The 72,089-nt window shown below is 46.0% G+C and overlaps 2 protein-coding genes across 2 annotated transcripts in view; both read right to left on the bottom strand.

The window, feature by feature from the left end:
* Positions 1-7,739, bottom strand: part of LOC131291311 (protein yellow) — an 8,475-nt gene extending 736 nt beyond the window's left edge. Inside the window, exons 1-2 of the mRNA XM_058320507.1 lie at positions 7,502-7,739; positions 1-676 (exon numbers count right to left, since the gene is read on the bottom strand). The exon at positions 1-676 is cut by the window's left edge and continues 736 nt beyond it. Of these exons, the coding sequence (XP_058176490.1) occupies positions 1-676; positions 7,502-7,739 (914 nt within the window). The remainder of the gene's footprint in view (positions 677-7,501) is intronic.
* A 38,935-nt stretch (positions 7,740-46,674) lies between these two features.
* Positions 46,675-71,590, bottom strand: LOC131290776 (proton channel OtopLc). Its single transcript, XM_058319951.1, has 12 exons — positions 71,489-71,590; positions 57,017-57,196; positions 56,701-56,942; positions 50,895-51,079; positions 50,618-50,823; positions 49,910-50,108; positions 48,920-49,063; positions 48,692-48,852; positions 47,658-48,631; positions 47,313-47,597; positions 46,885-47,233; positions 46,675-46,815 (listed from the first exon to the last, which is right to left on the bottom strand). The coding sequence occupies exons 2-12, from the start codon at positions 57,188-57,190 to the stop codon at positions 46,675-46,677; spliced, it is 3,060 nt and encodes a 1,019-aa protein (XP_058175934.1). The 5' UTR covers positions 57,191-57,196; positions 71,489-71,590.
* Between the last annotated feature and the right edge of the window lie 499 nt (positions 71,591-72,089).

Raw genomic sequence — 72,089 nt, 5'->3', positions numbered from 1 at the left:
GCGTTCGGGCCACGCTCCTTCAGGTACTGGAAGTCGTGGAAGCTCTCCTCGACCTTCTCCTCATCGCGCAGGATGCGCGTCGACACCGTGAACTCGCGATGGCTGGCCAGCGGCGAGAAGTAGAGCGTCCGGTAGCCATCAGCCTGCAGCGGCGTCAGCGACATGCCGAAGATGCCCTCCTCGCCCCACTGGAAGTTCAGCCCAGCGACGTTGAAGTCACCGCGCAGCGGATCCGGGAAGAAGAAGCTGTGCGCGAACCGCCACGACTTGTTCTGTTCGAACGAGTACACGATCAGCCCGTAGCCCAGCTCGTCCGACATGTAAGCGAACGTGTCGTCGCAGCTGCGTCCCATGTCGATGGCGATGTTGGCGATGAACGTGTTCGGGTTGGTGTCTTCCGGGCGCAGCTCGTAGCGGCGGATGCGGCGGTTCGTCTTCAGGTCCCACACGTTGAGCGCGTACGGGCACAGCTGCTGGGTGGTGTTGCCGATGCCGACGGTACCGGTGTCCAGGGCCCACAGGCGTCCACACTTGTCCGCCTTGATACGGTACACGGTGTTGAGGCCGTTAGCACAGTCACCGGCCACGTTCGACGACCAGTCCGGGTAGGGAATGAGCGCTGGAGATCCAGACGGTGTCTGGTTCATGTCAATATAATTGAGTGTCGAGGGGATACCTGCAATGCAAAACATATGGCGAATAGTTAGACATCGGTTGTCACGTCACGGATCAAAACCTCATTGCACCACATCAAACTTTGCACGCTGCAAACAATCGTAATATGTCAATTCCTGTAAATGCCTACAAAAAGTCCGCTGTCACCACTTATTACTTCAGCATCGCTCGTAATAATGTCGAACTCCTCACCACGCACCATACGTTGCATCATCGAGCGATTCGTAGCTGACTTCCTTTACCTTCCACCGACAGCCGCCCGAGGGCAACAGCGAGGTTCCTCTCCTAACCAATGGTCCATTCGGGTAGGTCGGACCAGCACGGAATGACGTGGTCCAACACCGTTCGCGCGTGTTTCTCCGTCCTTGAACTTGTGCCCCCGGCGTGTCGCTGATCCGTGGACGCCGTTTCCGTCGGCCTCGCTCGTTAAACAGCGGGCAAACGTTGAGACCCGCAGACAAACACCGAACTCCAAACGACACCACAAGAAGACAAAGTTAACAGCGCGCAAGCTTAGCGACTTACAAACCCCTTTCGAATGCATGGGGGAGGCGGCGCGAAGTGCGAGATATATAGACCAACGTTATTTCTCGACCACGAAAACCGGCTCCGGTGCGGATTAAATGCTGGCCCGCAATTTGTCCTCCACGTTCGGCTTAGAGTAGGGCAGGGTAAAAATGAGTACCTGGTGGACTCAATATTTGGAAGCCGTTAGAGGGCTGTTACCTCACACCTCTGAAATCCAAGCTTTCTCTTGTGCCTAACACTTTTCTAGATGTCCTACGACATGGTGGGTCATTTTAACGAGTGTTTTTAATGACCGAAGTCATGTTAGATCCTAATTATTCAAAGGAGTGCTCCGGCGTCTACCGTTGGCAAGTGTAAACAACTCGAAAGGAATATGTAATGAACCTTCTCCGGTCCGGTTAGCATTGCACACGACTAAACCAGACCAAGACGTAACATGCAATTAACAGTTCAATGTTGTCCATGAGCTACTCGATTACAACTTTTCGCCAAACATTTGGATTTTGTTTCCGTTCCGTAGTTGAAGTTCTAGTTGCGTCGCAAAGTCTTCAGCCTGAAGTTCTTTTTGAGGCGCTAAGTCTGGAACCAAGTAGTATTAAGTTTACCCCACGCTACCCTAATGAGCTCTTCAGCAAACCGCTCTGGGTGCAAACGGAGGAAGCGAAAAGGTTTAAGCAAACAAAAATAAAAGAGTACGACTGCCAAAGTCGATGTGGGTACGGAGGAAACCGATGTCCGCGGTCCGGATTCCGGTGCCAAACGGCATGCCACGCAGCCCGGAGCACGTTATAGCGTGTGACAAAACTAAACCGCCAGCAAGGGGCATAAAAGCATGCGAAATAAAGCGCAAGATTAATGCACAAATTATGCATATCTCTTCGACTTTTCCGAAACCAACCGCACCGGCTCAAGTATCAAACCCGACCGTGCGGCATTTGCTGCATTTCAATTTTGCCAGTTGGGCAAGTTGGCTGTTTGTTTTTTTTTTGTATTTGGGATTCGATATGGTCGGTTTTTATTTCTTGTTTGTGGGTTTTTATTCTGCCCCACCGATCGGAGGTGTTGTTGATTTTCAGTTTAGCGTTTGCCTTTGCATGCCTTTGCGTTGCGTTGGTAAGCCTTCCTACGTCTTTATCCGCCCGAGCGGTTTGACCCATTGGCCCGAAACCGGAACAGCGAGGCGGCGCATGGTGCATAAGTTTATCGTTTCTCCGAAAATCCTGCAGACACCTGGGGGTTTGCTGCCCACCGCCGGTCGGATCTTTATCTCGCCGCAGCTGTCATTCGCGTCGCAGGGCGCAAAAGGGCGACGGATGGAAGGTGGCTGGCGCATCCATTTGTCGCATGTCCAGCCGGTTATTAGCCGACGGTTAAACCTTTACGGTTCGCCGGCCATTCGCGAATTCGCTCCGGTTTTGCGAAAGGATTGGTCCGCATCCAGCGCAATAGCGTGAAAAGCGCGCTAACGCGTCGCATTAGACGGCTAGTTTGACGGGCGAAAGCTGCCGTTTGTTTACCACCAAGCGCTAGACTGCTGTTGTTGACTTGGTCGGGCACCCCAAATGTCCACTGGAGCGTCGGTCCAGCTTGCGCGCGCTCCTAATGACGATTGCAAGGCGGCTCGACCAACCAACTGTGGTGGTCGGTTTTTTTCCATCCTCTTGCGGAGGCTTTCATAACGCGTGGCGTGGCGAACGAGCGCGTGTGTTCTGTACCGTGAGGAAAAGTGAAAAACAGCCCACTTCCAATTGACGAAAACCCTTCGCAAGCGTTATGGATGGTTGGGGTAGCGTCTACTACCGCTAGAACCGGCCAGACGCGCCACCGCGCGACGTCTCTTGGGGGTGCAACAAATGGCGCCCGGGTGAAGAAACCTCCTCAGAAGGGCGTGTTTGGCAACGGAACGAACCGCAACGCGTGTATGTATATGCCGGGGCGTTGCGGTCGGAACACTCGGTCACCCAACGCCGGGCTCCATATACGTCGTTTCAGGCGTGGATTTGCGTAAGGATTCCGTACGGCCGCAATCCGTAATCCGAGATCCCAGAGCTGCAGATGACGAGCGAGCTCGCTCGACAAGATAACGGCCATGTTCTACAAGCTCACCCGTGGGCTACGTAAGCCCTAGTCGGGAATCACGCCCCAGGAGCAGGCAGCAGTGCGTAGGATCGGGTCACCAGGAGGTTCTGTCTCATTAGCGAACCTAGGAGCGGTGGATACTTAACTGCACCGAGCCTAATGAGTCGTGCCCGCGACACGGGAGCAGCTCCGTAACTACCTACGAGATACCAGCCCGAATTGGAGGGAACGCACCAGGGTACAGGCACGATGAGATAATTACCGGGGCTGTCGTGTAGCGGGCTTGTAAAGTATTAAGGTTATTTAAAATACCAACAAACAAGAGCGCCTTCGCGATGCGGGAAAGGCGCGCCGCCTTTTCGAAGGGACGCCGCGGTGCGTTCGGATAGAAATTTATCGGCGAACACATCTACGGTCGCATTGAAACAAACGTAAACAATCACGAACAGTTCGGCCGGGCCCTAGAATAGTAGAGGAGGATGTCCACATGCCACTTCGTGACTCCAATCATGGCTATTTCACTTAGGCAAAAGCTGTGATCTAGTTAGACGCCGCGTGCATTTTGGACTTGGGCAAATAATCAAGACTTAGGGCTCGCGCTTTCCTAAAGTAGGTACTCCGGTCACGATTGCCTTTAATGGGCAAGTAATCCTTGGCTGAATAAATTTCAATCCGATCCGTACGCCTTTAGGGGGCACGTTCGGCACGTCGATTGAAGACTGGCTTTCCCGTGAGGGTGTTCGCCAATGGGATGCGCGACAGCGATCCTTTCCCTTTCCACGGCCTTGGCGGGCTTGGATGAGGTTACGACGGGAGGGTTGTCCGTTTTGATAAGCGTGTCAGGTGCACACGGAGGTGGTGAAAGGGCCGAATCGAATCGGATTCATGCCTCCCCGAAGAGTCCCGCGTCGTCCGGAGCGTGATCGATTGATCGAGGTGGAAGCTGTCGGGACTCCTGGAAGAATGTGAAAGTGTTTCAGCACGCCGTCCGCTGTATGTCACATCTGGATCGTTGCGGTTAACAAACGGGACCGCTCGGTGCTCGGTACCTCGCAATTGCCGACTCAGCTAGAAGCCATCCGACAACAAAACAAGCGCCCTACACAAACTTTGCTGACGCCGCAAACGAAGCAGCAGTTCGCATTCCGCGCCGCGCGGTGCGTGATTTTCCGGCCTCCACTAGGGAGGGGAGAAGGGACGGGTGGTAACCGTGCTGGCAACATTTCCATGTAGAAAACCGACACCCCAAAACAAAACCAAAATGTGACACCACACACAGGCCGACTAATCATCGGCCGGTTGGTCAATGCGCTCGTCGACTTTCAGGTGACGGCGTTCGATTTTGTCCACTCCGCGCGCAAGTGTTGTTTACGGCTTTAGTCAGCGACTTTGCTTCGGCGCGTTTTCAATTCTTCGGCGCTGTTTGCTAGCTGCAACATTGCCCCAACCAATAACCGAAAGTTGGAAAGCGTTCGGCGCGTTCTGCTGACGGTTGCATGCACTTTTCGGGCAATACCGTGAACGCGTCCTCGCTTGCTTTTCTTCTCCCCTTTTCCTTCCACACCATATCGGTGAGTGTGTTAATTGAATTTTTGCGCAAAAGATTCAGCTTAATAGCAGGATGCGTTGAAACGCGGGCAAAGATGTCGTGCAAAAATCACCAAACCGGCCGGTGGCTCTAAAAACCCAAAGGTCTTTAAACCTGCGCGCCGCAAGCGACGACGACCATCCGATTAATGACCGTTCAGTTTTATGGCAGCTCCAGAGCGAGCGTATGTGTGTGGGCAGGCGAAGGGAAAGGCAAAACCAAAATAAAAAGCGGTGGAACATAATAAAAGAAACGACGCACATCAATGAAATGGTGTGTCCATAAACGTATACCGCGGTTCGTTAAGAAAGCAAACGAATGGTGCAAAAATAAGCCACGTTCTATACGGAGCGCACCCAACTCGGAACCCAACCATCAAGGATTCACCGTGCGAAAGGAGCGGACGTACTGTCCTCCGGAAGGTACCGCCACGAAATGGTAAGAGTTCGGAAGGCGTAGCAAGCAGGATTTAACCACCAAACAAAAACCTAAAAGCTGCCATAAACAGTCCGAAAGACAGCATCGGCACCAATATACCCGGGGCCAACGTTCTGCCGACGGTTTTTACCCCGCTTCAGTCGCGGCGGCTTAAAGTGCAGGCAATAAGAAAGCCAAAAACCAACAACCTTCGGCAGCAAATGGACATGCTTCGGCGCCGAATATTACGATAGACCTCGTAATCTTATCGGCAACGACATGCGCTTATCCGTAGTACGGTAGTGAGCCGGGGGTGCGCAGTGCGCGGCGGGTAATGGCCGCCCATTTCGACGGACGCAGGAGGACAACATAGACGTTAAGATATAGCTCGCGTAATAGCGCTTTGCGATTGCTGTTTGGAGCCGTACTGCCCAGATTGAGTTTTTGAGCTCGATACCGGGAGCAGGGTGCCGGGGTCGAGATCCATATCACGATCGGTTGGATATAGCCCCATTTATAGCCCTATAGTACCACTCCCAAAAATCTCTGGAAGGTTCGACACTTCGTGCTGCTGGTCCTTAAAAGGGTACAAACCCTTTCGAGCGCCACTCAGAAGGCCCTAACGAAACACGAATGTTCACCTGAACACGATAAGAGAAAGGCGATCAGGCGGTTGGGAGTTATTTAAATCCCCAATACCGGTGTAGCCGGTGCATCCGGAAGGAAGACGCCGTTCGGGGCAGGAAGCAGACCATCGGACTGTATGGATTTTCGAACAAATTCCCACTAACTAGGACCGGACCGATAGGAAGTTATATAAAAATCACCTATGAGGGGGGGTGGGTAACGGTGAATCGTCCGGTAACTCGATTAGGTTCGGGCTACTCCGGTACTTGGTACCTCCGCTAGGAGTTCGGGCTAGCAAGTTTTGGCGGCGTTTGGAAGCGTTAAAGATAAATAATTTATTAATTATGATTCATCGCCACCAGCGGTTTTCTTTGCTTTTGGTGGCCCGCGGTATCAGCGTTTCCACCATTGCCGGTATATATATATATTTTACAACCACCGTGGTTTCGTAACACACACACACACACACACCCGACCCCCTTCGCAATCACAACCAATTAATTTTCTATTTCTCTTCCCTCCCGCCTCGCATCGGCGTTCGTTTCATTTTTCATTTTTAGTGTGCCTCCCTTAGTGCAATAGTGCGTAAGAGCGTTCGCTGTTCGTGATGATGAGTGTTATCAGAAAATGATCACACCGTAAGAAAAAAAAAACAACAACGCCACATACCGCAGAAAGTCAACACACCACGGGGCGGAAAAACCAGTGACCGAAACTGATCGCAACGGTCGGACGCCTCTTGTACAGGGGCAGACGTAACCTTCACCTGTAATGTCCCCTGCGTGCAGGTTCGATAGTCCATGGCGTTGCGTCCTCGTTGATCTGCTTTCAATCATGTTTATCGGTACCCATCCTCCTCATCCAGAAAGCCGTAAACGGATCTTGGATTCCTCCCGGCAGATTCTAGGGAGTAGCGAGACCTGAGGGTAACGAATCAATTCACTCCAGCGACCGCCGCCATGTCGAATTTGCGGTACTCAAGAAGTACTCGCGCTTAGATGAGCTAATGTTCGGGGAAAACCGGACCATTTGCGCGAATCAACGAAGGTCACCCCAAAGGTGGAAGCTTCAGGTTGGCATCCTCCAAAAAAAGCCAAGCTTATCCAGAACCGCAGGCTCATTAATCTCTCACCGGGCTACTCCGGCAAAACCCGCTCGAGAAGGGCAAAAGTCGGTCGTCTCCGGTCTCCAATCGGAGATTCTAGAACATCTCCAAAAACCCCCGGGGGATTTCACCGGAACAAATTCGGTTCGAGATGGTCGAAAAGAGGGTGGGGTGGGGGGTGTTTCTAATCGTTTTTCTTCCCATGTGTCGCCGCAAGCGCTCACAGGAACAGGTTCTTAGAGGTAAGCACACACTTGCCCGACGGTGTCTTCTTCCATCCCGGCTCGGGGTGGATGAACCAAATGTGGTTCACGCTCGTGCTTTAGAGCTTAGGAAGTTGTGTTAACGTGTCTGACTGCTCTACTTTGTTGATTAGAACACATGAGGGGCACACCGGAGTTGGGAGAATTTTGGGAACACTCAGTTAAAGGCGCACAAGATCGTTTGGACGGGTCACTCGAGCAGGTCTCGTGCATACGTACCATCCTTCCATCTCGGCACGGACACGAACAGCTTGTTCTCCCAGCGCTCGATGCCGACCGGCAGGCCGTTGGTCGGGACGTAGTCCCCGCTAGCCAGGGCCTGTTGCTTGAGTCGTTGATTGGGGAAGACGAAGTCGAGCTGCTGCCAGCTGTAGCGCTCCTGTAGCTTCTGCGTCGCACTGACACTACCGGCGGCCAGGCACACCGCCAACAGCAAACCGTACATCGTTCTCTGCATGGCGCTTTTGCAACACACAAGTATATTCCTAAGGCACACGCACTTCCAGCCGGAGGAGCTTGGGCTTGAGAGTCAGAGTGACCGATAGGCACAAAAACACCCAAAACTCGGGTTGTGTACTTCAAACTGCTGATGCTGCTGCTGGTTGCTGCTGCTGCTGCTGCTGTTGCACTCTGCCTGAGCACTGCGCACCGACTGATGGTTGATCGACCGATCGCACCGGGGTTATATCAACAACCGTCCGCCGGACGGGCCACCGTTCTCCCACCACCGCCAGGCGCAACGCTCGGGCCCGGCTAGTGTGCGTGAGCGAGCGAGAGAGAGAGCGATGCGACCACTCGCACACTCGTTCGGGGCAGAATTTTTGGCCGGGGGTAGTCGCGGCAGAAGCCTACCTTCTTAAGACGGGCCCCAAGAACGCTGGCGAGCGGGGGGGGGTCGAGGGGCGGGCGGGCGCCGGTGGAGCTTTTTTCGACAAAAACAAAAAACGAAAAAAAAACACAACAGCACATCAGCTCGCAACGAAAAAAAACCCTCATCCTCGTGAACCTGAAAAAGCAGAAAGTTTAGCTAGCTGCATGTGTAATTACATGGTTGGCACTTGTTGCTTGCTTTTCTTTTTTTTTTTTTTATTTATCCTCCCCGGGCATCCCGGGTGTCATGGACCGTTTTTTCGGTGGAAAAAAAAAGAAAACGCCAAACACCCGAATCGAACTGTGGTTCGCGAACAGTTTTTTTTTTGGGTTGGTTCTTGTTTGCGCGCGGCCTTAAGAGAAGGGTGGCGAGGAACCGCGTCGCACGCAACAATCGGAAGCCGACCTACACCAACCCCGAACTTGCCCGGTAACCATTTCCTGCTAGATTGTTTCCATTGCGAAAAAGCAGATGTTGCAGCTACACAGCGCTTTCGTAGATTTCGGTAGTGAAAAATCGGGTAAAAGATTACAAATATATATAAATTACTTCAATTACAATGTAGGTTATAAGGTGCCAGCGGACGTTATTAAAGAAGAAAGTGGTTACTACCGGAACAGAAAAGGAAAGAAACTTATAGGAAAAAGCGGAGAACGAATGTGGAAGGAAGGAACTGAAGCAGAAGGAGTAACCAAAAGAGATGTCGAAGTTGAATGTTTCATGCTGCTTTATGTTTAATTTAATACGTCCAGAATTCATTCGACAAATCCGGTTGCGAAATGTTGATTCAGACCGTAAATAAATTCACGATTTAATACGAATCAGCGACCATAAATTATCCGACGGAGAAGCAGAACCGATTATCGAGGTTCTGGAGGAGACGTTGCGTTGGAGTTGGAAAAATGAAAGAACGTAAAGGTGAAGTGATCGTTGAAAAAAAGAGTAGTTCCGCATTGACTTCCCGTTATCTGCACATCAGCTTTTCACCGTATCATGATGAAGAGGATGGAGTTGATTGAGCCGTTTTGCAACTTTATTCCCCGAAAATCGAAATTCCCAAAATCATCGTCCATTGAACTGGCGTAACGCGCGTTTATGCATTGGGGAAATTGGTTGGACGCAACCATGCTGGGGCATTCCCTCCCGGGATGGTACGATGATGCGATTCGTGACGGTTAGTAATCGAAATCGGGTTGGGCTTTCGGTTCCGAGGAGAAATCCCGCGGAAATACCGGACTGCTCGCTTGGGAATCCCAGTGTTGGAGGCGGATGGTCCAATCCTTCTTGCTGCTGTTGGCTGCCCCAACCGCCAGTCCGCGGCAGATGCCTTGACCGTCGCGAGGAAATCGCGAAGGCCCAGAAGAAAAACCAGTCTGCCAGAACGGCCCCAACCCCAACGCGCGGGCGGTTGGTGTCTGGTCGGCGCCTTGGTGCGCATTCTAGCGCGTCATGTTTCATGCGATGGCACGCCGGACGGCGGGGAATGCTGGACGAAGGGCACTCGGCAGACCACGGCAACCGGCGCGGCCCGCCGGGTCATGCCCCCGACTGGTTCCTGGCCGGCGCGGGGCTACATATCGTCGATTTTCCACTTCACCACACACTCAGAATGGGGTACTTGTATATGAGCAATATCTGGCCAATTTGGACATGAGTTCGGCCAGCTTCTCGCAACGTATCGAACTCAACAACAGAAGAGAAATTCGACGCGATCTCTATACCCGTTCTTGATTTTCTAAACTCTCGTACCCTTCCCACTGTAGTCCAACTCTCAGGTATAATGTTTATGTCATATTATGTATCACAGGTTGGTGGAACTAAACAGCTACCTTCAACAGGACAAGTGGGTTTCTAAAAAAGACCTGTTCAGGTATAGCTCCTTTATTGCACCTCGAAACCAATAACCAATTTCTCCTACCTTGGCGGTAGAGACAACAGAATAAACATGGTGCTTTCCGTTATCTCCGTACAGTCCACCTGCACTGACAGATGAAATAAAGCTATATAAACCCAAAGCGCGTTTCAAAATACTTCTGAGTCGTCTAATTGCAGCAATAGCAGGTTCTACATATTGGAGAATTATATGACAACAGACACCATGGAGGAGGTTTTCTGTACCTAAGGAACAACAGGACTCCTACTTTGGAACTCAGTTAGGACCATCCAGATTTGTTTTGGTAGAACAAAGTCCACACTTGGATCTGATCTTAGGTGTACCTTTGGTCAGTTTAGACACATTTGACTCATCCTGCATGGATTTCTCTGCGCTCACGAAATACGTCTTGTAAGCCAATGTTTACAGCACGTTCGTTGCATGTCGCCGACCCGCGGAGGTAGGTAATTAGTTTATAATGGGCCCAAACACGCTAGAAGGATGGTGAAATTATGTTAACGACATTGTCAATTGTTTCGGCTTCCCTCACCGCGCGACAGAGGTGTCATAAAGGGTGACCTTCTTCGGTTCCGAAATCGCCAATATCTGGGGCAATTTATTTCGGCGTTCGCCTTCGCCTTCGACGCGCTTCCGTGACGCCAGCAGAACGACAGTCAGTCGATGTCAGAGTAGTGGGCCCGCGGTACTTGCCGAGGGGTAATTGTACATTTCGTCAGCTTTCGGCCCCACCGGTCAATTATGTGTCCCAGCCCGACCCAATATTATTCTCCCTGGTCGGAGTGGCGTTTTTAGCGCCCCGGTGGTCTGCCGAAAACTTCACGCCCGGTAATTACCGATCCGAACGACCCCAGGTTGTCCGACAAAGCGTGCATTTCCCGTCGGGCAACGAGCTGCGCGTCTTAAAGGGTCTCGAGACGACGCTCGAGAGTCGCCGATGCGGTTTCCGCCCGTCCCCGTCCGTGATCGGGTCAACATCGATTAGCCAACTTTGGAGGCGAAGCTCCACGCCAACTGCAGACGAAATGCAGTTTTGTTTCGAGTGCGCGCTTGCGGTTTTCCTTTCAAGCCTCCTGTTATTTTAATTGTGCAGAGTACAGTGATTCTCACTACCGCAGGTCTCTTTGATCTTTGATAAATAAACATATAGACACTTTGCCGCACAATTCGATGTGTCACAACGCTTGACGGTAGACGCGTTGTCATCAATCCCTTCGCCATCTTTTTCTTTGTTCGCCCTAGTGTAGTTTGTTTACATTCCATTGAGCGTTTGTTTACCGTGGTGACAGCGTTGGCAGCACTTCAAAATGATGTGATCGGATGAAAACCGGACGGTAAAGTGTTAAATATCAAGTGAGAGAAGGTACTTTCACCATTTTCAATGTCCATATCGGGGGATTAACTTAAGGTGAATATTGAGATCTCCAAAAGCATAAATCTACTCTTCGTGAGTACCTAAGAAATCATGAGGAACTATTGTTGTCAACCAGTGATAATGTTATTTTGCGAATTGGACTCACTTCTCTAAAGAACTTTCTTATTCTGGAACCGATCTAAATGATAGGCACCCCAAAATTAGTTGTTCAAGGTTGCTGACTCTACTAGCAAATGTTTCTGATGGTTGTCTTCTCTCTCTTGAAGCAACATAAATAACCAACTGTAGATCAAACGATTTGCAGCAATCGAGCTCGAGTGAAAAACGGTATGGGCAAGTTCTAATGCATTACATTGAGCTAGTTAATCTCTTGCGACTCGCTTCGAACATTGCGTATTTTGTTTTGCACTCGGATGAATGCCCACAAGATAGAAGTTGCCCACAAATCAACCCCAAGCTCAACGAGATGCAGGTAAGCATGCAATTACTGCAAGAGCCAAACGTAACGGCCTTACAGCCTGTTGATCTAGGTCGGAAGGACTTCAGCTGCAAGTGTGTACGTGTGTGTGTGTGCGTGTGTGGTTTTATTTTCAAGCCATAAGCTGACCGAGAGGGCGTTCGGAAGCATCGCACCGGCCACTGAGAATCACTGACCTTCCGCCGTGTTTTCGCGGGTCTGGGTGCGTGCGGAACGAGCTGTCAACCTGAACACGCCGTAAACATGCTCCGGAGTTGGCTGACGCGCAGCGAGTTGGCGAGCACTGGACGATACGGCATATGCATCATCCGAGCATGCGTGGCACGCAACTCCGGACAGGCTGTAAAGTAATTGATGGACAACAATTTTTTATCCCCATCCCCCCCCCCCCATTCCTCCCCCCCTCCCCCTCCGCAAAGTTGAAGGGGGCCAAATATCCGGACTCCCAGCCCGACGGCCATTTCGTTCGCAATACGTCAGCTCGTTTCCGATCCGAACGCCGCGATCCGTGCGAGAAGTTGCTGGTGTGGTGCGCCGAGAAGGTAGATAAGAATCACTGCCCCAATCACCTGTCGAAGCCATCAAGCCAGGCTGTTGGGTGTCTAGGACACCGCAAACATAACTTTCCATTGCGCCCCGCAACGGCGTTTGGGGTCCGGACGGCATGTAATAGATTCCTTGAAAGCGAAGGTTGCTCGGATTCGTCTCCGGGCTCCGGATCAAGGTGGGGGAGGGGAAGGAAGGAGGCGCGCGGAGACCGGAGCTCGTGCGCGAGGACCAGTTTCTTCTGGTCCGGTCGTTAAACGAAAGGGACGCACGGGGCCGGCCAAGGGTGTGCGATAAAACCGCACAACATATTCGTCATTAGCAGGCAACGCCACGGCGGAATTCGGATAGAACGTCGCACTCGCAAGTAATAACCCGCCGCGATGGGAGGCATAACGAGTTTCTTGCCCAACGCTCGAGTTTCGTCATGTCGCTTTTGCGCATAGCAGTTGACTTTATTCGTTTCTGGTTGTTCAGTTGTACTTTTCACACCAGACCGGCGTCCCATAAAGCCGGCGGAGAGTTTATGTTCTCTTAACAGATCGTAGATCACTGGCTAACAGCGAAAACCTAAAACAAAAAAAGGAAAAAGACTAAGTGATTCACAACAGAAGCTAAAGGAAGAAAAAAAACATACAGCAACAAAACTGTTCTGAATGTTGACAGAAGGTCGAAATAAGTTGTAATACTTAAAACGGTTTGATTCGAAGAAAGGGATTACAACATAACTATAAAAGAGCAGTATTCATGAAGAGACTATACAACACCACCCTAGTGTTTCTTACTAAAACTCAAACAAACCTCAATAAAGTGTTTTGTAACCATTTATCTTTATAATGATGTTTTGAATCCAGTACATGGATTCATTTACCTAATTGTTTTGTTTTGAAAAAATATTTACATTTTTCAACCTTATCCTTTATACTTGTACAACAAATTTTCTATCCCATTGCCACAAACGATCAAAACCATTTTTATTGTGATTAGTCTAGCTTCAAACGGGTTTCTTGTATTTAATTATAGTTTTAATTTTTCGAGTGATTTCTTTCGGTTTCATAACCCAGTAGAAAGTTCTCATTTTATGCTCAACATTGGTCATGTTTAACGTCTTTATTTAAGGTAAAACTTGGTAAGAATCCAAACATATGTCGTCGATCGCTTGTTTGAAAAGTATGTTACATTTTTTTACACTTTTTTACATTTTTTCTGCATCGAGATTTATCACCTTGGGAAGTATTACCTCTGCGCAACGTGAAGGACCCCGCAGCACGCGAAAATCGGGGACTTTGAGCTACAAAACGCACACACACACACACACACACACACGCCAAGGACATCATGTGCCGTACGAACGTAAACTCTGATCTCTTATTGCTTTCGTGCATGTTTCCGACCTTTTTGCGATCTACAATCGATCCCTCGCCACTCCTTCTTAACCCGTGCACTTTCTTCACGCCCACTCGTTTGGTTTTCTTCTTCTTTTTTCTTTTGTTGCCTTTAGCAGGGCTAAAAGCCACACCGTCCACCGTCGTGTCAATTCGTGAGCGTGAGCAATGGGCCCCGATGGGACGGCTCACGCGCGGGAACCGAATCGAGGTTTCGTGCGTGCGTGATTATTAAACCCCGGTGAAAGAAGGAAGGAAAAAGGGGGTGCGGGGAGGGGGGAAAGAAGCAAACAAGCCAATCAATCATATCTGCTGCAATTTCGGGGGAGGGTGGATTTGTGCGCAGGAAAATGATCGAATCACGTTTACACGCGCCCGGGTGCACTTATGATCGTATTAAAACAGATTTTCCCTTTTCTTTGCGAAATAATCGTATTGCAACGCGGCGCCGACCGGGACTTTTGGGTTCGGCTTGGAAGAAACCCCTTTTGATTGCGTTCACAATCGATAGAAAAAGTCCTTCCTCGTGCGGTAATTTAGTAAAATAACGTAGAGAGTAGAAAACACACTTTGAAAAGTAGACTGTGTAAGATATTTGAACATAAAATCGATACAAAGAAACAAAAAGACAGTAACAAATGACTTTCTTATCCAAAAAAGGCAAATTGGCATCCAACAGATTAAAACAGGAGATAAACTCCATCGGAAAGGCATAATCTATTTAATGGATAACAAATTAATGTTTAACAACCAAGCTCCAACCTTTTTCCTTCAACTAAACCACGGGCGTTCCCTTTATTGAGATCAATTAACAACATGTGCAATTAATCCATTTACATTGCCATACACATTACAGCCACATCAATCCACTGCGAGTCGAACCGACCCCTGCACGGTTTCCCAAAAAACAAAAAACGAACGGTCGGTAAATGTGTTCGAAACGTCCTGACCTACCACAATCGAAACTCGCTTCAGTCGAAGATCGGTGGCGAGATAGCGATCAACCAATTTATGTCGGAAATGTAAAATTTTGGGTTGCTTTATCGATCGGAGTATACAATTCGGTGCTCGGTGCGGCGACTGATGGGATTAATTTGCTACTCACTCTCTGATTGACACAGGCTGGCGTGATTTATAGCCCGGTTTGCAACGTCACTCGCTGAAAATGGTAAAACTTGAAGTTTTGGTTCAATTGACTTATTCGCTTTTAAAGGTCTTTTCGACCGTTTCATTTGCAGCAAAGATAATATTCTTTTCAACCGTCATTTTGTATTCATTTGTCTCTTGAAAACAAGAGAGTATTTGACCGTTCATTTTATATTAATTTACTATTTTGGATGTTTATCTTTTTATATTATTTATTTAGTTTAGTTTTCCGGCTATTCGGGATATCCCGAAATATTCTTTATTTTGTTCTTCTGAATATTTCAATTATGATGCCATAAGTATTTTTAATCGAAACTATTGTCATAAGCACGTAACATCTGTTTGGGTTTTAATGTACATCATTTAGTTATATTACTTCAACATTGTTTTCTTATTTCGGTCCATTTGTTCCCAACATTTTTGCAATCTTCTATTTGAATTCTTTTAAAATAACAAACACGAAGCGTTACGTAACGCTTCTAGTTGTCATAATTGAAATTTTGCGTTTGCTTGGCGTACTTAAAATAGAAACAAACAAAAATAAACCAAGTTTCCATAGAGTTCAGTCGAATATTGTTAACTTATATCGATCAACGACGGGATCAATTTCCTAACGGCACACCGTTTCCCTATCGACAACACTGGTCGGCAGGTGAACGAATCGATTTGACCTGCTAACGAACAACCGACGGGGAGTTCGTGAAGGCGAACCGAAACGAAAAGAAAAGCGGCTGCCCGCACGTACGTGTGTGTGCATGTGTGTATTCAATTATGGGCCCCGGGCAATTTTCCCATGTCCGCGTTCGATCCACCGAAAATGTATATGTATATATATATATATATATATATATATATATATATATATATATATATATCGATATATATATATATATATATATCGATCTAATCGATAATATGCCTTAAGTGTTTGTCGGCTTCGACGGGTTTGAAATCGGCGTGCCGAGGGTTGCCAGCGATAATTAGCAAATAGCCGGCGCGATTTGAGCAATTACAGCCGTTTTCCTGCCCCCCCCCCCCTCCCCCCCCTTGCGCCCGACCACCCCGTCCTTTTTCCATTTTTGTGGACTGTGAGGTTTCGTTTTGTTTTCGTGCCTTTTTTCCCCTGCTTTGTTTTGTTGCTTCTCGCCACCCGGATTGCCGGTCGGTTTCTCTCGCCCAATTTGCCTATATGGCTCGGCTGTGGCGTCTTGCAGGGGCTCGGATCCGGCTTGCGCTCAATTAATCGATCAACGGCGAATCAAAAATATCGCACCTGGTCGGGCACGTGAGATCGATTCGCTGGACCGTGAGCAAAGCAGCGCTGTTCAGTGGAAAAAAAGGGCTTAAACACCCTACACCCGGACCCGCGCACGGGGGTCAACACGAGAGGAAAAAAAAAAAGAAAAAACAGAACAGTCTTAGTTACTGCATACCGAATCGTCAATGAAAACGCAAAAAAAAACCTTAATCGTTACATCCGTCCATGAATTTTTTTTTTCTTCTTCCTCGTCTTCTCCTTCTGTAATTTGTGTAATGCTGACGCCCCTTCTACGGTCTGCTCAATGCTTCAGCAAAGGCTTCCGCGTTTCAGGCCGTGTTCTAGTCCACAGTGTACAGTGGGTTAACCATAGAGCACATGGGTGGACGTTGCATTTTATAAAAGAACAATTGTCCACTGTTGAGTGAAACCATGGAGTAAAGAAATTGATTATTTTACATTTAAATTTCTTCTTGGGTATCCAGATGGTGCCACCATATCATTGCTCAGAAAACGCTCGTTTTTTACCAACGAAATGTCTTATTCTAAGCCCACACAACACATATGCATGTAAATCGAATATCAACTTGAAATAATCGTACTTCTATGCAATATGATTGAATCGTAAATGATGCTAAAATAATGCCTATACGTACAAAAGTGGAGGCCCTAACCGTACATTGTTCAAAATGTATATGTTTAGTCGTATATTTTCTAAGTCGGCATCATATACGACTTACGATATACATTAGCCGTACATTGCTCGTTCATCTATACGTGTGAAAATCTCGATCTATAAAGAAAATCGTATTACATTCTTAATCGGCATCATATGCAACAAAGAATATACATTGCTCGTACATTGTCTATGCATAATGCGATTCCGATTCGAAATATACTAATATGAGATTCAATTTATTCAATTTAATACGACTTCGTGTTGTGTGGGAGGTCATGAAAAAGAAAAACCTTTAAAGGTTTTTGTTAATTGAACTGTAAAAAAAAAAATAGGCAGCTGAAACTGTCAGAAAAGTAAAAAATCAATTTGTGCAGTTGATACATTTGATTTTATTTTTAAGGTACTGTTTTCTGAAATGATTTAAAAGCTTAAACAATATTTGAAAATAACGTTAATGTTACTCCGTCATTTAATTGTTTTATGCTAATTAATTGATGCGAAACATTAGCCTCCTGTCCCACTGTGCGCCACACAAGGCGTCCCTTTTCTAGCGGCTTTCTCGAGGTTTCGCGAGCACGCCAAATTCGAACCGGGGCCCGGAGGCTCCGACCCTGAGCGGCTCACCTTGAAGGCCGCACAGAAGTGGTGACTCACCCGATCGGGAGATGCTCAGAGATAATCAGAGCATGGGAACGCGCCGAGCGAAGGTCGACGATTAGGCAGAGGTATCGGTTTCTCGAAGCTCGTGCCGCATGCTCCACCGGAAGCGAGTCAGCCTCGACCTTGTCCCAGCGCAGCCCAAAACCGACCGTGGGGTCCTTTCACCCGGCGCAATTTTCCCAGCAGCAGCCAACGTCCCACCGTTAGCTGCTTCAGCCCAAATATTCACGAGCACGTCGTATCGGCCAGGGGTGGTTTTGGGGACGAATATTAATGGCCAGCAACACCATCGCTCCATCGGCATCGGCCGTCTTCATCATTAATCTTTGCCCCACGATCCTGGGGCGCGCGAAAGCTCCGACGGACCCCGGATCGAGCAGCAAGCGGTTTTCCTGCCTTTCCCAAAGCACCAGCCAGCGCTCCCTTTTTCTTCTCTAAAAAACCATAAAACGGTGTCAAAACGGTTCAACCGTAGGCCACGGAGCGTTTCGGTTTAAAATCCACCATTAAAACACACATTTTACGGTGCTTTAGTTTTTGATCGGCACTTCGGAAAAAAAGGGGGAAAAGAAAAAGATTACGCAGATAAGTACATGAATTATGGTATCGATTTGAAGCAAACCATTTCGTACTTCCAAGAACAGCAGACCATTAGAGAGTTATTAAAATCACCAAATTTGAAATTTGATTCCATCAAACAATGGTCTGATTTATGCTTCCGGTAGAATTGGGTTTGGTTGAGAAAACATTTGTACACTCCAAAAAAATGTCTAACTAGGGTAACTGTACCAATAGTGGTGCACTTAGTACTGTAAATACCAATTAGGTGTAATTTATGAGTGTTAAGAACACAATATTCTACATATTTGAACCAATTATGATCGAAACATAACTTTTCTTCTGAAAAACATCAATTTTCACCGTAAACCATAAAAAAATCACGAAAAAAACGTATTTTTCTTCCTAGTCGGTTGCTCCTATTATGGTGGTATGGTTCCTATAGTTGTTGTATCGTGTTCCTATAGTGGTGGTAGCACGAAAAACTTGAATTTAATTTTACTATAACTTATTTTTGAAGCATATTTCAAACAGAACGGTAAAATACTCCTTGACCAATGCGTTGTCATTGAAAAGACTGTATTGTTTTACCGAAATATATCCAATTTTAATTCATAAAAAATGCTCTGAATATTACAGCTAATACCATAGTATATGCTTTATAGTGTATCCTTCGCCTGCTTTGTCTTTTATTTCCTCTGCTTCTTCTGCTGAGCCTGTTTTCGCCGTCTAAGTCTTGCTTTTTCGATTCCCTCCAGTTCCGCTTTGCTTAATTTGTAGAAACAGAATAAAATCACTAAATTTACCTGATTATATTGACCAAAAACGGAAAAAAACTAAAATATACTCGTTCCTTTCTTCTGTGTGCTACTTGTGAAAAAATCTATGGCTACTATAGAAACAACTCTGGTTTTTGTGCCTATAGTGGCACTATAGTAAAAACTATGAAAATATAATAAAATTATGCTAAAATGCACTTATTTCGTGTAAATCAATTATATTGGAGTATGTTAGTTGCGAAATCATATGGTTTTAATGATTTTGTAGTGATTTATAGCCTTAAGGAAATCATGATATTCGTTATAGATTCTTAAGGAATGCAGCATGTTGGGACAACCTGTTTAAAAAATATGAATTTTGGCGCTTCTATATTACGGAATGGGATGGGTCATCTTTTGAACACCTCGCAGAAGATCAAAGAACATTTCATAGAAGAACAAATAACTCCATTGTATATATATATCGGCATAGAGCTAGGATTTTATTCCACTACAACCACTATTGGTACTAGCTCCACTATGGGTGCACTTACCCTATTTGATTCTTAAAGCATTCTTGACATTGAATCTATAACATATTTTAACTTTTTATATGTGTCCGTTGGTTCTGAAACTTTCCACATTTAACAAAATTTTTTTTGATCACTAGTTTTTGATAAAATCATCTAAATTTTACAATTGAAACACATATATGTCAAAATTGTACAACAAGGTTTATAGAACACGAGGAAAATCTTTGAAATATCAACCATTTTAAATATGCCGTTATTTTAATTATTAAAATAAAACATGGCTCTCAAGTAAAGAGTAAAACCATTAACACTTTTCTCAATCCATCCTTTACCGAGCATCAGCGGGACATGAAGCTAGTGCAGGGCTTGGCATACATTTCCTAAAAAGGGCCAAATGATTAAAAGGAAGCCGAAAGCGCGAGCCGGATACCTAAAACGATAATGTTTTCAAAGTAGTACCCTTTTGAATGGTATAAACTTTTTAAAAAGTAAAGTTACATTACACTTATTTTCATTAAATTTTGATTTTATTTTTCAACTTATACCAAAAACACCTCGTTCAACAATTTTAATCTTTAATTTTGGGAGGAAAACTAACCTGACATCGTGAAAAAATTGAGTTGTGTTTTTGGTATGAAGCACTAAAATTTTCTTACAGGCCAGATGAAATCAGTTGGCGGGCCGGATTTGGCCAGCGGGCCGAACTTTGCCGACCCCTGAGCTAGTAAATAATAAAACGTTCTCGTAAATAAAACATGTCTCAGAATTTGAGCCAAAGTAAATTTAGAAAACCTCAGTGCAGGTAACTTATTATGCTACTCCATTGAAATCCTTCTAGACCAGAGGTTTGGAGAACATCTGAAGATGAATACTTTGCTTGGGTGAGGCGCGGGTAAGTATACTCCACCTTCGGGGGAAGAAATATCCATCAACGGTGTGCATTTTATCTCCTATCGATGGGTTTCGATAGCCGTTTTTGCACACACTTTGCCAACATTTTCTTTTCTGTAGGAAATCAATCGATTTTTAATTTAAAACCCGCACACGGTTTGGGGCCATAAATCGCCCTGGGGAGGGGGCTGGGGCTGGGGATAGGGAAACGGTTACGTATTACGTCAGCTTGGAACACACACACACACACACAGCCAGTTTTCGGCCCCAAATTGATCGTTTTTCGGGGCTCGCCGCGGCGCGCGTAAAACGGGGTTGGGTGTTTCGGTGTTGTTCTGGGTCGTGTCGTTCGACAGGGGAGGCACATTAACCGCATCGGAGGTTGTCGACACGTTTTGCGGGCGCCTTTTTTTTTTTTTTCTTCTGCTGGTCCGTTTGGTTTTACGTGCGCTGGGGCAGATTTCGTGAAATAAAACCTTCATTGTCAAACGCACCACCTCATAATTCGTCCGGAAAGCCCTTGACGCCCAGGGGGGGGGGGGGGGGGGGGGGTGGGGAGGGGTGCGAGGGTGGTGGCGAACGAAACGCAAATTGAAACAATAACCGACGAGGAAAAATGCATCCAAACGCGGCTAACGTCGTGCCGGCGCAAATCGATTCTGGTGACGATTTCCACAGCAGCCGAACGAAAAAACGGCCCACTTGCTTCAGCTCGCCGTTGAGGTGTGTGTGTGCGGTGGTGAACCGTGAGCTGGCCAGGGTCAGGGCGCCATAGGGCTCGCGGCTAAAAACGCCCCGACTGTCCCATTCAATCAATCATCGGCCACGCCGGGGGGAAAATGGGGCAAAGCGGAAGGCTAGCGAAATCGAACCCAAAATAGTTCTCCCAAAAGGCGTGTGTGTGTGTGTGTGTGTGGGTGGGTGGGGGTGTAGTGAGCCATCGCACGATCGGCAAGCCCACCCGCAACTTGCGGCACACCTTCTGATGCGGGGGAAGGCCTTTTCTCGCCACTCCTTCGAGTGTTCCTTCCCCAACAAAATGGTGGCCCCCGGTGGGGGGAAGGGGAGAAGGGGGGGAGGAACGAAACCGTTGCACCTAGAATATCGATCAGCCCCGGCGGCACCTGACCGCGGACAGATCAAGATCAAGCGCCGAAAGAAAGGCCCCGAAAAAGCAGCACTTCATCGGGGTTCGTCGCTTGCCGTCGCGAATGCGCGCGTTTAAGTCTTTCGTTTCCTTCGCTTTGGCTTTAACGCGCGGGCAAGCGGCGAGCGGCGACAATAAAATCATTATGATGGCACAAAGGAGGTTTTTAAAAAAACATTGAAGAAGAAGAAGAAGAAGAAGAAGCAGAGAAAAGAAAAATACGAAGTGGCAGTACGAAAAATTTATGCTAAAAACGGACCGGAAACGAAAGGAAACCGTCTTTTTGGACGGCGTAGTTGCCGGCAACTTGGTGACCGGTTGCGCAACCGCTCCGGAGTACTTCCTCTTTCGCCTGCGCCAGCGTTCCGTTGGATTTATTGCCCACTTGGGACACACACACACACACACATCGGCCCATCAATCAACACCGGGCTAACCAGCGGAACGAAAGCCGCGCGAAATAAATAAACCAAGCCAAAAGGCCACCGCACCCGACCCCGCGTTGACACCGGCGCAGCCACCCTGCAAGCCGCGCCTGATAGCATAAACGGAATGGAACGATTATTGTGTTTTTCCCACCGTAACCACCTTCCCTCTACCCGCGCACGGTGCACTCGCAGAGCTGCACTAGGCGGGGGGAGAAAACTGAAACGAAAGATGTGCGCAAAAAAATGGGTAGTTGACCAACTAGAAAAGTAAACAAAAAACACCAACACTTTCACTTACCCACCGCCTCGTTTTCCACGCACCAGCGCATGCGTGGACACGCGATGTGTGTGTGTGTCGGGGACGTGTTTGGGGGATGCATTTGTCATCGTGATGCGTGCCTTCCCCGTAAGGCACGTCCGCAGCGCGATTGCCATCTCGTTAATCATGTCAAGCCGCGCGCGCAAAGATTTCCCGATTCTGAACCGGGGGGGGGGGGGGGGGGGGGGGGGGGGGGGGGGGGGGGGGGTACGTTGACGTGACGCCAGGATGAGGTTCCATTTTACCCCACGCTGAGCAGGACGGCATTCCTACAGTTAACAATTTTTCAACCGACTGTATTCGTCTGACTTTTCCCGGGGTGCACTTTTCTTTCCTACCACCCACGGCGCCTTCGGGTTGTTCGAATAAACATATTTCATTTGCTAAAAACAGGTTGTAAGTTAACTTAACAGTTTACAGGTTTTTCTCCATCACACATTATTCTTTTAACCGTTTTTTTTTCGGAACTGATTTGGCCCTGTTTGAATTTAATTTGTTTTCTTTTGTTTGTAATTTCCACGTTTGGTCAGTAAGAATGATTTTCTTAATGGATTAATAGGTCACATATCATATTGAATTTGATTTTTCGATATTTGGATAAACATTTTGGAGAGTTTTTAACCCTTTACTTGTTTGATATTACAACACTCCTTGGTTTATGTTTTAATAGAAAATTTAATTCAATATTAATGTGTACAATTCAAAGTTACCTTTTTATCGTTCATATTTTTGTGAAAATTTTACCGGAAAATGACAAATGAGCTATTTTAAGGTGTAAGTGATGGTGTTTGTACATCTAATATAAGATTTCATATCTGTGCATCACTCTTTCATGCCTTGCTATGTTGGTTTTTATTCCCTCTATTAAGTTTTAGTACATTTTTTTCTCAATATTACTTTGATGTGTACAATTTTAGGTTGCCTTTTCATACTTTTACGATAATTTTCATGAAAAATGATGTTTGAAATATTTAAAGATATAAATGATGGTATTTGCTATTTGTACATTAAATACGGGAATTCATCTCTTGTTCATCACTCTTTGATACTTTTCTAGGTTGGTCATTATTCTCTTCTTCTTTCAATGGTGTGCAGCAATAATTTTGGTTATTTTTTAAATCATATAAATGTATCTTTGTGGTTATTATGATAATACTGGAAGAAAAAAATACACATGAACGACGAATTTTAATGGATCATTTTTCAAAAATGTTGCACCAAATAGTTGAGCTGCTCGTGGGTAATCTGTATGATTATGATAATTAATTGTTGCCAAGCTGCTCCCGCGAAGGCGAACGCTGGTAACAGTCTGTTAATTATGGTAATTCGCATTTTGACGACAAAGAAAGTGACAAAGCGCAGCTGCGATCCAACCTGCCTCGAAGCATCGCTGCCAGCGGTGTTGATATTCCAAAATGTGCAAAAAAGTGTAAAAGAACAACTATAATTATCGTTAAATCTGCAAATAAAAAGCGTGCAAGCAGCATGCAGTAGAGCTGACTGCAACACTCCCTAGGAGGGCTGTGTGTGTTGGCTCGGTTGGTCTCGTGCTGCGAAACGATAAATCAAATTCCATCGTGATTAACAATCAGCCCGCCGGTGCCGGTACAGTTGACAGCATGTGATCGACGTTTTACGGCGCGTTCAATAGGAAAAGAAAACAGGCATACTCGCATGGGCCGCAAATTATACGTTATAAACGGCGGGGGCCATACTTTAAATGTGAACAATTTGCGCCTAATGTGTGCCGCCCGGGGGGGGGATACGAATCTGACGAGTGAAGCGCACCAGAGCGGGGGGGGGGGGGGGGGAAAGCTTGAATGAATCAATTTCCGACGTGCCAAGAGTTATGACTCTATTTTCACCGAAGCAACCAGCGTGCGGTGTGGGTGTGCAGTTGGGTTCGTCCCTGTTTTCCCTGGGCGGGCTGGGGTTTTCTTTCACGAACCGCGAACGTAATCGATCCTTTATTGAAGCCGCCTTTGAGGGGTCGAGAAGGTGGAGTAACAAAAGGCAGCGATTCGGTCAGAAAAGATTGGAAAGTCATTGCATCGCACGAACTGGTCCCTTTTCCAGCTTCCCTTGGAAGACCAGCACCCTAGCGGGGGGGTACAGTGGGGTGACCGGGTGGATGAGGTATCATATCCTTGGCTGCGTAAAATGTAACACTACTCTCATTAACGCTTAACATCGCGGGTTGATTTATTATTCCGTTGCTTTGCAATTTTTGATTTTGACAGCTTCACAAGCGATGTAATTTATTCGTTAACACCAATTGTTTTGCTGTTTTATGGTGTTATATCAATAGTTTTCAGACATATTTGACTAAATTAAAAGATTTTCTAGTGTTTTTGAATGTCTGGTAAAGTGTTACACGTTTCCATTCAGTCGATAATTCCCTTTTCTCTGTTAATGGATCTCTTTTTCTTTATCAGTTGTGGTGTGAATTCATCCAAAATGGAAACTTCTCGATCAAAAAGAACTGAAACAGTGCATTATTCCACTGTGCGGTCACTTTCAGGAACCGGGGAACGCTCGGTATCGGGTAGATTGGAATTGCCTTGAATGCCGGTGGAATGCCGACCCATAAGGGCGGGATGGAGAAAGCTCGTGCACTACGGGCCCTTCTCCCATCCCTATAATTAGGACCAGAAAGAGCCGGACGGGCGGTGGGCCGATTTTTGATTGGCATTCCCAAGCGGTCCCGTTCTGAGTGCCGGGTTTTTGTATGCAAGTTTTTCCTCGAATTGTTTTTGGGTCACGGACCCGTTACGAAAATCCGGTGGAAAGTGAATTTTAAATTAGCAATAACGAATAAAAAACATGCGAAGGGAAGCAAAACCTACAAGTGGATCACAGTTATCGGCCCTCTTTTTTCTTCTGGTGCAGCCTCGTTTGATCGGGTAATCCAGGGTCCGTACGCACGATTGCAGCATCCATGCCCATACGTGCAGGACGTCAAGGGCGCAGGGTAGAGCCGAACCACCGCACAACCCCACCCACTGAATCGCTCTGCTCGGTGTGGAATGTGGTCACGAAAATACCTGCAGCAGGTTTCCTCCGGCGTATGCGATGTTGAAGAGTAGGAGGTTGTCTGGGCTCTTGGGCCGAAGCCTTTTGCACGCCGCAGACTATTTTAATTTGTTTATTAAAGCATGAATGAATAACGATTGTGCTAGGCCAGCCCCGTTGAAGTGGAGGTCAGCGAATCGCTAGCAAAGGAGATAAATCCATTCAATGGTCAACATTTGCACGCCCTTTTTAATGCTTTACTACTTTGTAACCAAAGCTGTAGCATTCAGATTATGCTATTATGAATGTTCGTCTCACATCCAAGTTTGTTGCTAAACAGACAAAACGAGATATGTAACATGTTTTTGGTTTAAAACATTTTAAACAGATTAGTTGAATCAGTAATAAAGAATAGCACTAATGATTATAATAAAAATAGTACTAATAATAATGATAAAAAAAATTATAATTATATATTGGTATATTCAACATGGAATTAACCGAATAACAGAAACAAAAAAATGAAAAAATACAATGATCAGGTAGCAGTTAAGCAAAGGGCTAAAAAGATAATGTAATTTATAGATCGACAAACTTCCTTTCCTTCGGTAAAACTACTAATTAACAGCCATTTTATTCATTATCATGGGTAAATTGAAGATGTAGTAGTAGTAGAGAATATTTAATATTCATAAATTTACATGCTTCGCTTAGAATAACTAAAATTAGATTGATACTGATTAACGCGCTATACCGCAACACAATATTTCTGGAGTTACCTGTATGAATATTGAATTTCGAACAGCAGGAATACAACCATTTGAAAACAAAAAACTCTAACAATCCTGGTACTTCTTATTTGTGTTTAAATAGGAAAAAAAGGAAAACGGATTACACAAGTAAAACATAAGGAAAACAGAAGAAAACAAGCAAAAACAAACAAACCTATTAGATAACACAAAAACTAAAACTTTACAAAACAGTACAGTGTGGTAAAGCGAAGATGCATAAGTATTGGGAATCATGCCTGAATCGTTCCAAAACTATAGTAGCTTTTGTTATTCACTATCCTGTCCTTTCTCAAATTTACCTTTACTAAAAGGAACGTTTCTCGTTTTCCACGGAATTTTTCATCTTTTTATCCCATCGAAGTAAACAAATCGTGACGCTCTAATCACTGACAGGGTCCCAATTGGAACTACACCGGGCTCTATCTGGCCGTGGCGTGTCGAAACCGTGTGGGCTTTTTTACTACCTTTAAAGAAGGTCTCACCATACCTTAAACCGCCGTTCAATAACTGTCAATACATTACAATGTCGGTACAATGCTTTTCATTTTACTTGATTGGCTCTTTAATTGAAGTCCTTGCTGTCTTTTAACGAGCCAATGAAAAGGCGATTCAATACGTGGGGGGAGGGGTGCAAAAAATATCGCAAAAATATAAACGAAAGTGTCCGAAAACCCCCGTAAGGGAGCGCCCACTGCAAAAAAACCGTTCGTCGGGCATATCGCACTGACACATCGCAGTCCGGGAAAAGGCATCCAAGGTCCCGGGGAGATTTATGTTTGCATCGGGGGATGGATGCAGCAGTGGAGGAGGTTGCCAAGGGAGGAAAAATGCTAATCAAAGCAAAACCCCACTTTGAGATGTGTTTATTTATTTTGGTTGATTCGTTTGCTTCTCAGTTTCTACGCGAACACTAACCATCCATTCTTTAAACGAATTAATAAAAGCCCGCAGCGAGGGGCAGCATGTAGGAGTGGGATGGGGGCGAAAACAGGTCCACCGGAATCTCTAAATCAAACAGAAAAAATGAAATCTCATGAGGTGGTATGAATTTTAGATAATCTTTTCGCTTTGTTGTGTTTGACTTCACCCAAACCGAACGGTTTACCAACTCGGAAAACCAAAATTCGCGACCACGCGCTTCGCTGCCGTAACACACCGCTGGCTTGTTGCCCACGTACACCACGTTACGGGAGGGGTTAGGGGGGGTCGTGGGGCAGCCCATTGCCCACGTTAGACACGTACACTTTACGTATCTTGCGCGCTACATCTCGGGCCCCAACTGCTGCTGCTGCTGCGAAAGACGCTTTTATTGCAACGCCATCAACCGGCAAAAGACACCGGTAGCATATGAAGAATAAAGGACATTTCTCTCTCGATCGTTCGCCCACCACCCACGTCTCCCACCCCGCCACATGATGTGTCATTTATGCAACGGTTCGCTTCCCCATTCGGTTTTGCATCGGATTAACTAAACAAGCTGCATTTAGTGGTGGAGCAGTGGAGGGAATTTCTACGAAGGGGGGGCCTCGTTTTATGCACGTTTGTCATCGTCCGTTGGAAAGCATAATTAAGCATAGCTTTATATTAATATACCCAGAGGTCTTAATAAACAGCATGCAACAGCATTTTACTAAGTTAATTTTGATGTTTACATTTACTGGATGTTCTAATTCAACGTTGAAACTTCCACTTTCATTCTGAAGTATTACTTGTTTACTCGTTTGTCAATGTTGTCTGAATTTGGAAGACTTTTAGTGTAATTGTTTCGCTTTTTATACTCTTTTGTGCTTTTTTATTTTAGCATCCCAAATAAATGTTTTGTACAATATTTAACTCTACTGTCTTGAAAGAAATTTACCTTGTGTAAATGCTAGTATAGTTGATGTAGTACAAAATTGCAAAGTAAATAAAGTACGGGTGAAACTTTGAAATAACATACTTCAAATCGTTGTTAATAAATTTACACGAAACTAATTGTTTGTATCAATCAAATCGGCCCATCGTTTCACATGACCATGTTGCAATTCAACCCGAGCACCGAACAAGGTGTAATGTATTTATTTTAATCCCGTGTCAACCTGTTTCCTTCATGGTTGCCTCTAAATGTCAACTTTCAGCAATTTTGAGAGAGCGCTTTCTCACCGGGCGCGTTTAAATGTTTGATTGAAGTAAAGCAAATCAAGAAATGTCAGAAGAAACATCAAACGAGCCTGCATTAAGGTTATTTACGTACAAGTCCGGGGTAAAGCATGCAGCGTCGTGCGTTTTGCCTTTCACAAGCTTAGCGCTTATCGTACACCGGGCTCCCAATCCTTTCCGGTGCAATCCTGGCGAACATCACGACGTCGACGTCCATTTGCATGTTTTAAAGCTCCAGCTCGAGATCGAGCGCGGGAGATAACGTAGGCGAAAACAGCCCGCCGAGGGCCTCCAAACGCTTCCGAGGCATCCGCGTAATCGCGTGCGGTGAAATCACAAGCTAGCGCCCAGGCTGCCCGTGCAGCATCTTTTCCTTCGGTAGCATATCTGTTTTCATCTGGAATTTTCCCTTTCGTTGCAAACCATTTTTCGGTTCACGTTTCGTTAGCGTTTCCCTAAAGCTATCATGTAGGCTTTATTTATAGCTGCAGGAAAGCTCGCGACGTTCGTTGGGTTTTGGGTGAATTTTCATCGCCTCCGAGGGGAGGGGGGGGGGGGGGAGGACGTTCGGGAGGAAGGGTAACGACGGTTGAATCGGTTCCACACGATTGACCCGTCGTCGCCGTCGCTACCGAACCCAATCCGGAAGCAAACGCACCGCGTCACTGACACACACACACACAAGGTTCCTCCTGCACCCAAGTACAACCCCCCAAACACCCCAACCCCGCATCTGCTCGGAAATGCTGAGCTAAGCGGCACAAATTGTGAACCGACATCGGTTTGTTTTCCAGCTCCGTTCCTCAATGAAACCGGGAGGAAAATTGAGCTCACCCTTTAAAGGAGTGAAACGAAGGGGGCGAGGGGGGGGGGGGGGGAGGAACGAGCTTAAGAACTGGTTTCAGCCAAACGAATGTTACAATGTTTATTACATGAGCTTGAACGGCGTGCGTGTGCATGCAAATGCTTTTTCGTACGCAAGAAATCGTACCGGAATGTGTTCAAAGTTGAATGTTTAAAACACATTAAACCTGATATAAACAAACGTTTTTTAGTCCTAAAGAAGGTGTAAGGGTTACAAAAAGTTAACACAAATGGTAACCACTGTGCGGAAACCAATCAATTCCAAAACAAAACCGTTTGTTACGGTTGAACTGTTGTGTTGTAAATAAAACAAATCGAACAAAATCAACAAATAAATCTATAAATAACCTATGAAATTAGCAGTTTACTTTTGTTTCGTTCTTTTGCTACGAAAGTTTTTTGATGGTTCAATTGTATGGTATAATATATTAACAGAAGGTTGTAATGCTGTTTATTAAATCAATTGTTGCTTTTAATTTCGTACTTCGGCATTTAAGAATATGTTTTCCCTTCCAACAAGTTGTTGCATATTGTTCTATACCTTATCTCTTTAAGTCAAAACATATAGATTCAACTATGCTTGCAAAATTTTTCTTTTTTTTTTGTTTTTCTTATCTTGTCTGTTGTTGAAAAGCATAAGCGATCTGAAAATGATATCAAATGGCTATTATCCATCTACCAGGCACATTATACAAAATATTATATTATTAAAATTCTTCATTTCATTTAATGTTTATTGATGTTTATCATTGCTTACATCCACAGTAACCGGTTGGATAAATTTTTCATCATGAAGTTGTATTATTAGCACAATATATCTTTCTAAATCGAACTAAATACACTTTATACCTGTTTTGTATCTTGTTTCATGTTTTCTTGTTGAGTTTCATTGATGATTAATGAAAAAACACAAACCTGCCTATATTTTACCATTTTTATATTATTATTTTAAATACATATTTTTATTACTTCTTCGACTTGATAGTCAGATTTAACAAGCTGGTTGTAAAAGGTTAAAACCACGATGATAAAGAAGTCAGAACCAAATAGCAATAGAGGAGTGTCTGCAGCTGAAGTGGAAAAAAACAGCGTGCACAAATGCAGAAAACGAAACATAGAAAAAACCAAACAGCTGCCGGAACAATTACTTCAACAACATTTCTTTGCTGATCACTCATCGTAACTCAAGAAAACAAACGAACGAGTAGTGTCTCGCATGTCAACTGTCGCCGCATGGCATGGTGCAATTGCAACTCGAGGAGGAAGGCGAGTTGGATCGCTTGATATCCTGCTGGCACCCCATTGAGCTGTTTTTGTCGCTTGACGATCATGTTGCTGTCGTTACCGTGGTTTGCCGTTGCTTCTGATGATGATGATGATGATGATGATGGAGGGATGGTGTTGTTGCCAGCTACCGGAACCCAGCTGCGCCAGTTAAGCTGAACAAGCTGGCAGCCTCAATCAGCATGCTGCACCACGCACTCGATCGGAAGCGCACCGGCCTAATGTGTAGCCGATTTCCTTCGCCGTTGCGGCTTCCTGCTTGCCCCCTCCCCCACGGCCACGTCCACGTGCGTCACGAGGTGCTTGTGTAAGGTTGGAAAAATGGTGAACTTGATTTACTTTCGCTTTGTTTTGCTTCTTCGGTTTTCTTCTCCAATTCGCCGGCGAAGCCGTCGGGACGTTTCGACCGCAGGGTTCGTTAATTTTATGGCTGGCATGTGCGGGGCCCGGTATTGCATCATCGACATCATCATCATCATCGTCATCATCGGTCGCACCGTAACGGTGTCGGAACGTTCCGTTGGCGACTTGCCGTTTTTTTTTTTTTTTGTTTCACAACAGGACGACACACAACCATCACCGGAGGACCGGAGACCATTTGCGAGCTGCTGCGATTGCGAAGGGTCGTCTAATGAGGCGATAGAATGTGTGGCTTACGGCCCCCCTTCAATTAGCCGGCGTGAGCGACTTACCTTTTGCCATGGGAGGATACCAGAGAAACCGCCGTTCGCATCACCATTCTGCTGGATCGCACGAAACCAACCAGCGGAAAGCAATGAAATGCTGTTTATGGAAGCGAGCAATAAATTCACCAATAGCGTTATTGATAAACAAACAAATTATGCCAGCAATAAACACTGGCGCTTAGTAATGGACCTGATAGAGCAATGTGGGGCAAGCGTGCGCACTCGCCGCATCGTGTCAAAGCCTACTGATTAACACTTCGCTTGCTGATGCAATCATTTTCAACGGCGTGTTGATATTATTTCTCTTCCCTATTTTCTTTTTTTTTCTGTGTTTCCAATCAAACATTCAAAAACCTTAAACCCATTCATACTGGATAGCTTAGAGTAAGAGGAATTTGATTGGCTGAAGGAACTAACCAGATCCGTTCGATGTTATGTGAGTTATTGTAAGCTTTTCCATAGCACAGTTCCATTTATAATAATCTCAAAACACACCACAGGTAAACAAACCTAATCAAAAAGGTAACCCCTACTAACAAGCTTCATTTTATAGGGTTTCGATCTTTATAATGGAATATTTCAATTGATAGAGGAAATATTTCAAAACCATAGGGGATATTTTCAACCGGTACAGAAAATATTGCAATCGTATAGAGGAATGTATCAGACTGCAAAAGAAAATGTGCATACCAAACAGAGAGCTTTGCAACCGATTAGGGGAGCAAGCTGTCAATCTCACAAAAGTCCTCGTTTGTTATTTGTTTGTTTACTTTAACGCGTTTCAAACGTTTTATTATCAATATGAACATCATTGACTTACAAAAACGACGAGCTTAGACAATTTTATCAACTTGCTTGTTCCCCTATTCGGTTGCAAAGTTCCCCGGGGGGTTTGCACGATTCCCCCTGCTATTTATAATATTCCCCTGTATGGTTGCAAAGCTCCCCTGTGCGTCTGTAAACATCTCGTTTAAGGTTCTCTAAACAAAGTCAAAACACTGTGTTGTTTCTAGAGGAATATCAAATGTTGTACCCTCAATAGTGTAAGTAGCTTTTAAGTTATAACACCACCTTTCATTCCTTTTGAAGCATGAATATATTGAAAGTGTTCTGTTTTCAATATTTTCTTCTTTCGTTCATATGATTTCGTAAATGAATCGGTGTTAAAAAATTAGTAAAATAGTTCCTACTTCTGTCTCTTGTCGGTAACTCGGTGTACAAATGATCCAAGTCCCGTCCGTTGAGAGTAATTATGTTTGGACGTGGATCTCGAACGTGTTCAGAGCGTGCCCTTACCCCAAAGCACTCTAGCGGGTAAAAATCAAAGATTGTCGTGGGGGGGGGAAAAACAACCATTACGGGGGAGAAACAAATTGTCAGCCACCTCCGACCAACCCCCTCAGTGGAGGGGGGGAGGGGGGAGGGAGTGACGCAAATAGAGCGAATCATAGCGATCCACGCCCCCACTTCAGGTGCCAGGTGTCGCCCGGACAGTTGCGCCGGGTCGGTGGAAAATTCACACCCTACCAACCAGGGGGTCTTGGGAAAGGGGGTGAAGACACCTGTCCCGGTGAGAGACTGGTGCCGCTGCTGGCACTCCATGGCGGCGCGAACGGGGGCGTACCATGTGCGTGCTCGTAATTGATAACCGGGCGACCGGGGGGCGATGGCGGCTCTCGCCATCGAAAAATGTCAATAATTAGGATGACTGAATGGTTGAGGTCGAAAAAATGACAGCTCCAGATTCGAAAACCGGGCACGTGATTAGCATGCAGCTCGAGAGGGAGAGAGAGAGAGAGAGAAAGAGAGAAGAAAACGAACTAACGAATGCAGCAACACTCCTCAGCTTGGTGAGGAACGCCGAGGAACGGAGGCCACGGATACGAACAGTAATTGTCGATTAATGAAGTTAATGAGTGGCTTGGCGAGTGCTGGGCTGCGGTTGGGCGGGGAAGGGTGAGGCGGCGCAGATGGAGCGGTTAACATATATCCGCCCCACAACCGCGCCGGTGTGAGATAATCCAGCCGAATCTTGCGCCAACCGTGTTCAATATCCATCTCCATTTGTTGCCTCTACCGGAATGCTCCCATTTTGTAACGCCCTAAGAAAGGCACGTTTTTGGGACAAATTTTTTAAGTCACCCACCTGCTTGCTTAACAAATAATTTCCTTCGAGAAAGGCTGCTAGTTTGGGAGAAAAAATAATACTCTTCTAATGAGCAACGCCAGCTCATCTCTAGACTAATCCAACAAACGAAGAAACTAAATAAAAAAATTAAATAAACGATACATAATTCATAGTGAGCCAAGCAGGATTGAAAAGGACAATACTTTGCAAGCCAAAGAAAAATACACAAACAAGCTCTTAATTCGATCGAAATGTCACGAAGAACATTAAAGATTTAAGAACAGAAAAAATACATTACAGAAACAACTGACTTAAACACGATTTAAACGAGAATAGTTTTCGATAACATCGAACCAAAGTTAGGGGAATATGGAGTAACTATATCTCGTTCTTAGTGCTTGTAATATTTTAATCCACTACATGAATTGATTTAAATCGAAAAGAATTTCCAATAGAATCAAGGAACGCAGAAAAGCGTTCGCTTACATAATTTTTCCATTTCTGCTGCCGAGACGAAAAGCAAACCCGTTCACAGCCGGGGGCTAAAGGTACCTGCCAGCCATGAAACCGACATGTGTCGCTGTCCAATGTGAAGTTCAACACATAAATACGAGTGTGCATTCCGAACCGAAATCAAGGTTAGGCATATTTTATTTGCATGATTATTTAATTTGTTTTCTTGAACAAACCTGTGCTTTTGGTTTGATCAAACGGTGCATTATCCCTTATATTCCTCTACTTTTTGGGTTTGTCCACTCGTTTCCCACAGAGACAAACAAAAAGAGAAGGTAAACAACCGGTAGGAGTTGTCGCTCGAAGAACAGGACGAAATAACTGTCGTTCAGTGAACCAGCGATCGATTTAATCCTTTGTTGTCAACTTCAAATGTCTGCATCGGACGAGGAAGGGACCGTGGATCTTTTTCTATAGCATTTCTTATGCACACTGTTGCTAGGATAAATGGTTCTTCCCTTCTGAAACTGATTCATACAACTGCATAACCTTAGCACACGATCGAGACAAATTAATCAAAGTAATGTCTATGCGTGACTGACGGTTTTAGTGACTCCACGTGTCGTCCTCCAAGGAGGTTAGCCTTCTCTGAACACTCCCAGGTGTGAGTGAGCCGGTGCTGAGTACAATCCTTGTGCAACCCACGAAATCAAGAAGACGTGCAGTTTTCAAACGTAAAAAGCAACACAAATCCAGCGTAGAAAATTATAAATAGACCAGTGTGCACGTGGCGGATTTGGCGGATGCCGGAAGCGAAGGTCAGCAACCTGTGCCACATTCCGCCAAGGTCCGCTAATGGTCCGGAGTGCGCTACACGTAACGAGTTGACTAGGCCTGGACGGCTTAGAGGACTACCTCAACCGCACTATGGACCACGTAACGAAGCAAGGTGCGGCATAACTGAAGGTTGCAAAGGCTCCTTAAATATGGATGAAATGTTGCTTAACCTTGCATACTTTTACTAATATTAATACTAAGGTCCACACTAGTGATGTGCGCTCTGAGTGAGAATGAGTGAGTGATTCGAATCTTAATATTGAATGAACGATTTAAATCCTAACAGATAGTTTTTGTGACTCCCTTTGATTTGAATCCTTAACTTTGGGATTCGAATCCCGATTCGAAAGAATGAACGAGTTGGTAAAAGAGTTGCTAGTCGCCATAGAGATTCGAATCCCAAGTTGTGATTCGAATCCCAACTTGTGTTTCGAATCCCAAGTTGTGATTCGAATCCCAGTTTGGGAACACTACATGGGCGACTAGCGACTCTTTTACCAACTCGTTCATTCTTTTGGGATTCGAATCCCAGTTAAGGTTTCAAATCACCTCGAAGGTTAATACATCATTTTAAACGTTTTAAATGACAAAAGAGTGACTTAAAGATTCGAATCATCGTTATGATTATTCACTCTGATTCAAATCTCTAAAAAGAGTTGTTATTCTCATCACCAGTCCACACACAATATAAGTATCTTGCGAAAACCCGCTCAGAGGTGCACACTCTTTGCTGAGGGAGAAAAACAACACAATGATAAATTGTGGCACGATTTATTTTATAAAGCAAGCGAATTGACGTAACCCTGAAATGAATAGGGGCTACAAATCGTTAAGTGATTGTAGAGTTCCCCCTTTCCCCCCACGGTCATCCCCCGCTGCTACATTTTTTGGGGTGATATTCTCTTATCTTAAACTACCCGTGTTAAAGTAATTCCATTGTCCCGATTTGTGGAGAGATACCACAAGTGCGCGGCGCTGGATTTACCGGGAGCTGGATTCGAACCTCAGGAGCCGGTTCTCTGGAGAGTCACCAAACCCCGCTCCCACCTGCGCCACAGCGTCGGGTCGGTTTCGGTGTGCCTCTGTGCCCATAGTGTGCTGTACTTTCTCGGCGCAGGTGCTATCGATACCATTGAACAGCCGATCGCTCTCGCCGGTCGTGTCAGTCGGCCGTAAAAACAGGTATCTCTCGCTCGCAGGTTCGTAACTGCGTGGAATGATTTCACCAGCGTTGTCAATTTTATTGTCAGCCAGAAGGAAAAAAAAACAAAACAAACAACCTACAGCAAAACAAAAACCAACCACCGAGGGACTACATTCGTCTGGCTCGTTGGAAAAGGAGCATAAGTAAATCCGGATCACCCGCCGAGCCGTTACAATGTTGCAATCTGGCCGCCAAAAAAAAAAAAAAATAAGCTGTCGCGCCAGCGAAAGAGCACACACGTGTCGAATGGACGCGCATGTGTCAAAGGAAGAAGAGGAACGGGCAAAATCAACCGAGACTGCTCCCCAATTGCTCCGCTCCCGGCCATTTGTCAGCCAAGGCGTACAGGAAATACGAGATTTGTATCACACAATCACCAAACCGGGAGCGCCCGAAACCATTAATCCTGCCTAGCAACGAGACGCACGCACACACACACGCACAACACTACGCACGTGCGTGCCAAAAAACCGAGAGGTAATATCTAAAACTAAAAACCACCCCGACCGTTGGGGGTCCATGATCCGAAAAGCGAAGTGAATGTTGCCCCCAAAACTGGACGCGCACCTTCATCTTCGGCATACCATTAAACCATCGGCCGTTCCTATTTAACCAACCTATACCACACCGACGCGCGGGGTCCGTCCGTTCGCTCGGTGACGCCAAAAATCATGACCTGAGACAATGAGTTTCGGCTTAGAAGCTGCAGCCGGTCGAATCTCGGCATGCGGCATGATGGGGTCCTTTTGATTTGCGCCCCGCGTTTCGGCTGGGGGTTTTCTGGGCAGTGTGAAAGAGAGCGCCAGAGGGTGCCGAAAAAAACAACGGAGGGCACCCCTGTGTGGGTTAAAAAAAAAACAACCGGCTTGTTTGTCGGACGCGAGGTGCGCATTAGAGCATGACGGGCTCCGAACATGGCTTTACACATGCGGGACCCGACCGGGGTCAAGGATACGGGAAAGGGTGGGCGCGGGGAAGGAAGGATACGAGCACGCGGAACACACACGCGCAACCCGCGGACCACCATCTGTGTAAGGGGGGAAAAAAAAAGGGACCCGTAACGCTCCATAACCATCCTCACTGTGCACAATGGCCGTTTGCCGGGATGGAAGTCAGAGATCCAACTTACGTACAGCGTTTACCAACCATTTTTGCTTCAAACTACAAGATCAAACTAAGAACTAGCCAAAATATTGAACCCCTGCATCCAGCCAGTTCTGAGATTCATGAGGTCAAAGTCCAGTGTTACATTGAGTGTTCCAGTGTTAAAATTGAGCAAATGTATAGCTCTTGTAATTTTGTTATTAATTATAACTGGTGTAGTTTTCAAGGTATTTTGTTCGTCTTTAAAAGAAAACTAAGGTTGCAGATGCAAAGATTGCATTTTTCTAACTAAGTTTTGACATTTTGCCAAACGAAAAGTGTGCGGAGTTGTGTTAATTAATATGCATGATATCAAAGCCTGATATGTTTTCTTTTAAGCCATCAAGAGTTTACCTACAGATTCGAAAGCTATTCAAGTATTTATTTTGACCCTCCATCAGATCTCTAGGGGTTAGTTACTTAGATTTAAACATGTATTGATAACTCCTATAAATGCTCCTTATCGATAAATCCTCTTGTTATAAATAACCCACACAACACATATGCATGTAAATCGAATATCAACTTGAAATAATCGTACTTCTATGCAATATGATTGAATCGTAAATGATGCTAAAATAATGCCTATACGTACAAAAGTGGAGGCGCTAACCGTACATTGTTCAAAATGTATACGTTTAGTCGTATATTTTCTAAGTCGGCAACATATACGACTTACAATATACATCAGCCGTACATTGTTCGTATATCTATACGTATGCATAAAGAAAATCGTATTACATTCTTAATCGGCATCATATGCAACAAAGAATATACATTGCTCGTATACTGTGATTCCGACTCCAAATATACTAATATGAGATTCAATTTATTCAACTTAATACGACTTCGTGTTGTGAGGGAATACTTGTAAAGATACTTATATTTGATGTGAAAAATCCGTTGATCTCTTCTTTATATTTATTAAAAAAACTACCCTGAAGTAAGAAAATTTTGAGTAGGTTATACTCAACTTCAAGTAAGTTATTACTCAGTAGTTTGGTATCTTAAGGGATAATGTTGGCATTAGATCATTCAAACATTGATTATAACCCTGAAGGGTAAAAGAGTAAATGAGGCCCCGGGCTAGATTCTCCTCTTCCTCCTGGTTCACATTAAGCGCCTGAAGGTATGCAAAGCGCGACGCATGCATACTTTTCAAATATTTGATCGCTAACGGTTCGCTTAAAAGAACATAACGGTTCAAACTAATCACGCAGTGGAGGTTGAATGCGGGTTAATATACTTTTACATGTTAAGTTACTGTAAGTTACTAGTAACTAAACTATACCACACATGATGGACAGCATGAAACAATGAGTTTAGCCGAAGAAATGATTTGGAAGCGAGCGGACTGCGCTAGGTCTACTGAAAAAGAGAGTTTGTTATAGTTTTGAGAAATAAGGGGGGCCCGTGGGCCCCCCTCATACCGCACCCCTAGGTTGATTGCGTAGCCGAAATTAACGGTACACACTACGATTCAAATACTCGTAGGTTGAATTTAACGAATTAATGTATCACCAATTGCATACATTCAGTTTAAACGTCCACAAGAGGTGTAGCCACGATCGAAAACATGGCGGCCGGGGCCTCATTTACTCTTTTACCCCCTGAAGAAAATATTATAGTTTAAGCTTTTAGAAAACGTCTTTTCTCTTTTAGTTTTTATGTCAAGTTAAATGTGTGCAGTCACCATTGGATTTAGCGCCTCCTTGTGGAATAACTCTTTTTAGTATAAATTTCACTCAAACCAGTTTAAAAATACAGTTCCCAATTTGAAACAATCTTTTCAAAGAAAAATCATTTTATCCCGCTATTTACTCCAAAGTGACCATTGTGCTGTAGTCCGTGTGATACTTTCAGATAACGGAGCGCTCCGAAGCGTGACAACCTGCTACGGGCCCAAAGTCCGACCGGGGTGCGTTACATGGACAAAACCCCCAAAACCAAACGCGCAAAAACTAAGTGACCAATAATAAATGGCTGCGCTAGTTTTGCGAGCCGACTTCTTTCGAACTCTTCACCACTTGCACACAGGTGCTGATCGCGATCGATCGATTAGAAAGTGTGTCTATGGCTAGCAAACAACAGGATCCCCAGCCCCCAGCAGCGCCCACGGAAAGATGATAGTCCTAAAGCCCAGGCCTGTTTCGGCGCGGGTTTGGGTTGGACAACTCAACAACCGTTGTCATAGGTCGCCGAATTCGGGCGGCCACCTTTTACCGTGACAAGCTAGATCTAGCACATCAAGGACCTTCCGTGGGAGCCGGCGTGCTATCGAATTACATAAGCACTCCAGTTGCTCCTCGAAACTCGTTTAATTAGACTCGGGCTTGGAGGTTAAATATACACTACGATGTATCAGGCGCCGACATCCTGCAACAAAGGCAGTTGAGAGCTGCATAAAGAAATAGCGAAGCAAACAGCAAAGTTTTGCGGGAAGTTAAATTATAAAATGACAAAAAAAAACGTTGCTCGATCAAGATATAGCGGTAGATATGTCATACACTGGTTTCAGATGATGGACGATTGGAATTATTTAACACGAACTGGACCGGCACTCGGTGATGTGTCAAAAAACATAGAAGAGAAAGGCATACTTTGGTAGTCAATCAGCAGTTTTAGCTAGTTTTGTTTTTTCTTACTTCAAAATTGCAAAATTATGGAATTGGAATGGCAGTTTTTTTTTAATGAAGCTTTTAATAAAATTGATTCGCTCTTGAAAAAGATTAAACACGAACACAAAACAGAAGGGGATATAGCCGTACAGCTATCCAATGAACTCAGCCGTCTTCCGAAGATATATCGATACACGTGAGAAGACAAAACGGAAAAGATCAAGGCGATTGGTTGAAGAGGCAAGGGAACTGTAAAACAAAAATCAATATTTACTTCGCACAAACGGCCAACCGGATGATGCTCAGACAAGGAAAAATGCATTGCTGGGCATGTTTAGTCGGGTTTTCTGCATCAGCCGGATTGTTGCATTTGATAGACGCATTCTTCCTGCCGCTTGTTTTGGTTCGTCGATGTTTTCGTTCATTTTTTTCGTTTGTTAAATTGTTTTCGAAGAGTACTTGACTCCTTTCTCAACCGACATTGAAAGAAACAGAAAAATGAAATAGTCAAAATATTGTTCTACTTTAAAAGAGTGTTTGTTTTTTAAATGAAAAAGGTGATTTAACTTAACTGGAGGCAATTTTGTGTCTTAATGGAAACATCATCCAAACACATACTGAAAATAAGAGAAACAGAAATAATTTATCGTTTGTAAAAATTGTAAAAATAATTGCGTACCTTTAAATTCAAAAATAACTATCCTCTCTGACTACAGCGCCACCTGTCCGTCAAAAGAGAAAACATAACCGGTAACGAATTTCTCTAATCATTTGAATCGAACCGTTATGCCACGCGCTGTTCAAGAACTTTCGGATCGTCATGATTACTATTTCATTCAGCAAGAAAGCGAACAGTGCCGTACAGTTCTTTAGCCAAATAGGTTTCAAATTTATTCCATCAACTGATCTACACTCAGATTGACGTTACACACTCACACACGCATTAACTTTAGCTCGATCGCCGTCCGTCGATCCGGTCGCTCCCAGTGTGCAACATACGGTGCGCGGGTCACGATGGTTTGTATTCATTTGTAATAGAGATATTTTATACCGTTTCGGTGGCTTGCAAACCGATCCCAAAAAGTCAACCAACCAACCAACCAACCAACTGACCGTTGATGGCAGAGATGCACGGAAGTAGCCTACGTTCACTGCTAATCCTAAGATCCAACGCATACTAAAGTGTAGAAGCTGCTCTACGGTCGCGGTTTTCGTTTTCTTCTTTGCGCGTTTCCTCCTACAGCTCTGTCGTTTTCGTCTAGATGTTTCATAGGTTTGTTTTCATTTATTTATTTTGTTCTGGTTTTATTTTTACTTTTATTTTAATCCATCTTTCAGATCTCTCTACCATTCCAACAACTTGCTAAACTCATCCACCCCGCGATTGTTAGCTTAATTGAGAATTACTGTGTATTTTTGTTTTTTTTTTTAAATGTTTTTCGTTTCGTTTTGTTCGAGCCATACCATCAGTTGATGTTACATTTGCGGTTAGATGTTTTCTTTGCGAAAAGTTTCTTTTAACTCTCTGTTATGTTTTTCTTAAGGAAGGTACACTGTATACATAATCACAACGAAATCCGTCCCCTTTCCACGTTTCGATGATAGTTTACGATCCTTTTTCATACCTCGTTTCACCGTGCCAATGATTTCTTTTCTTTGAACATCTTTTCTCGCTTCCAACGCCTTTTTCCTCCCCCTCCCTCGTCTCGTGCTCTAATTATCTGCCCGTGTTCTAACTGTCGAACATTTTCCTGGCGCACTTAGAAAGGGACGTCGATCAATCATAAATTGAGGGCCATTCATAACAGAACTTTAGATGCTTTGTTTTGTTTTTTTTTATATAAAAATATACAAACATTTTATACGATTTTTCGTGGTTTAGTGTTCATCTTTGTCCACCTACGCCGCTTGCCTGTTCGTTTCAGTGTAGGGTTGTTTTGTGTTTGTGTGCGCATATTTGCAAATCGGTTTTGCCTGTACGCGGTTGTGAACATGTCACCAGTGTTCCAGTCATGTGTTCAACACCGTTTGTTTGTCGTAATTGTTTCACTCATGTTTTTTGTTATTTTTAAACAAGCAAATAAGTTAACTGATCGTATAAAATGTCAATATTTTAAGTTACGGTATGTGCTACTTGCTGTGTCACTTCTTTTGTATTGTAACATCTACTGTTTTAATTCGGCTTCCTTGTCTTACGACTTTTTCTGGTTTTACCCACTGTTGGATGTTATCGGCCTATTTGCTGCGTCGTTCACCTTACTGTTGGTCATGTGTTTTCCCTTCAGCGTGACGCAGTGCAATGCCCACTTGATTAGCGTTCCACGATTTTGCGTATTGTGTTACTTTATCTAAAAAGGTTAAGAATAGTGATTACCCTACGATTGATTTAAATGGATTTTAGTTACGATGGAGTTTCTTTTGCATTCTATAATGTGTTTTATTACTGTTTGTTTGGTAGCAATAGAGAGATGTTACGTTGTGTTGGGATCGTGAATCCTCGCCATGGATTTACTGTGGGGTTCCTGCAACTTGCTTTGCGACCTTTTTTAAGGTTTTTTTTTCTGGTTTTTATTATGTTTTGTTGGATGTTTCAGATTTTATTTAGTTCGCTCTGACGCTCTACCGAAAACTTCTGATTTAAATTGTGGATGAACTAGTATGTGATAAACCTTTTTTTTTTTGCTTGTACTGTATATGCTACGTTTTCGTATGCTATGAGATCAAATGAGCATATTTTACAATTAATTTTGATTTCCATTCACCTCTTCCTCCTCCACCTTCATTTCTCTTTTCTTACCATTCCGTTTAGTTTTTCCTCTCTTTTTCCTGTCGTCTACCCGATGCTCGGTTCGAGAGAGATTTGGATAATGTTGCCAGTTTTCCACGCGAATGGCAAAACGGTCCTTGGATGTATCGGTTTTCGTGTATACAGTAAATTTATTCGGATTCTCATCTTATTGTCACTCAGTTTACCTTCCCTCCCCCGGCGCATGGTGCACGAGCTAGGTGAGACACGAGAGTTGACAAGATGATGCTGTGCGTTTCCACTGGTTGATTTATCTATTTGTGTATTGGAAAAAGGATGTGTTGGGCGCCTGGATTTCAACGTTCGTTCAGTTTCAGTTTGGCAGCCAGTCCTTGGTCAAGGTATGTGTGTGTGTGTTTGTGTATGTGTGTATGTGTTCTGTATCCAGCGTGACTGGGAAAAAATGTAATTGTTATAAATAGGTAGGTGTTTCTCAAAACAGTCACTTTCGTCGGCAGTGTTGTAATTTATGTAAATTTTGTTGTAGCTCTTGCTAGTACTTAAATCTTGTGCGCATTCACCACTTCTCCACCTGGTTTGTGTGTGTTTATTTTAATTTATTCCAAACTTTTCCGTATTTATTGTGTGCTGTCACGCACGGGTTGCGAATACATATTCCCTTACGCTACTTGCTATCTGTTTTAAACTGTATCAATCAAGGTGAGCAATTAGACCTAAAGGGTTCCCATCCTTCCCTCCCCTAAACCTCTCCTCTTCAGCAGCCGGGACACGTGCATACGCTTTTGGCATCACCATTCAGGTTGCAATTTTACGCTTACGTCCTCCTTGCCTTTGGGTGAGAGATCTCCGGGTGAACTCATTGCTTTGGAAACACCGCACGCCCCATTCGAACGATATGATCGCCAATGGTGCGTTGCTCAATGACGGTCTACGCTTCAGCCGTTTTAAAAGGAAAAGGAAAAACAAAACGATAAATTCCAAGCTACCTTCTAAGACGCGGCTACAACGCGGGCACAACACCGAACAGACATTCAGTTTTAACGTAAGAACCGACCCTCCCCAACACCGGTGACGGGTGGCATTGAGCATTGTGCGTTACCAGAAAAAAGAAACACGTTCAGCTACCAGTTAGATTACAAGTAATACCACAACCGAATTGCAAAAGGGGTTGGATCGGGTTGTCACACCATCAAAAGGTATGCTCAACACATCAACACTTCCCACGCCATGTTGATTCTGAGCGCAGTTCCTCTAAGTCAAACTCGTCTCACTCGGAAATGGCTCGGAATAGAGTTGGAAGTGCACGTAGTAAACAAACTAATTGAGTATAAAAATATACTAAAACCTCGAAGCGGCCGTTGTTAGGGCCGAAAAGTAAGCGACTTGTGGAGCACGAATGGTCCATCCGAGTTACTTTTGTTTGTTTCTTTTCTGATGGTGCTGTCAGTTTTTAGTTCATTCGCACCCTTAGCTCCAAATTATACGAACCAACGAATAGTATTAGCATCGTTTCCTGTTCCTCTTGCGTTCGTCCATTGTTCCAAATCCAAAGTACCGGCGTCGAAGTGGTTTTCTCTTTTATTCGGTTAAGTTTTGCTTCTGTAATATTATTTTCTTTATTCGTTAAATCGTTTAAACTAACTCCTCGTATGCGGAAAAAACTTGTGCCCATGAACTTGTTCTGATCGACGTTTTTTTTTTTTTTATTTTCACCCGTGCAGCATCGGCTTGTAAAAAGCGGCACTACACAAAACGGTTCCGCTTCCGGTCGATCCGAACGCGCGTTGGTTCATTGTGTGTGTGTGTTCACTCGCACTCGACTCGGGGGACAAGCAGGGCCAACACCACTGCTGCTGCTGCTGCTTTAAACACATATCAAATACGGTTGTAAAAATATGGTGGGCATGTAAGTATTGTTTCCTCGGCGTCCGCCTTCTGCTCTTCCTTCCCCACTAGTCCTGCTGTGTGTAGTACAGCGATGGAAAATGGCCTTATTTTACGTATGGAAAATCTTAGAATGATCAGCCGGTAGATGTTCGGTTTTTTGCTTCTTTTTAGCGCAAGGGACTTCGAGGTGTGCAGTAGTATCCTATTGAATGTTTACGTGAGTGTTTGCGTGTACATGTGTATGTGTGTATGGGTGTATGGCTGTACTAGCTGCTCGGTACTACCCAAGCCCAACGATAAATATCGTGACATTTAATCTAATAGCTACACATATATTTCAACAACATTCGCCATTTTCCTTTACCTCCTTCCGCTTGCGGCTTCCAAAATCGGTTGCGTTTTTCTTCAAAACAGTGTTCCTGTACGTTTTTGCAGCACCACCGTTCAAGCACTGCTTTCTTGATGTTTGCTTTTCCATCCGATTGGTTTAGTCCCGTACATCAGCCAAAGCTACACCACTTTTATTTTATTCTTCATCTTTCAAACCAAATGCAACTGTCTGATGGTACGATCCAAAGGTTTGCATTCAGAACCCGAGCGTTGCGGGGTTGAGACTTTAAAATCGGAAACGATCATCGTATTTCAAAGCATCCAATTGGATCGATTGGAACGCACGAACATTCAAAAGCAAAGCAAACCGAAATTCGCTTGCAAAAAAGCAAAACCGTTGCATCCATCATACGTTGGATACGTTAAACCGGAAGAAAATGGAGTTGCATTGGTGGGACTTTTAGTATACTGCACCAAAAAAAAAAATCCCTCTCACAGTACCTTCCCCGTTTTTCCACTGCGCCACCGCTGCAGGCTCATGCATTTTCCCGCGCGCTTTGAACATTTGGTTTAAATAAAATTTGTCAATGTTTATAACTACCAATATATAAGAGTTCTTTTTTCTTTCGTTTTTTCATTGTTTTTTCTCTCTCTTTCTATTTATCTTTCTCTTTCTCTCTTTTGCGTATGCTTAGATTAGGTTCATTACTTCGTTTATATTCACCCAACGTTGGCGACACACACCCGCGCCGGACAAAGCAACAAACCAAAGTGGCTCCCCTGCTGTTTGCTGCTGCTTGCACAACAAAAACACTCATAAACTTATCAACGTAATTTTGGTAAATCATAACACGCGTTCGCCTTAGGCCTACTAATAAATACAATTTAAACGAATAAACTTAAGCACTGGGAAACGATAACATAACTAAACAATGCGCCGAAACATGATCAATCGGAGACAAAACAGAAAATCGTTGTTGTAAGTAAACACGCCGGGGCCAGCGTTTCGTTTCGTTCACTTGTCCGCCGTGCAACACATTCACTCGATCGCTTGCTCGACCTAACCTTAAAAACGGCGTTTCTTCACTGGCCTCAGATGCAACGGTGTTGTTAACGCTGGTTGTCTTTCCTTTAATTCCGTCAATTAGAGCGCTGTTAAAGACCATCTGTCTTTAACAGGTGTATATTTCCACGGAATAGGCAAATGCCTTCGTTTTTTTTTTGTGGAGCAAGATTGGTCTCGTTTTATGTGCTGTTGCGTAGATGTTTCGTACGAAATCAGTAAATGGGCTTTTGAGTACATGTGTTGCGCTTTTCCTAATCCCTCCGAACGGATGGGACTGCATTCGTGTGTGCGCTTATGTTTTGTGTTCTAACTTCCTCCTTGCTGTAATACCTTACGATTGGGTTTTCCTCTGTATAATATGAAATATTAAGTATGTTAATCGTAACACTTGGGATATTATAAAGACATCGCCTTCACTCACTCTCTCTCTCTTTTTCTCTCTTTCTCCCGCACTACGATGGCTACTGATTCACGCGCGGTTGCGATAGAAACAAGGGAAAGGTTTAAAATCTCCTGTACCGAGCCGTACAGATATGTAAGAGGACTGCAAAGCAAAGTAAAACACATATCGATCGCGAAAGGAAAGGATGCACAAGTACAATCAAACGGGACGGTTAGAAGTAAGGGTGTTTCGAGGACGTTTGTGTGGCGTGGAGTTTGGAAGAATAGTGTGGTGGACAAAGGTAAAATGTAGAATAGTTATATATACATACATTGTTATATAAATATGAATATACATGCACGTCAGATACACATCAATATATAGATGGGTATATTCACGTGTATATGACGCGTTTGCGCTTCGTTTAAAAAAGTGTTTCCAAAAAGAGAAATAGATTCCACTCGAAAAAGGAAGAAGCAAAAACCTCTTCAACTGAATCACTTTCTGGTTGTCGTACCGCCGCCACCGCCCGATGGTGAGGGGGGGGTGGGGGAGACAGGCGGCTAGCCCCTCCAAAAGGATCGCAGGACAAGACTCTACTCAAACGCTCTGAGGGTATTTTACTTGGTTGAGACAACGTAAGCGGGTTCGATTTCGAGCGGGTCGTGTCCGGCAGTTCCGTCCTCAGGCCTTTGCACCTTGCGCGTATAAGTCTTGAAGTCTTGGGGTCGCGTGCCCCGTGCTTCACCCGAAAACGATAGGAAAGAGATGTAAGGATGGCACACGCCCTTGCGGCGTGCCGAACGAAAGGTCTTCTACTCGTTGTATGTCGACCGACGGCCGATCGCAGTTGGACAATGTTTCGTTGCGCGCAGTGTTTACTCCAGGCGCGCCTTGTAGGTAGTCTTCCAGACCTCGGCTAGCGTGACGGCGCTGTGGAACCGGTGGAAAATGCAGAGCGGCAGGGTGACGCGCTGGATCAGCGACCAGGCGATGAAACCGTAGAAATCCAGCTGGACCTGCAAACGAGCACAACAAACAGATGCGTTACTTGAGGCCGGAGGTTGAAGGTCGCCCGCGCGACTTACCGGGTTGGCGAACACCTTCTGGGCCTCGAACGTGTAGATGGCGAACATGGAAACGTTGCAGATCAGCAGGAAGGTGACGATCTGGCGGCCCGGCTTGATGCGGTCGTGCTCCGGCAGGTGCACGCGTCGGCGCGATACGTCGGCGATGAAGAGCAGCTGGATGACGACCTGGACAACGGCCACGATGCCGGTCACCATCACCAGCAGGTTCGGTTCGCTTTCGAGCGCGTTGAGCGAGCCGGCGATCACGCTGAACGTGGAGTAGACGAACAGACCGAAGGCGGAGATGCGCAGCAGAATGTCGTTCAGGTTGCTCTGCTCCTCACAGCGGAACTTCAGGTTCTGAACACTGGAAGCGGGAGAGGTAACACACCGAACGTGTGAAGTCACGAACCACGCAGTAGCTGATGGCGCACCGTTTTGCTTACCGAATGAAGCCGATGATGATGGCGAAGATAGCCAGCACCATGAGAGCACAGTGCGACGCGTCCGCCAAGTAGATAGCCAGCAGGGATAGCTGCGGGTGTCTAACCAGCACGAAGAAGAGGATCAGGCAGATCAGCGACCCAACCAGCAGCAGCAGCCCAAAGAACAAACCCTTGGAGGCGCCGACACAATCCACCCGGCCGGTGCGAGCCTGCTGAGCCATAACGACGGCACGGCGCGACAGCATCACCTCGAGACGGTGCTCCAGGTCCTCCTCGTTGGTGAACCTTTTGGGAGAAACAAACAATCTAGAGCCTGACATAACTGAGGCGTACTCTATCGCTTACTTCGGATAGCGTCCGATGTGCTTCCACATGACATAGATGACGGCGGCTCCGATCAGCGAGTACTCGATGATGAACGGGTAAAGGTACGGAGCCGAGTCCTGCACGATCGTGCCCATGATGTTCACCCGGCCGCAGCTGACGGCGGTGGAGTTGGACGAGACGGCGGTCGAGGTGGCGATGAAGGCCGACGGGAACAGCGCGTCCAGGCTTTCGTACGTCTGATCGAGGCTGCTGTTGCGGTGCAGGTAGTTGACGTGATCGCCCAGCGCGTCCAGATAGGACGGGTTGGCGATGGAGGCCGCCGTCGCATTGGTCGGGCCAGCCGATGACACACCGTCCGACGAGGTGCCGAAGTGATCCGACGGTGACTCGTAGGAGGTGCTGGCAGTGGTCACCTCCGTTGTAACGATGTCGCGCAGTCGATCCAGCAAGCCACCGCCGAAGCTGCGGGCCGTAGTGGTGGTGGTAGAGGTTGAGCCGGTAGTGCTGGTGCTCTGCTCTGTCCACAGCGGGGTAGTGGTGGTGGTCGAGGTCGTCGTGCTGGACGTAGTGGTTGTTGGGGCAGCGGTCGATGTCGTGGTGGTCGTCGACGGCGTTGACGCGGCCGTCACCAGCGTGGTCGTCGCTTCGGCGAGTGTGTGCACCGTGCCCTGCACAATCTTCGACAGCACGCTGGAAGCGTCCTGCGACAGCAGGTCCTCCTGGGCGTTCAGGTTCACGCTGAGCGGCTCCCACTCGACGTCGCTGCCCGGTCCCAGCTCGGTGCCCATCACCATGCCGGCGTTGCGCAGCGTATGCTGGCGGATATTCTCCAGTATGGCCGAGTCCTCCGGCTCCGGACCTCGCCGCTGATGGTACGCGGTAATCTCCTTCAACGACTCCAACACCAGTGTGCGGATCCAGACGCAGATATTGGTCGCCACGATATGCATCAGCCCGAAGCGGGCCAACACTTTGAAGCGATGGATGTTCAGCTGCAATACAAAGCTCTTAGGTACCTTCAAAGATCAACAGCCAAGGGTAAGACAACATACCCGAGCATTCATGAAGATAAAGTACATCTGCATGAAGGTAAAGATCATCTGCAACAGCGGATTAACACCGCGCAAGATCTGGTGACACGGTGAGGTGAACGGTATCTCAAAGAATGAACCAAACTCCAGCCCGGTATAGATCATCGTGCCGAGACCGAACGCTGGAAGCACAAGAGCACACCTGCTAGGAAGCTGTACACACCAACCCAGCATACCCGGAACACTTACCGATGGCACCCACGCGCAGGAAGAAACTTCCATGAGCTGGATCTTGAGTAGTCTTGCGCTTGAAACGAGGAGATAGAGCCGCTTCCGGATCGGGTGTCGATTCCTGACGTAACGAGACGAAATGGAGGACATATTTACCACTCTCTCTACAGGAGAAGAACCTGTTCCCCCTGTCCAACTGAATGTCAATGCGGGGTAGTTCACGTCGTAGGAAAAACTCAAGCATACGGTCGTTTCGGGTTAATTTTGTAAGGTTAGAGGGAGCAAAGCAAGCAAACGGCGTTTGTTGGAAGACGGTTTGAAAGAAGCAGAACTAAAATTTACACAACGCTACAATTGATAAATCGAAAAGCACAAACACACACACACACACACGCAAAAACGAATCAAGCAAACACACAGAAATAAAAAAAAAAACTTGAAGTTCATCGTGCAGTGACAAACTCTGCTGGCTCGGGTTAAGCGCTCTCAGTGCGGATGCCGACGTTGGTGTAGGTGTGGGAGATGAGGCTCTAGCGAACGACAGAAGGCGCCTGGAAGTCCGGGAAGTCTTGGGCAGCTCCGACGAGCAGGCAGGTGAGTGCGTAGGAATCGCGAAACGTATTAGAACCTGGTTAAGCACACGGATCACAAACCAACACCAGAGAAGAAGAAGAAGAAGTTGGGAAAAGCAGCTGCTGGACATCTATATGTATATCTGGGAAACGGTTTGCGGTAAGGTGTACTAGCACTTGTTAGTAGTAGCAAACACTGGGATGCAACACGCTGAGGTACACGCTGGGCGCGAGACCTGGGATGCGTTTAGTAATCGGAGGACATGACACCGGAAGTGTCGCCGACACCTCTCGCCCGAAAAGGAACACCGGGAGTGGCAACACATTCCAAAAGGGACATGACAAGGGGGCGGGGCGGGGGACAAAACGGAGGTAAGGTAGCTTGGATTGGATATGGTGTGACCGTGTACCTGCGCCCGACTCCGGCCGTCGCCACCGTGGCCCCGGTCCTGGTCGCGTCTATGGCCGCCGCTGCTGCCGCTACGTCCGGCCGGTGATGCTGGCGTGGACAGACCGACGTCGCCCGTGGCCGCCGGTGTCCCCGGTGTCCCGGTCTCGGACGACTCCCGGCGCCGCTGGGACTCACGCAGCTGGTCCCGCTTTTTCTTCGGATACACTTCCTGCTTGTTCGACTGCTTGTTCGACGAGCGCGCGGTTTGGAAGTCGACAAACGTGATTAAATGTTTAGCATTTATGCCTGTCTTTCGTGTCATCTTATGTGTCTATGTGTAGGTGTATGTCTGTATGTGTAAGTATGAGTAAGTGTGCGTGTTTTGTGTAAAGTTTTAAAACACTATACGTGAGAAATCATACAACTAGTGACGGCAAGCCCGTAGCTCAGTAAGGTAAACAAAACAAAACTCGCAGGACTTAAATGTAAACAAAACAAAACTGCGCAGGACTCGCAGGAGTGGACTAACAAGGCTTGCTTAGACACGAGCAACAGAGGAATGAAACGAAACGATATCGGTAAGTAAGGGGAACGGCAAACGCGTCCTTTTTGAGCTTGAAGCGGGAATGTTTGGGGAGGTGATGGTCCGGACGTTCGTTCGCCCCGCGGAGAATCGCAAGGTCTTTTGGCATTAGGAGATGAGACTGAACTGACAGCTGGCCCCCGTTTTGGAGTGTGCGTGCGTGTGCTCACCTGGTACGAGCTCGCTTTGGCGGACGCGCTCTTGCCCTTCGCCTCCTCCTTCGCCGCCTTGGCTGTGCCTTCCTTGGCCGCGCCCCCCTCCTTACCGTCCTTTCCGTCTTTGCCGGCTTCCGCGTCGGTCGCTTTCTTCGATTTCTTCTCCTTCTTTGGCTTTTTCTCCTTCGGTGGTTTCGGTTTTCCGTTGCAGCAGGAACTCTCTGTGTGTGCAAGAGAAGATGCATGTGCATTAGTGGACACCTTTCGCTCCATTGCCGATTGGGTGCGTTACCTTGCAGCAGGAAGCAGAACACGTACAGCAGAAATAGTATGCTCGCACCGTACAAGTAGGTAAAGAAGCCCTCGTAGTAGATCACAGGCAGGCGGTGCGTCGTGACATCACTTATCACGTACGCGACGCACACTACGATCAGCAGCATTGCGTAGACAAGACTGGTGACGATGAAGAGCGAAGTTCTGGAAGAAAGGCGGTGCCGAAAAGAAAAGGGAAGAAAACAAGCCGGAAGTTCGATTACTACACACGAACCAGTGAAGAGACGATGCTCATCGATGCCTCTCGGAGCCTCGGGAACGTGCCTAACGACGCGGAACAACGTCCCCGGCTCTTGAGCTAAGGCCCTCATGTAGGCATCGATCGAAGCCACTCGTAAATGTGCAGCAAAACTGCAACACGCGGACATGATCTCTTGGCTTCAGTCCAAACAGTGAGCCAAACATAAAGATGCTCTGATTGAGCATGTTAATGTGAGTTTACTATGCCCCAGTTTACATTACCATGTACGACAAGTGAATCCTAATTAAACTGGTGTTTTTACTTCATCTGTTATATGTTATAAAAGTCTTAGCTAAGACTTAGGCTATACCTATCTGAGATAAAACTTAACTTTGAATACAATTAAATCTATAGTTTGCTGGTATTTACCGTAAAGCGGCATTTCAAACTTAATGAACAGGAAAGTTAGAACTGACAAAGCAAGTATAAAGGTGACAGGTTGGAAAACAAAGAGTTGCTAAAAAGTTAAGTCGTGTGCTTCGTAGCTGAATATAGTTTTAAGATCCGAATTCTGAGGGAGTTGGCTTAAAGAGTAAAGGTAATAGAAATGTTTGGATGTAAAAGTTTGTACAGAATATTAATATTTCAATTCTAGAACCTGCTTTCTACATCAATCCCTGGTTCTACAACAATCAAGAGTGAAAAGAAGAGAATGTAGTTGAGAAAGAACAGAAGTAGAACAAATATCACTCAAATTGGTCGAATGAAGTTCTTGCTCCTCTCGACAAGCTGGTATGAATGTTGTATGAGGTACGCTTGATAACGGGGAGTAGTTTGTTTGAGTTTACAACTGAATGGCGGTCTCACTGACCTACTGGATGCTGTGGCTCTCGTATAAGCTAGGGCTTAGAATCGTTCTTTGTCCCAAACTGCTGCCTGAACGAAAGAGAGAAAGGGGGAGAGAGAGAGAGAGCGAAGAGAGGCTGCCAAGCACGACAAGCCCTCGCCTTTTTCGATCCGTTCTCCCTAGCGAAAAGGCGCTGAATGTGAACTTCAGATAACGCATTCTGCCCCTTGTATGAGGCAAACTGGACTATTTAGCAAACCAAACGGGTAAAACGGCTTCAGCTCGATGGGCCACAAACCTTTGCAGCGGCTTTGGCATCACATTCTTCAGCTCCATCTCCTTGTTGGCGGCATTGTTTTTCTCCGCGGTGTCGCTCGAACCGGCCCCGCCCGCCCCGCCGACCCCGTGGGCGCGGGACACGGGCAGCGTCGCCATATTGTCACTGCTTTCCACGTCCACCGTCGCCACCTTCATCTCACCCCCGCCGACCATGGCTGGTATCGGGTGAACGCTTGTTTTCCCACCCGGGTTTTCACGCAGGTATTCCGGCCCTGTTTTGCTACTGCACACTGCACTTGATCACACACTCACACAAACACTCTCTGGCTGAGGAAATGGTAGCGATTAGAACAAATATGAACCCCTGCGAATGCAGAAGGAGGAGCGTTCCATTGAAATGGTTCCAGAATAGCTCTCCCGTGCCAAATCAAAGGAGAAAAATACTTCAAAGAACTCAGATTTAAAATTTAGCGTCAAGTAGTTCTAAGAGATCTGAGCACGAACGATTACATGCGTTCTGGGCGTTCCAGGACAATAGTTCGGCGCAATTGCAGTGCCTTATCGTAATCAGATGTTAATCTCCACAATTCCGAAGCCCACGCCTCGGCGCAAAAAGCCCGCAAAACTGCCTATATTCCTGCCGATGTCTCAAAGCCACTCAGCGGTAGAAAGCAGCCGAATGAAACCGAAAAGGAGGCCACTTTGCACGCGTCGAAGAAAACCGTGTCGGTCGATTGAGCACGCAACCGATTGGTGGCAGGACGGGGACAGTTGTGCAGACCCACCCCAAAAAAAAACCTGCGAAGGAAAACCAGGGCCGTGTTCAAGATGGACGGTTCCGGTTCGGACTCCCGTTGCGGCACCAGGCAGGCAAGCTACTGTTGGTGCTCGCGTTTGGCACTCGCTGGACCTCGGCAGGCTTCCATTTCAGGTGGGAGGTGTACACCCGTTCGCAAGCGATCCGCAAGCGTGGAATGCGTGTGGAAATACCCCCGCGCCACAGAGGAGAAAACACAGACCATCAGGACCAAGCAGGGCTTCTCTTCGGGTTTTCCGCGCACCACGGATGCTGCGCACTGCTGTCCCGTGCGTGTGTGTATGTGTGTGTGTGTTTTTTTTCTGACGCGCCTTTCTCGTGGTGCTCCAGTTTCCGGATGCGGCTGCTGTTTTTCCGCGGCGATTGGCCGTAAAACCCGGACTCCCGGAACGGGACGGTAAGTGCCACTCAGCGCGCTGGCACTCAGCTGGTTTCCGCGAGCGAGCGTGTTTTTTTTCTTTCGCCGCAAAAGAGCTCTCTCCGGACGAATCGGATCCGTAATATTGTCCCGAGATTTTCCCTCCTGCCGTTGCGGGCAAGAAGAAAACACACGCACACACACACACACACACCAAATCGGGAAATCCTCAAGCACTCAGGACGCGGTCGAAGAGCGAACGAAATTCGGCTTGTCCGTGGTGCACGAGGATCGCACCGAGGCGGCCGAGGTTTACGGTAGCTATATTTTCCAGATTACGGCTTTGCCCAATCTCTCCCGGCCCCGGGTTTTCGATCGGGAGACTGCACGGGAGAAGATAGGAAAAAAGAAACAGAACATCCTTCGCTTCGGCATTCGGGGAGGAAAAACTCCCAAAAAAAAAAAAAACCGTGGGGCGAGCAGGTTTTGCCCGCTTTGCTTTGCGCCGGGGTGGGGTCATGGTTCTGCCCGCCACCAAACCACGATTTTGCGTTGCCCGCGCGTGAAAACTCACCACCCAATTTTCCAAAAAAAAAAAAAAAAAAACCACTTGAAATCTCGAGGAAAACTACCATCGAACGATAACGATTCGGGAAAATTCGCTTTCAAAGGACCGCTCCTAACTGTGCATAACTCCATTTTCATATCCTTTCGGTTTTGCTGCTTTAACCAACAACGAGTTGATGGGCGACCACCGTGGGTGTTTTTTTCCGGGCAGTTTTTCCCGGTGGGACGCTGGTTTGTTCAAAAAACGCAAACCGATTGCCTCGCTGGAAAGGGGTTTTATCTTTCGGTTGATAGTTTGATGCGCTTGATAGAAGTCGGTAGGTGTGTGTTTGTGTATGTGTGTGTGAGTATTTTTTCATTTTGTTTTCCTGGAAAAGCGTGAAAAACACCTCGTTCCCGATTTGGGCTAAAGTCGAGCATAGGTACAGTTTGATCTGGGGTTTCCATCGAACTCGCTTAAGTGGAAGACTTTGAATGCAAATACACAGCCACACCGACACACACACACACACACAAACACACACGAGCCACGAGAAAAACTGTCACTTCACAAAGGCTCATCCATTTGGATTACGTTTGGTGCCTTTCCTGTTGGAAATGGAAATTCTTTTCCTCCCAACATTGTCTCGTAATCTTCGGGCGAGTGCTTGGTTTTTCCTTAAAGGATGAGGCCCTTTGTGCGCGATTTTCACATCCGCCTGCCCTCCATTTGCAAACCACTCCCTCGCGCTGCCTGCCATTCGGTTTTGCTCCCGCTTTTCCTCGGCGTAAAACTTGACGCAGGGAAAACCCGGGTGTTCCTGGTTTCGCTTTTTGTTTTTTTTTCCCGGACAACGTTAGGGTTCCCTCAGGGAGCGGGCTTTAAATTTCCCCCCGCTGGTGGGCTTTACTTCTTTTCCTTTTGGGCTCTCGAGCGTTCTTCACACGGGTTTGACCGCCTGGCCTTTGGGTTAGGGAGTTTGAACCGCACGATCGCGTACCAACCGCACAACTGGCAGCCAGCGTGATGCTGTTGCTGGGAAAATGCTGCCTGCGTGCCGCGAGCGGACCCGTTATCCCGTCCTAAGAGCAATCGTAAACCCGCCGATGCAAGGATGCCCGAGACCGAGGAGGAGAGCGAAATTGCCGAGTGCGCACACACAGACACACACAAACACACACACACACACACACACACAGGCGGAAACAAACAACGCCACAGCAACATCCTGACGCGCGCTGCAGAAATCTCCCTCGGCGAGCGGCGGGAGAGCAACCGCTTCGGAAGCTGGCGAACGGAGCGAGACGGAGCGATCGATCGCGCAACCCCTATTCAACCCCTAAAAACCGTCAGACGAGAGGGGTATTGGTGTGTGACACACACATACGGGGGTAGGTCCTGGGTTCTGCCCGCTCGTCCTGGTGTGTGCGTGCCCCGAGAATCCCCTCTGGAAGGTGTCGGATTTTCTAACGAACCAGGTACACTTTCTCTCTCTCTCTCTCTCTTTCTCGAACGAAAAACCTCGAATCCCGACCATAACAAAAGAAAGTGCCTTCAAGATACCTCCATCGAACGAGGGAATCAAGCGAACAACAACGAAAAAATGAGTGACCCTCGAGAGAAACACCCGAGGAACCGGAAGTCGGAAGGTGTCCCACGCACTAGAACGTACCACCCGAAATGGGGTAGCATCTGCCACATCCATCCTGGCGCTCGAGGTAAGAACTTCGGGAACGGGAAAGGATTCGGCCATGCAGAAGAAATCTTGACCTGCCCTTCTCATGGCGTCGGAGTAACGTCCCACGTAGAACATATCATGAGATTGTTTGGGATAAGTAGAAATCAATATGGGATCAAGCAGTAAAAACTATCCACGCGGGGCTCTTTGCGAAAAAGTTTCTGGTACTGGTTCCCTCCAAATCTCCACATACATCCAGCCAATGTAAGAAGGACTTTCAAATCAAAACAAACAAGAAACTTACTTAGCTTACCAATAAATGTGCCTTCTAGAAAGTATCGATGGGAACGACGTTGTAGAAAAGCAATAAAGAGAACTGTGATTCGTCAAAATATTACTTAAGACAAGTTATTAGATTAAATAATAGACGTCCCCAGAAAGATAATAATTCTTTACGAGTCTTATCCTTATGAAAAAGTAATTGGTCCAACGTTGATTTTTATGTTGTTATTTAACATCATTATAACGTTTGAACTGCAGTTAAACAGTTAGCTTAATCATGTGTCCTTTGTTGTAGGAAAGGTAAGCTTTTCTCCTGCAACATTAAAGGATCGCTTTGGGAGAGTGTTGTTTTGATAAAAGAAAAAGAAAGAGTTGTTTTGATAAAAGAAAAATAAAGAGTTGTTTTGATAAAAGAAATAGAAAGAGTTGTTTTGATGAAAGAAAAAGAAAGAGTTGTTTTGATAAAAGAAAAAGAAAGAGTTGTTTTGAAAGATAGAAACACATCAACACACGTATAACGTATATCAAACTACAGGATCAAGGTGAGAAACTCCAACACTGATGAACTCCTGAATCGATCCATTTCTAGTATTCATGTGTTAATTATAGAGTGTAAAAGCAGGGTGTGAAAATTGAAAACAAATCGTACCATCGTTACGTACGCTCGTGTTTGTTATGACAATTATGATTGTAACATGACAGCCCGAGATGTACTAGGCGTCTCCATCTTCATTACACTTCCCGCTTCCACTATCGCTTGCACCGTTAGTACTTACTTGGCGTTCTTCGGCTTGCGACCCTCGACGATCTTGCGCAGGTGCGTGCGCAGATAGATGCCGTCCTCGTCCGAGTCGCTGACGGTACTGGCGACCGTGTCCCGGCGCTGGTGCCGACCCACGGCGCCCCGCAGCTGCTCCTCGTCCGTGTCCGTCCCGTGGCAAGGCACTAGTGGCGATTTGTGTTGCGGCGACTGATGGTAGGCGGAGGTCGTGTGCGCCCCGAAGCCGTCCGGGTTGAGCTGTGGAAATGTGGCGAAGCGAAGGGTAGAGGGCATAAGTATCTAGCAGCAAGGGGGACGGAAGGCACCCTCACCTTCACCATCGTGCCGATCTGGCGGCTTTCCGGCCGGCTCTCGAGCAGGCAGTCGCTTTCGCGGTCCATCACTTCCGGCTTCGCTAGCGGAGGGAACGCAATAGGCAGTGGTCGTCTGGGAGTTGGTCCTAGCAAACGTTCATGCATCTCATGAATGTACGGACAGCGTATCATTCCGTGCTGTAACGGCGAGGCAAGAAAACGACACATTACCGTCGTGCATTTGTGAGGTTAAGTTCTGATACTTGTCTTATTTCAAAAACAACTATGGACCTTAGGAGCTTATTAGTATCTCGTTGATATTTGTCAATGTCGAATAAATAATAAAAAGGTAAACAGAAGGTAAACACTGAGCGAATTAATAACAAACATTTACAAAGGGTCAGAATAGACTCTGGATTAAGACTTTAGATTTAACGCTTCGAGTTTCTCCATGAGGCTGATTACAGTTGATTACCCTACGGTATTAATCCTCTAAAGGCACTCCATCTGATTATCGACTTCTAGGCGACCTACGACACAGTTTGAATGAGTTATGGACAGCTGCACAGCTTTCCTGAGAAACTGCGACACGGTTATAGAACGCCACGATGGAGGATGTTCCCTACAAGGTGAGGATATCGAACAAGCTGTCAGAATGTACCATTCAAGTTCTAATATCTTTATTAGATAACAAGTAATGAAAGATACGTTTGTCTACGATTCAGAATTGAACCAGTGCACACTTTCGTTCGTAAAATGTAGCTGTTGAATTATATAATTTTAAATTCGTTCAAGCAAAAGGAAGAGCTCAACACAAACAAGTTGCCAGGATTGTTGTTGTTCAAAATGTCCCCCGGCTGGAAAAGAACACTAACAAGCCGAAAAGACGATCCAACCAAAATCGACAGCTCGTAGTGCAGCCTTTCGGTCGGACACTTTCCGACTGCGAGTTTCTGTGTGTATGTGCATGTGTTCTCCTTGGAGACATGTCGAGGGGTGGTGTCGTTTTTTTCCGCTGCATCGTTTTTGGAAAGTGGGTCAATTTTCACGAAAAACTACACCACCTCACGAACAAACCCCCCGTCCCAGTTGCTCGTAGAGGTCGTTGCCGTTTCGAGGCGGCCACAGGCGGGTTGTGTTGTTACTCCAAACTCCGTTGCTCGGTTTTTTCTTTGTTGGTAGTGGAATGGAAAATGTGCACGAACGAATTCCGGGTTCGCCGATCCCGACACGGGAAGCATTCATCTGGGATGGGAGCGCATAACTTTGACTGCAGTAGCCACTGCAAAAGTAACGGCTTGTAACGTAGTAACGCAGCGTAACCGAACGGGCAATCCTTTGTCCACAGTGCGTCAGGTCTAACTCCGAACGGGGTTGAACTATGGTCTAATTACTCGTTCCCGCCAACAGAACAGGAACGTTTCCCCCATTCCCCACGGACGGGCGGGAAAATCGGGCCGGCAAAATGGCGGCCCGCTGGCACAAGCCTTCCCGACGCCCCGAGACACTGTTGCACAAAGACACCGAGTGTTGCCTTAGTAATCCTTTCGGAACGCATGCGCTCGTACCTCTTTTTTTTTTTTATTCTCCACCGATTGCGTCGTCGGGAAGGAATAGACACAGTTTGCAGACGACGCTATGCGTTTTGGAGTAAAATCACAGCCAGCGGCTATAGCTGTATGCACCAGTAACTGTCTCTTTGCTTGCCTACACCTCGATAACTCCAAGAGCCCCTTCTTTCTATCAGATCCGGTTTAGCTGAAGGGATTCCTAAAGTTCGTCTCAGATATTTATTAAAACAGTATGAAAATGTTACTCTTCAAAGGGGAAGCGCCTTGAGTAGGGACGGGCTGTATTTCTCCCCGCTTTCTGGGCGAAAAACCTGTCGACAACCCCTGACCCTCGCAGTCATCCCCGAAAGGGTACACCGAAGCCACACAAAGACGCTTCCTCGCTTCGCTATTGCGTTTTGCGAGTTCGGGGTTTTGAAGCAGGCTGAAACGCAGATATTCGAGTACTCGGATAATGTGTGATTAATAGGAAGACAACGCTGTTTGACATGATGGTACACGAATATGTTCATCTCCATTTATGAAGCGCAATGCCGAATTCGCCCGGAAGTCCATTGCACCCGTAGAAGGAGATCGCAATCGGCAGCCGGACACCGTCGACGGCTCCAAAGCGTAAGGAAACAAGGGCGGCCATTACCACAGTACCATTCCACAGTAATTCCCAACGGCCATGTCGAGCTGGGGACCCGCCGGTGATTAGCATAATAATATGCGCATGAGCTACAGCACGGCAACCGTCGCCTCGGAGAGCGTCCAACACACGTTCACCGTGCACGAAAGTGTGTCTGTTTTCGCCTTCGGATGCGCAACCGAGGCAGGGGTTTAGGGAAATGGCCGCACACCGGGAATTGGCGGGGAGTGCGGCCACATTTTTGTGTGTTTTTTTTTTTGGAGTTCGCTAAAGTATTTCATTTCAGAGAGCGAATATTTTAGACAGTCTCGTGACTGGCGTGTTTTGTTTTTTCCCTCCCCAAAGTCTGGACACTATGTTCACTCGTTCATTCGCGGGAAGTTTTGACCATTCCCAGCGGAACCGCCGGACCATGTTCCGACGGCACGGCGGGGAAAAACTAGAGCATAACAAAGCATAAATCATAACAAAAGGGAGGCCGAGCGGGCAATAATGAGCCGTTAGAAGTACGCACTGGCGGAGGTGAAAGAAGACAAAACAACGGGGGACGCGTTTGGGAAATGGAAATTGAATGGTGGTGGTAGGAAAAAAAAAGAGGGGGGAGAAAACACACGACCCCATGCACCGATAGCGATAGCGATCTCGTGACGGATAATGTTGCTGACGACCGAACGTAGGACCAGAAACAAGAAACAGAAATGAGGAAAAATGGTTCCGTTTGACTAAAAGTGAGTGTTTCTTTGACATCTAAAAGCGCGGATATACTGCACGCAACCCCTTTCACGGCTTAGCATGCGAAAACATTATCAACATGGAACAAGTGTTCACTTCTCCACCTATTACAATGCAAATCCTTAGATCTGCTTCCCTTTGGATAAGCTAAAAATTATTTTAAACTCAATTTAATTTCAATGTGTCATTCGAAGATCAAAAGAAATGTAAAGTTCTTACGCACAAGCCAGTGGTCGGAAATCCCACAAGATGTGGCCGCCGCTCTGGGCTTTCCATCCTTCTTCAGCAGCACTACATAAACAACACGTTTGCGGAGGGAGTTGAACCGACGCGGATGTGGAGGGTAAGAGTTATAAACAACGCCACAAAGCGATGTGCAGATGCGGCTCGATGTATCTTTCTACACTCGCCTCCAGCAGTGGAAGAAGTTCCGACAAAGAAGGCCATTCGATTCCGGGTCACCGATTTATCAACAGGCTGAAGCACATCGTTACGCGAAGGGGAAGTGTTGGTATTGATATAATAGGACCCGCCGATTTGGGTGGTAGATATCTTCTGGACCCTCAAATTCGGTGCACTGAGGCGCATCGTGGACGTACTATTTATAACCGTACAGGGTTGTACAATCCCTTCATGAGAATTTGGGAAATTTGGAGAAGAGCGACTTGCGACAAGCTAATTGGGAAGTTGGTTGTTTGGAGTACAAATCGATGAGTTCCCTTTACATCTCACATTCCCCACGGCTCAAGTATGCCGCTTTAGAAGTATATACCCCGACTGGACGGGGCTGTCACCGAAACCTGCTGGGCGTAATTGGAACCAGAGGTCTGACAAGTGCCACCACGCAGATATAGCTCAGATTTGCAAACAGCGGCGCGAATGGCCTTCACGTCGCCGGCTGTCGGTCGGACGGGGAAATCGAAACCCGATTAGTGGTGATCTCCTCCCCCCACCTCATCCGGCTGGGGAGGCTACTTACCCATTCCTCAGGCGATTCACTCGGCCGGCACTGTTCCACCCAGGCAGGTGACGGAGCAGGGTATACTAGTGGGTAGTACGTTGCAGTAGTACGACTTCCTGTAGGCAACTCAATCGGCGATCAAATGCAGTGCGTGTGTGTGTCTGTACGCTTGGGACTACGTCTATACACCTGACAATCGTCTCCGATAATTGTCCGATGAAACTCAATCACCCCGTTAGGTTCTTCCACCACGCGTCTTACGTCGTCCCTTTCCCTTCTGCGTTCCCTCACGATTCCGATCGATTGTGGAAACAAAGAATCACTGTCTGGCTATACTGGCGATGGTTGGCGGCCGCGTTACTCTATACGTGATATGTTCATCGATTGCATCACGGGAGATGCCGTACACCCACATAGAGGATCGAGATCGACACCGCTCGTTTGGTTTCGTAAGTGTGTGTCGCGTAAGTCACGCACTAGTTTCCCGGCCGTTTGTTTTTATTTTAGATCGTATCACGCGAGTTGACAATTTTCTTTGCCGTTAGAGCCGGTAGCCTACCTTATCAGACGTTTGGAAAAATTGACTTCAAACTAATTACAATTTCGCAAATGTAAACATACGTTGGCACACAAGATCACACGCACAAGGAGGGGTATATTAAATTGAAAAAATGTTTGTTATCGATATGCGGTATGTATTTTAAAAATAAGCTGATATGCCAAAGCAAGGCAAGCGAATGCTGTAAAGTGTATCTAAAACCTATATCGCCTAGCGCGCAAAACTCGATTCTTGAGACGCGCGGCTCAACACGCACTGTTCAAATGACGCCTGCATGCATCTGTTTCGCAGCCTCCGCTATTCGACTCACGAGACTGCCAGGCTAGGGCTCGGCTAGGGCTGATAGTAAGACGCAGTGGGACGTTGGCAACCGGAGGAGTCGCCTTGTTGATGGTGGTGAATGTTGATATGTTGTTTGGCGGCGTGCGGCTTCAGAGGGACGCGCTTTGTTGTCTTCAAAAGTCTTCCACCCAAAATTCCCTGATGTCGTAGACACTGGACGAACACTGCTTCCACGGCGAGGGGTTTGGCAGTGACCAGAGCAGCTTTCCCACCACAAAGACACACAAAAACACACACTCGCACACACGGGAAAATCAGCGAAATGCTCCGTTTGTAATGGTCGAGAAAATTGGTCCCGCTTCGCGGCCTTTGCTTGCTACTCGCGCCAAGTTCTAACTGCGACTGACGTGCACGCCGTACAGCGTTCTGAACCGCGGGACGCCATCCGTAATGGTTGGGCACCAGAGTGCTGGGAGGGTGCGCGGGAAAGAGGGTAGGCAGGGTGAAATTGCTGCGGCGCGCAGGGCCGGTTGGCAAGCGAGAAACAGCGCACCCCTTAGGGGTTTGCGAACGTGCGAGTGAGCGAGCGAAACGCTAGACGGGGCGACACGGCCCACACGAACAATTCGTGCCTAGACCGACGGTCTGTTCGGCCTGTGTAAGATTCTGGAGAAGGGCGACGGAGATGTGCACGCTGCCAGTGCGGGGAGCAGCGGGCAAAATGCACCCTTTTCGTGGGGTTATATACCACATAGTGGCTTACAGTGGCGCCCCTGTACGCTATCGGTCTGCGAATCTCTCATTCCGAATTGCAGAAATAATCAATGACAACTACCAGGCACAGATCTATAAGAGTTGGATAACACTCTCTAGTATTTAAGTAGTTTGATATCGTCTTATATTATTGATATACGTTTCTTTATACATCAACAATAAACAAACAAGAACTTATTTAAACTCTGTGAGTCCTTCAACAGTTCTCGTGTGGACCATATAAAATTAATTTGGCCTACGAGCCGGTCTTTGTCATTTCCTGGCTTATGCCCTAACCCCAAGTTTTATATTTTCTTAACCCTTTCACCCTTTCTTTTCCCCCCAAATAACTTAGTATTTGGAAAGTTTGTTAGACTCGATGAGTTTATTATTTTTTTATAGACATGGCAAAGATTTTTTTTAATAATTTTTAATATGTAATTTGCATTGGAAAGCAAATAAAAGAAATTCCAATATAATAACTATACTCATCGTTTATTTACATTTATGGTTCACAGGGAAACATATTTTCCATGAAATTATAAAAAAAACCTACACAGACTGCTAGGTTTTTCTGGTGATATTCTCTTATTTTACAACCCAAATAGCCAAAATATTGTGTTGTTTTGCCAATTTCAGTCTAGAATAGCTTACGGTCCTGAAAGGGTTAAAATGTAAATTTATAATACCATCATAGTCATATAAATTTACGCTCGTACGTGCAATTTTTAATATTTGTACCGTCTTATCTTCGCAAAACAAACATTTTCAAAGTGTTTCAGTTTTGTTCTCAAACGTTTGTGACTAGAGTTATTCAACTGGTATTTGGTGTAGGAATGAGTTTGCGCTATTGGAATTAATACTATGATTGAACATAATATTGAATGTGAAGTGATTGCCAGCAGCACCAGAATGCCCCCTACTCCCCTACAGCTGTGCGTTTGTGTGTGCTCGGTTCGACGCGCCACTAGAAGCGGGAAAACGCAGTATGAAAACACACTTCAAAACCCCGACGCGGCGGCAACCGACTTCGACATTAATTGGGGGAAAACCAACCGGACGTGCGTCGGTGTGTAAGTGTGTGTGGTGCGGGTGGACTGTGGGCCGATCCGTATCCGTCCCCTTACGAGAAACGCTCGCCCGCGGGGCAATATATCTATATATTGCGCCTCGGGAAAACCAAAGGGAGGGTGGAAACAAAAACCCGCGCCATTCAGGATATTGCCGGCGTCGAACTGCCCGCACTTGCCCGCACATTCAATCGCTGACGGCTGCAGGGTTACACGGCGTTCGGAACGTGAAGGGGGCAGCTGCTTCCGGGCATCGTATCATCAAACCGGGACGCCGGACATTCCGGAAGGGTTCCTCGTCGGTCGCACTACTAAAGGCCTGACGGAGCAGGAATGGCGCCAACAACCTGCTAGACATGTACGGTGTCCGGTCTTTAGCGGGAAAAGAAGGCAGGACATCCCCAGCGCAAGGGGAGCCCTGGGTGAAAGGATACGCCAACATGCCCCTGCAGACCGGGCGCAACAGGAAATTGAAGTGGCGTAACGTATCCTCTCCAAGCACTCGACGGTTTGTGGATAGACTTCCTACAACCTCGTGCGGGGGGGGGGGGGGGGGGGGGGGATGGAACGCTGTCACGCTTATCGCATCCTGGCGCAGGACCACTGGAAAGTCATCCAACCGATCGTGCACCAGCGGTGCGTAGCTGGAAACTGTTGAACCAAACCGTGTGTTGTGTTATTGTTTCTGGGCGAACCCGACAAGCCCCGAGCTCGAGTGGCGGCCATTGCAGCCGAGCCTTGCAGTTCTCCGCTACCTAAGTAGAACAGGGGTTCCCTATTCCAGATCGAACCAAGCGATACGATGTCTGCGGGATGCGGTGTCGATAAAACACGAACTCAGTTAGCAGCGTTTACGACGTCCCTCTGATAAAGGCTCCTATTAGTTGTTGCTCCAAACAGTTCCATGATCCCAAATGTGTCTATACTGTGTGCTTGCAGTATTGTCATATGGTTTTTACGTTTATAAACAGAACTAAATTCTAAAAGTAGTATATAAACTATTAAGTATAAGTACTTGGGAAATGCTACAGTTTGAATCCGTTCTCTTTTTTTGTTTTATCCTTCCCAATCGGATTTTGATTCAGAATTGATTCTCAACTATTTCTATAAATTCATAAACAATATAGTGTTACAGGTAATTCACTTTTCCTTTTCGACTATTTGCATGTTGTTATACACCTTAAACAAACCAACAAAGTAATCTAAATAAGTTTAGAATTTCCCCTACAATCCGAACTTTGCTGTTCATTATGAGATCCAAATCTTCAACGGAGACGACAGAATATCTTTCTAGTTACTCTTTAATATTTTTCTCATACTCATTTCATTCTATTCTACTTCATCTAAAAAATTCAAATCTATTCTACTGGAATCTTTTCTATTAAGTTTAGGTAGCCTCTCTGTAATATTTTGATTTTTAAAGGTCGCACAATTTACTTGAAATCGTTCTCCAATTATTAATTCCTTTGATTGATTTGAGCATCGATTCGGAAAATAAATTACATGTGTAACAATACACACTTTTGCTTGTTCATAGCAAGCACTCCAGAGGGAAAGATTAGACCGAAACAAGACAAAAGAAAACATAATCTAACAAGGATGTAAAGGTGAAAATTAAAAATGATAAAGTAATCTCAAAGTGTAACGATAATATAACTATAAAAAATATGTTTTATATCGCTCACTATCCATGTCTAAAAGAAAGAAATATAAGTTATAAATAATAATGGTGGTTTTTTATGTTTTTGAATTATGCTCAATTTCATTTAAAGGTTGCAAACTACCTTACCCTCTCCTACATCAAAGCTCAACAAGTGTTTACGGCATTTCAGAACAGCATGCTTCACAACAGTTTCAGTGCAAACTTCAAATGTTATCAATTGTTCTTAGCAGTCGTAGAGCTGCCTACAGCAAAGTTCGGTGTAAGAAACATCAGTTGTAAGCTTATTGATGCCTCAGTTCTAATGCTTCGACGCCACGAGAAACAACTAAACAAGTTCTTTTTCCTTTCTGTGGTTCGTGCTACGTAAGGTACGAGAACCTTGGTGTTATAAACCCGAGATGCTGAAGATGGTGGGGTTATGCACTAGAGCCAACAATAGCGGTCACCTTCTATGTTTGCTTTTCCGTGTTGACAAATGACGAAACCAAAATTGCCTCTGACAAGCAAGCCCCCTTTCCCGTCGTTATGTTCGCTTCTACTTTCTACTTGGCCCCCTTTTTAACGCAACATCTTTCGCCAAACCACTTCCCTTCGGCCTCCCTCCTTGCTCCCTAGCACTTTTCTTTCGTAACGGCAAAAAAAAAACGGGAAAGGGCAGGAAGTCGACGCCCGAGCGGTACATTATGGAGCTTCCTATTTTTACGGGCATCCCGGGTGTTCTTTTTTTTCCAACCCAACACACACCGGAAATCCAATCCTGTAAACACTGTAAACTGAGTAAAAGCCTCCGCTTCCGTTGCGCGGTTCTACTTCCGGTCTCGGTGTGACTTCAAGCGAACCCTTCCAGGGGCCTTTGTGTCTGCCCATCCTGTGCATTAAAGGTGAGTCACGTTGAGTGATCTTTGCAAAAGGAGGAAGTTTTAAAGCACACACACACACACACACATATAGCCGGCCTTTAAACTTTCCCAAATGGTTTTGCGCTCTTCAGTGGCAGATTATTTTTAACTTCGCTCTAAATTTAATTGCATTCCAGTTCAAAGGTTGCAGGGCAGGAAAAGAAAAGCGAAGCGTGGCAGATTTTCCTCATTATCCTGGCCTGATAACGTTCATAACAAACCCTAGGCAGGTGACAGCCTTCCCCTTCCAGTGCAATCTGCATCCGAGCGCCGGAATCGCAAAGGAATGTACTTGTTTATTTTTATTTTTCCTAGCGGGCAATGAAGCATTCAACGTCGCTGGCAAAATCAACACACAATACCTATCGTAGGCCTGGGTCTTGCCAGGTCTGTCTGCTTCTTACGCCCCCCCCGGCCGCCAACAGCTTCTTCCCGGCATTTGGAAGCGGAAAAGCGAGGATTATATATATATATTTTTTTTTCAAATGCCTTTCGCTATATACGAACCGGTGATGAAAATGATACAATTCATTTCTGCTCTGTATATACCATTCGCAGGCCGTAAACCCTCGCCCCCCCCCCCCCCCTCATCCTCTCCTCCACCTCCCCCGCGTTCGGAGACAAATCGTTCGTAATCTTTTTCAATCTTTTCAATCCTTCTCTTCCTGCGGTTTTCCACCGCCGGCCCGGAGGAAACAGGTCAATGACCGCGGTCGTTCGTGGGAAAATAATACCGACCGCCGCCGGGACGGGTTGGGAAATCGGTGCGGGCAGAGAGCTGGAGGAGCCCATCACCAGACACGACGGACGACAGACAGAGGATTTGCGCGGGGATTGGCAGAGATCGCCGTTGTTCTGGCCCGAGTTTGCCAATTGAATGTCGGTTTTCGGGAGTGCTTGGTGGTGTATTTTTAGTTTTTTTGTTTTTTTTTGTTGTTTTCCCGCCATAATAGTGTGAGACGGGAAAATAATTGAAAACTCTCTTGTAACTGCCAAACATGATCAATTGGTAGTTTTTCTTCGTTTTTCTTTTCCGTGTTTTTCGGCACTGCATGTCTGCGGAAAAACATATCGAATAATGACTTCACCGGGACGGTCTCCACGATGCATTGGAAAATGGGAGAAAACGGTACCGTCAGCGGTTGAAATTAGAATAGGGAGAAAATGTTATGAATCGTTTTGTTGATTTGTTAGAATGTTTTTATATCGTTTATTCCTCAAATTTATTCTGATTTACCACAACTGATTTATTTCATCAGCGTAGTTTAATTTATAACTGATTACTTCTTGAGTACTTTCATTTTTATGTAATTCAACATCTTTCACTGTCTTGTTTTTAATTATAAAAAAAAAGTAGCAATACCACGTTCTTCGATTTTAAACAACTTCCTCATTTCGTAAATTAATGTTTCTTTTCTTTCTGTAGAAAACTTCTTGCTTGAACTATCTATTTCTTTTCAATCAATGAAGAAATAAATGGGAAAAAGTATTGAACGATCAGTTTCTTCTATTGAGAAAGGCATATTCTAAATAGATTTTCTACTCCTACGCGGCTTTCCAATCGGGGGGCATTAAAGTTTAGTAATCTTCTAAAGTGAAAGAACTAACTCAAAAAAGCTGTTGAAAGGTGATAAACTTCACCATGGAATTAAATCAATCAGGAAAATGTTTTGAAACGCTCGACGCCCTCTCGCATCGGAGAGTTTATTGTGCGATAAAGCTGCATCAACGACGATGAAACCCGTGCCCCAAGCATGGAACCACACTGCGAAAGGGGAGGGTCGAAGCAGATTTGCCGAGTTTTCCGAGGCCGAGCCGTTGAACTATCGTCTTCCTTTAGCGTTTATTTATATTTTTATTTTTGCACCTTCACGTAATCATTCCCCCTTGCAGAAGAGATGGTTGACGCAAAATGATACGACGAATAAAAGGCGCCCCACACTTTGCTTTTTTATGTGGTGCCCCAGTTTGTTTTTTCCGCCTGGCCGCGCCAGGAAACCACTTTTCCCGACTGCACCAGGAAGTGCCCCTAATCGCCTACGGTGTATCGTCTGCAGCATCCTCACGTAAGATTGCTTTCTTCCGTGCTGCTTCTGCTGCCCACGCCCATTCATCACCGTTCGCTAGAGTGATTGAATTAAATGCATCGGAATCGGGAAAACCCGGAACCGTGGTTGAGCGTCGGCTGAAAAATGGTTTGTTTACCAACGGCTCTCGCGCGATATCGGCCACCGGGCCACTTCCGGGCACCGGTCCGAGCAGCCTAATGGTCGTTCCGGCACACTTTTCCGCACAGGGAACCTCGGGGTGGGGGCACGGGGCGGTTAGTGATGAGCTGTGCTACTTAGCCGTACGTGGTTGCTTACATTTCCATCAATCTCGGGAACGTCGGGAGGCGATTTGTATTTTGTGGGGAAAAACGGACAGTTTTCCACCAGCTCTCCGGCCAGTATGTTGCATCAACACACGCAAGTCCAGGTTTGATTTGCTTATTATAGACTGCTTTCCGGGTGGAATCGGGCAACAATCCCTGTGTCATTTGTTTTGTTTTTCCCCCCACGGGTTTTCCTCCCGGAGCCCTGAAGCGTTGGAATGGAAAATTGACGTGATATTTATGCCACGCCGACCGTGGCGCTCATCATTAAGCATTGGGCAAACATCCGTATTAATGCGCAAGGGGGTTGGGGGAAGGGGGGGGGGGGGGGGAGAGGGGGAGGGGGGGGAGGGGGGAGGGGGGCGGAAAAAGTAAGAAGACGGCCGAGCGTCGTTTGGCGAAAGATATGGAGCAGGATATTAGCCTCGCCAGTTCATGAATTTCCCGTCCGCATCGATTGTCCGACCGATGCGATGATGTCAACGCCGGTTCAGCTGGAACCGATTAGCAAACGATGGACGATAATGGTAATCAACTCAACAGTGATAAAACTTGCATACGGAAACAGCCGTACGTTTCCTTGCGCCGTCGAACTGTGAGAAAATTTACGATCAAATTTTAATGCTATGAGCAAATTTCCATTAGGTTATTTGCATCGTTCATTTTAACAAACATATTAAAAAGAAAACTTCCTTCTTTAAAACTCTACTTTTCATTGAAAACTCTTAAGCATTTAACACATTTTTTAAATCACTGATTACATTAGAGCGTTATCCTCTTCGCTAAGACTATCATAATTCGCTGCTCGATACTTCTTCCTGCTTATGTTTTTATTTTGTTTCTAATTTTGTAACTCTATTCAGTCAATCAAACATGTTCCGTTTCTATAAGCCAATGTTCATTCCATCAAATTATACGATTGAGTGGTTATTTCAATCGTTTTTTAATAGAAACATATTGAAAAGGAAACTTTCTACATGAAAGCTCTACTTTTCATTGAAAACACTTAAACATATGAAACTTTTTTCAGTACTTACATTAGAGCGTTATCCGCTTTGAAATCGCTAAGGCTATCATAAATTGCTGCTCGATATTTTTCCATGCTTCTTATGTTTTGTTTGGGTTACTTAAAGCCAATTTTCATTCAAACAAATCATAGGTTTAAAGCATTCTGTAGTGCTTGTGTTTTCCCAAACATTGCACAACGAAAAGCAGTGGAAATACGAATGAGAAACTTGAAATGGCAAAACTTTTAAGATATACAAACACAGCATTTGTTTGATTCACGTAAAACGTTTCGTTTTTATCAGATTTTAACTGATTGTATTTTCTTTTTGTTATGAAAGTTAACTTACCAACATGGATATCTTTCCTTCTATTCCTTACTTGTTCTATTTACAACTTGTTGAAGCAAGTTCATCAGACACTTTCAAAAACATTGCATTTACCATTTCCTTATTGTTAAATAATGCTGATGGGAGGTGAGTTAAGCTTGCTTGGAAAGAATTTCCCGACGCAGAAAACACACTCGCACGAGATTGATTGAGAGCAAGGACAACCCAGCATGCACCCGATCTCATTACCTTACCACCAACGGTTTTTGCGAAGGGGCGCTAAATGTGTTTCCGTTGTTTACTTACTTCCCACTGCCTGCGGATTGACACACGCCCGGGCGTGCAGGGAGGTGGCAAGAAGGGCCTCAATGTTTTGCCATGTTTATGAGGGGAAAACGCTGATGTTAGACAGCAGTGCCGACAATTGGGCAGTTTTGATAAACACACTGCCGCGGCGATCGCCCGATTTTCACTTCGATCACGTTTCAACCATCCCCGGGGGTAGGGAAATTCGGTCCGTTTGGGGGCGTGGGGGGTTGGCGTCAAGTCTGGAGGAAGATCGCTAATGAGCGGAGCGGTGGAGAAGGGCCACCCAAGGTTTGAGAGCGTGCTAAGGAGCTGCCAAACGCCGCCATGGTTGCGCTCCAAAGTTATGATACCAGCGCGAAATGAGCAAACGTTCCAACACCGAGCAGCTACAGGTCACACACACACAAACACACACACACACATTCGTGGCCATAACGTGCCATATGTCATTGCACAATCGGGGACAAGTGTGGCCGGAAAATCGGAAAGGGAAATACTGCGGGGCCAAAAATAATTTCCAATCGCCACACGAGTGATATCATCGAGCGGCGTGATCGGTCCGGAAAACCACTCCGCACCGCGGGGGGGGGAGAGACTTTCCCGGAAGGCCAGTTTATGCACGTCCATAAACATAACTATTTCATTGCACCCCTCCGCCCGCATTTGACCCATTAAAAACCCTAACAAGTCCACAGTCGTTTCCTTTCTAAGGACGGCTAAGAAAAGCGGGTTTACATTTTTTTTCCACCCAAAAGCTAGAAAGGATGCTGCGGCTAACCGTGTATGTATATTTTTACAGCCCGATTGCTCGTCCATCACAATAAAAAGGTAGCGCGTCTCGGTGCTGCATCTCTTTTTATGACAACCAATGGGTGGAATATTATTGCGTTGCGTTTAATCGGGAAAATCGGGATGCGGTTGAGATTCCCCCATCCGAGGCGGACTCTTGGCGAGGGTGCCGGGGGGGGCAATGAGCGCAAGGTAAATAAACAGGCGTCCGGGTATGACCTTCGATCAAACCTGTTCGCTGACCAGTTTGGCCATGTTTACAAACTATTTGGTATTATTCTACCACTAACTAACCGTATCGATTGCGGCGAGGAGGTATCAATAAATAGCGAGTAAAGATACCCAAACAATAATGGGGATAAATAAACGATTGCCTGTCAAAATATGGCGAAGGTATGAGCGTATTGGTTCGAGCGGGGTTTTGGTTCCAACGGAGTGGATAATGTTTGAGCTAGTTATTTGTTTGATTGTTGTTTCGGCGCTGGGTTTCACATTTATTACTATAGTTCTGCAATATTTACACCTGTCAGAGAGACCAATGAACTGAACTTCCATGCACTTACCCAAGGGTTTCGCGGAAGGCTCCAAACGTGGCGTGCGACAAACACCTGACAGTCCAATTAACAAAACAACGGATGCAAGTCCTACGCACCGTGGTAGCGGAATCAGACTCCGTTGACAACCTTGCCGAGTACGACCGCAAGCGGCATCGTTCGCACCAAACAACAAAACGCTACTCGAAACGCAAGAGATCAATGCCACTTGAAGCTACTAAAGAGACTGCTACCGCTACCGTGCTCCGCATCAATGGCGCTACTAGACGCAACTGATCTTGGCTCCGGCCCGATCGCGATGGAAGCTGCAGCAAGCACGATGCGCACGGTGGGAGATTTCACACACTCCGCAGAAAAATCGCTTCCATCCCGTCCCGTCGAGTTTTTCCTCCTTTTCCGCGCGCATCCGATCGCGTAACACAATCGAATATCGATCGATGTCAATTGCCTGGGTGGCGACGGTGCAACCCGCTTGCTCTGCAGCGTGTCATCATCCCACACCACTATGGGACAGGCTCGGCCATCGGTTGTTTATTGGCATTTCTTGGGAGTTTTACTTTTATTAACGTGCCTCTCACATAAAACTGTCTGGTGTGCATTAGTTAAATCA

Source organism: Anopheles ziemanni, chromosome X, assembly GCF_943734765.1.
Source record: "Anopheles ziemanni chromosome X, idAnoZiCoDA_A2_x.2, whole genome shotgun sequence".
Classification (NCBI taxonomy): domain Eukaryota; kingdom Metazoa; phylum Arthropoda; class Insecta; order Diptera; family Culicidae; genus Anopheles; species Anopheles ziemanni.
This window is presented reverse-complemented; position numbering and strand designations above follow the sequence as displayed.

What these genes read in the sequence shown, in the direction of transcription:
- LOC131290776 (XM_058319951.1), bottom strand. Translation starts at nt 57,190, where the DNA reads ATGATACGCTGTCCGTACATTCATGAGATGCATGAACGTTTGCTAGGA. An exon ending in TTATCTTCATGAATGCTCGG is followed by an intron (nt 48,632 to 48,691) that starts GTATGTTGTCTT and finishes TTTGTATTGCAG; the next exon opens with CTGAACATCCATCGCTTCAA. An exon ending in CACATCGGACGCTATCCGAA is followed by an intron (nt 47,598 to 47,657) that starts GTAAGCGATAGA and finishes TTCTCCCAAAAG; the next exon opens with GTTCACCAACGAGGAGGACC.